The sequence below is a fragment of the Sceloporus occidentalis genome, unplaced genomic scaffold (genome assembly GCF_023333645.1).
Source record: "Sceloporus occidentalis isolate IW3139 unplaced genomic scaffold, rSceOcc1.0.p SCAF_1, whole genome shotgun sequence".
In the NCBI taxonomy this organism is placed as follows: Eukaryota; Metazoa; Chordata; class Lepidosauria; order Squamata; family Phrynosomatidae; genus Sceloporus; species Sceloporus occidentalis.
Window position 1 is genome coordinate 129,492,091 of NW_028316981.1, and position 72,089 is coordinate 129,564,179.

The 72,089-nt window shown below is 40.6% G+C and overlaps 1 protein-coding gene across 1 annotated transcript; it reads left to right on the forward strand.

Moving 5' to 3' along the window:
• Positions 1-6,556: 6,556 nt before the first annotated feature.
• Positions 6,557-47,634, forward strand: LOC149322134 (alpha-N-acetylgalactosaminide alpha-2,6-sialyltransferase 1-like). The gene is made up of 9 exons (XM_089523758.1): positions 6,557-6,672; positions 27,746-28,562; positions 29,794-29,962; positions 31,497-31,671; positions 32,570-32,708; positions 34,094-34,197; positions 34,830-34,919; positions 44,047-44,146; positions 47,406-47,634. Exons 1-9 carry the CDS (start codon positions 6,557-6,559, stop codon positions 47,574-47,576), a joined length of 1,881 nt encoding a protein of 626 aa, XP_089379884.1. The 3' UTR covers positions 47,577-47,634.
• Positions 47,635-72,089: the final 24,455 nt, after the last annotated feature.

The following is a 72,089-nucleotide window of genomic DNA, read 5'->3' on the forward strand; positions in this document are numbered from 1 at the left end:
TTTAGGTCTGATCCTAACCAACAAGGATGACTTGGTTAATGGGGGGCAAACGGTGGGATCATTAGGTGGTAGTGACCATCTTCTCCTGGAGTTTGTTATACAGTGGAAAGGAAAAACCAGGCATAGTCAGACACGCATTCTAGACTTCAGGAGAGCGGATTTCAGTAAACTTAGAAATACTGGGGGTGATCCCATGGTCAGAAATACTAAAAGAGAAGGGAGTTCAAGATGGATGGGAGTTTCTCAAAAGGGAGATACTGAAGGCACAATTTCAAACAGTCCCAGTGAGGAAGAAAAATGGGAGGTGTCTCAAAAAACCAGGATGGATAACTAAGGAACTTTCAACTGAGCTAAGTTTTAAATGGAACATGGGGAAATCACCAAAGGGGAATTCAAACAAATAGCTAGCCTGTGCAGAGGTAAAGTCAGAAAAGCTAACGCGCAGAATGAACTCAGGCTTGCTAGAGAGGTTAAAAACAATAAAAAGGGCTTTTATGGATAAGTCTGCAGCAAAAGGAAGAAGAAGGAAATGGTAGGGCCACTACGTGCAGAAGATGGCAAAATGCTAACAGAAGACAGAGAAAAGGCAGAATTACTCAACACTTTCTTTGCTTCAGTCTTCTCAGAAAAGGCAAAGGGTGCTCAACCTCAGGATAATGGAGCAGAGGACAGAATAGGGGAATTTCAGCACAAAATAAATAAAGAGATAGTACAGGAATACCTGTTTAACCTAAATGAATTTAAGTCTTCAGGACAAGATGAACTACATCCAAGGATATTAAAAGAACTGGCAAATGTAATATTGGAGCCATTGGCAATAATCTTTGAGAGCTCCTGGAGAACAGGAGAAATCCCAGCAGACTGGAGGAAGGCAAACGTTGTCCCCATCTTCAAAAAGGGGAAAAAAGAGGATCCAAACAATTATCGTCCAGTTAGTCTGACATCAATACCAGGAAAGATTCTAGAGCAGATCATTAAACAGAGAGTTTGTGAACATCTAGAAGGCAATGCCATAATCACAAAAAGTCAACCTGGGTTTTAGAGAAAGAAGTCATGCCACACAAATCTGATCTCTTTCTTTGATAAAATTACCAGCTTGGTAGATGAAGGAATGCTGTGGATATAGTATATCTTGATTTCAATAATGCCTTTGACAAGGTTTCCCATGACATTGTTGCAAACAAGCTTGTAAAATGTGGGCTAGATAAGGTAACAACAGATGGCATCTCTCTCCTCAACCACTGTCATCAGGCAGTAATGGATTGGATGAGGGAAAACAAGCTGAATCCAGACAAAACGGAGGTATTTATGATAGGAGTCCCCAAACCTGGTATTGGGCTGCAACCTCCAGTCCTAGAGGGGTTCACGCTCTCCTTGAAGAACTGAGTTTGTAGGCTGGGCGTGCTTCTTGACCCGTTGCTTCAGATGATGAATCAGGTGAATGCAACAGTCAAGAGCACCTGTTATCAGCTTCGGCTGATACACCAGCTGTGCCCTTTCCTGGAATGGGGTGACCTCATAACTGTAGTACATGCACTGGAAACCTCAAGACTTGATTTTTGCAATGCGCTCTACATGGGGCTACTCTTGTGCCTAGTCTGGAAACTCCAGTTGGTACAGAATATGGCAGCCAGACTGATCACTGGAACATCTAGGAGTGACCATATAACACCAATATTGAAGTCACTCCACTGGCTGCCTATTAGTTTCCGGGCACAGTACAAGGTGTTGGTTATCACCTTTAAAGCCCTACATGGTTTGGGCACAAAGTATCTAAGAGGGATCGCCTGCTTCCATATAATCTGCCCCATACACTCAGGTCCTCTGGGAGGAATTTACTATAGCCCTTAAAGACCAGGTTGACGGCGACCTCCCAGAGGACATTTTCTGCAACCGCTCCCGATTTATGGAATGGCCTGCCGGACGAGATCCATCAAATTACCAATCTAGAGAGCTTTTAAAAAGCCATTAAGATGGATCTTTTCCTGCAGGCCTTCCTGGACATATTCCAGCCTGTCAGTATCTTTCTTAAATTGTCTTTATCCTGGCACTCTGTTGATTTTGTGATGCGGCCCACAAGCCACTCATGCTTTTCCTCATGCTTTTCCTTTTAATTAGTTAAACCCAAATGCAGCATTGTGTGTATCCTGACACTGACTAGTGATTATCTTTGGATGCTCAACAAGGAGGTATCCAGTACCTCAATGAACAACACATTTCTTCTAGCAATGCAATGGCAGCCAGACAACACCTGGAAGCAGCTATGCTTCCCTTGGTCCATTGACCAATTATTGGCCATGCGGGTCTGCATAAGTGCTATCCAGCTGCCACTGTGAACAGCTGGAGGGTGGGAAGGAATAGCTTTAACTCTTCCAGACTCGTAGTATAAATGCTTGGATGGAACTTTATGCTCTGCCAGTGTCCAACACCTCTTCTCTGCCTCTCCCTCCTGGTCTTACACTGGAACTGCCTTTGTGGAATGTTATGGAGATTCCAGATGTTGTGCCTTCTGTTTTGTAAAACTCCCATGCTCCCCTCCATCATCTTTTTTTTCTCATCACACATACACAAAAATCCATCAAGAAAGGAAAGACAGAACAGTTTTTCCATGGCTTTTCCTTGACTTGTGACTGGTAACACAAGGAGCCACCTATCTGAAAGCAATCACCCCGACTAGAGAGTCCTGTCCTAAAATGTACCAGGACATCTTTGGGCTGCTGTGACAACTTGGCACCTGTAGGAATTAAGACTGTGTGGGGGGAAAAAGCTTGAGTTGAAAAAAGTGGAAGATTTGTTTAAACCGGTTTCCTGTACTACAATATCCTTTCTTTGGCCTTAACCATGCATGTCACTGACTTTATCTGAATCCAGGATGTCCTGTTTAGTTATCTGGATCCAGTGTGATCACAAACTGGCAAGTTCATTGGAGAAGCTAGAGAGAAATATGGAGTTTAATTAGCTGTAACACATGCCTTGGAGCAGAGTTGGATTCTAATTGTAATTGCAGTTGCTTGGCATTCATGCTTGGAAGCCTCTGGGAGCCTTACTGAAAGATTAGAACAATGCAATTGTTGCCACAAATGGCCATGTGCCCTGAACAGTTTGCCAAAAGAGAAAGTTGGGATGGAGGGAATAATGAACTCCATGTGCATGACACACATTCACATATAGTTCCATTATCATGGAAAGCATTATACAAAGTTTGTCTGTAACTGTATTTCCTACTAGTCTCCATAACTACCACTACCTTGTCACTATCATATCCTTCTAGCTTCACTACTAAAAGTGTTTTAAGAATAGCTGGGATAACTTGGTCACAGTCTAATACAGCCACGTGGGTCCTTCTCCCACTCTGCTTCACCTGGGCATTTTTCTGATTTTCCTGTCTCTCATAGAATCTTAGGCCTTATTCACGTGCCTTTTTTTGTACTGGAATGATGTGAATAACCTCACTCATGTATTCTAGGTTTGTTATTCACACCATGGAACCACATCTTTCTGGGAACCGCATCACTCAGCATCTCTGCGAGTTTGTTTGCTCACATGTGAGGACATCTTTCACTTGTTCCCACACCCACCAGCACCCCTCAGCTGGGCAGAGAGAGGGTATCCCCCTTTTCTCTCCCCCCTTTCCCTCTCTTTTCCTTTTCCCTCCCAGCAGTGGCTGTTCAACTGGGGATAGGATGGTGCTTTTTCAACCACATGGGCTGTCAATTATGTGAATGCATTCAAAACCCATTAAAGGCATGAAGAATTGTATCCCAATTCTATTTGGGTCTATTTGCATCATTGAGCCAACATTGTGAATCTTTTGTAAAAATGTGGGGGGAAAACTGATATTCAATATCTGGGCTAAGTGGGTTTTTTTGGCAGTCCCCCCCCCCCCTCCAGCAACTTAATCAAGTGCATTCAGGGTGCATGTGAACAACAAAAAATTAATCCTGGATTATTTTCATCATATGAATAACCCCCTACTTAGAGCTGGAAGGGGCTGCAAGAGTCATGCAGGCCAACTTCCTGGTGTGCAGGAACAAACCTTTACTTCAATGTAACTTCAAGCCATTTCCATGCCTCTTTAGTTGGTCCGACTTCTATAAAAGCAAACTTTAATCACCCTTCTAAAATTTAAATCATAGGTTGATCTGCAAACGAAGGTTGTGCATTCTCCTTCCTTTCTTTGCTCTTGGTGATCCAGGAAATACTCACAATAGAGATGTCAACATGTGGTCAAGAGTGCAGTGATGCCTATCCGAGTAAATGCAGACATGTAACTAGGCAACCTTGAATACAATGATGGGTGCTCAGATAATGTTAGCTCACGGCTGTTCCCATTGAACCAGGCACAGATTGAAACAAAATGAATTTTCAGTCTTTTAAAACTTCTGCCACAAAGTCAACACACTTTATTTACTTTAAGTACATAATAATAATAATAATAATAATAATAATAATAATAATAATTTGTATTTTTATACCGCCTTAAATTTCTTCTCCTCCAACTAAAGGCACTGGATTTCGAAAGTCTATTTGGGTCTGGAATATGGTTAGAGGCAGGTGTGGAAGACAGACTGCCTTGAAGAAGAGGCATATAGTATATGTTCACATGCATATGTCCCACTTTGTTCCAGTTTGCTCTGGGGACAAGCATACTGTAGCACCTTCTGCCTATCTATTGCATTCTCGTCTTTGAATATACTTGGAAGAAACCTCAGGAATTCCCATTGCACCCATTTTGCAGCCTTCCCTCTAGGGAAAAGCTTCTCTATTGGTTGAACATACTAATGCAGGACTTCTTAGAGACTTTTCCACAGCATGTCATGTGCTGTTCTTCTTCAGTACTTATAGCTTTATAAAATGCACAGGAGAGTCATTCTCAGGGAAAGACATGTAGTTAAAATTCCACAGGGGAAATAAAAGGGGGGGGGGTGTCTTCCTCTAGCATTCTTCCCTCTCTTCTCCAGAATGCTGCTAAACTGCTCCCACCAGAGATACAATTGATCCTTCCAGGCCATAAAAATACTTCTGAAAGGCAAAAATACATGAAGAGTAAGTCAGAGCTCACTGCCCAAGGCAAGACAGTTTCTTGCTGCAATGCACAACATCTTCTTCATTGAACTCTTGAAACTACAACATAGCAGTTCTTCCCTAGCGTAACCATTTGTTTGTTTATATTAATTAACTTCAAATGGCCTATGGTCTGGGAATGAATTTGGTGGATGTGCATGCTAGGTATCAACCATTGAGGAAATAGAATTGGGCTGCTCAAGACAGAAGTCTCTGGCACCTGTATCCAATAGGCTTTTCATCAGCCTGGAGTCTTGGGTCTACCTCATATTGTCTGTGGTACAAGACCTACATCTTGATCTTGCCAGGTTTTTTTGTTTTGTTTTGTTAGTATTTTGCTGTATAGGTCATGTAGAAGAACAGTTTGTAATATTCCTCTGCTTTGAGAACTGAGCATGTTCACAGATGTGTTGGTCATAAATCCTGGTGTACATTAATTTCCCTCAAAAAGACTTTTGCCTGACTTAGGTGATAGAATTTTCAACAGGTCCACCTTTTCCTCATACCTGCTTCCTGAGATGAATTTGCCAAAAGTCCCCTTTGTGTGTCACTTTTATAAGCTCTATTCTCGTTCAGATTTGGTCATGCTACCTGTAGTTTACTTTTAAAAGAAACACCCTAACTTCTTAATGTCTCTTCTTTAAAACAGAAGGGTTTAATAAAATGCAACACCCATCCACCATATTTTTGTAGATGTCCATCTAACAGAGGTGCTGTGCTTTGTGCAAAGGTGTTTACTCAGAAATAAATCCTACTAAATTCACTGTCTAGTAAATGTGCGTAGAATCACAGTGGTACTGTGCAGTCATATTCTTATCCACTCAGAAGCAGACTGTGCTTTATTCAATAATGCTTATTCCAAAAAAATCAGATATAGAATTCAGGCATTAAATTTTCATTTCTAGAAATATTTCTCTATTTTTCTCAAATGCAGACAAGCAACCCTCATTTTACTCAACCTTCCTTTCTCCCTCCCTTTCTCCCCCCCATGTGACTTCAGTCACTTTGTTTAAAAGAGGAAACTTTGGCAGGTGTGAGCTGTTACTCTCGAGTGAGGAAAGATGCACCTGCCTAAATACTGTTCTACATAACATTTGTCAAGGAGATCCGTGCCTTTCCCTGCCTGCTCACCTTTCACACAAAGACATGCCATCTGTCAGCACCAGATAATATTTGCTTCTAACAAACACAAAAGGTGTTTTTTTAACAAAAACTATTTATGTGGATAATGTGATTCGTAGCAACCCCTTGTTTGACTTCTGGGAGTCTCTCTATTGGCATGTTTTGTGTGCAAGAGTCATTAATCTGATATGAGGAGGAAGTAACCTTTTTCTGTCAAAGGAATGCTATATTAGTGGCAAGCTGAAAAGAGAGTGTACCCTGCCCTCCTTGTCCAAGTGATATCAGGGGAGCATACCTGTGGATTTGATTATTCTGCAGGGTGTCCGTGGCATGGAGGCTAAAGATCTCCTGGGATGTTTAGCATGAAATCATGAGATCACTCAGGTGGAGGTTTCGTAAGGTGTCCTGGCTGCTTTTCATGGTTATTTTGCTCCTTGTGCTCTCTTTTGCTGCCTACATTGGCTTTCCAGAAAAATATCCCTACAGGTAAGACAAGACATCTCCTTCTCAGATATGCTTTATTATGTGCTCTTTGCTGTAGCAAGCAAACCATTCTGATCTTTCTTTAGATACTGAAATACATAATGTTATCATAGTTATCTCTCTCTGTCTGCTCTCTCACATGGATATGTCCACAATATTTCCCAGGTAACTTAAATTAGTCAGTTGTTAAAATAATATTTTTCTGTAACTAGCTCACTTTGTAAGGCTTTGATGAAATTCAAAAGTGACAACATACTCATGACAATAAACTTTTCTACTCTCTCACAAAATACCATGTACAAGACTAGTTAGGCCTACAAACAGATACAGTGAATGGGAATGAACTCCATATTGTGGTAAAATGCAAAATATGCCTGAGGTTCATGATGTGGACACTGGAATTTGTTTCATGATCAACTTGGCTATCCCTGCGTTTGTAAGAATTTAATATATCCAGACATTTATAAACCAGAAAGCTACTTATAATGAACTTATTTCTTAGACTAAGTATAAAAACATTGACTTGCAAATGTGTTTCTGAAATCTATGTGTGTTGAGCATAACATCAGATGAGCTACAGATTCATTGGGGTAGATGGCTGTCGGGTTTAGGTGGGTTTCCCCCCCTTATTCATAAGAATTATGCCTAATCCAATTGCTAGCTCCAAATTACCAGACTAGACCCACTGAATCCATGTGGATTTAGTAATTTAATATTGATCTAAGTTCCTTTAATTCAAATAGTCTGCCTTAGTTTGGACTAAGAACAGAATTTACCATCATGTATATTCATAGTATCAATGAGCATGAAACACTAAAAAGGTTTTTAAAAATCACTTGTACTATAAATCAAAGTGGAAGGAGAGGATAGTTGTAGTTTATTTTTCTTAAATATTCAGTATTATTCTTATGCTATACAAAAGGAAAAATTAACAAAGAAACAGAACAAGAAAGGTGTGATCTAGCCACAGGAAAATACTTCCAGATTTCATTATTTCAATCAAAAAGTAGTACTGTTTTGAGAATTTCTAGTCTAAATTAGAGAATTTATCCATTAGGAATTAGCTAAGAAGATAAGGAGTATAGCCCTATCAGAGAAGTTAGTTTACAAATTAAGATTGGCTAAAGGAGATATAAAAGAAAGCTTTTTTGGTATCATGTGAAAACCATTAATTACTTTTATGTGTCAAAGTAATGGTGAATTTAAACCTCTGAATGACTAAGTTAAATTTTGGATTAATAATTAAACAAATAAGATTATAATAATATAATAATATGTAAAGGAATAGAATGAAAATTGCAGATATAAGAGGTTTGACAGAGGCTGCATCTGCACTGCAGAAATAATCCAGTTTGAGACTGCTTTAACTGCCATAGCTCAATGTAATGGAATTCTGGAATTTGTAGTTTTAGGAGGTATTTAGACCTTTCTGGGAGAGAGCTCTGGTGCCACCACAAATTACAAATCCCAGGATTCCATAGCATGGATCCGAAGTTAAAGCACTGTCAAACTGTGTTATTTCTGCAGTGTGGATGGAGCCAGAGTGATATTTCTATTATGTACTATAAATTAAAGGAAGGATGGGAAGGACGTTGGTTGTTTGTAAAAAGGGTGTGAATTCTAATACTGGGATTATACTATTGATAAATATCAATAAATTTTAAAAGATTTTTTAGTCAAAAAGTGGTGCTGAGCATGTGCTTAACTTTCTCACTGATATAAGCAGCCCTTATAAACTTCCATATCAGGCATCCTAGACTCTGTAATAAAATGTCTGATTAAAGTACAGTTATTTGTGTTTACATACAGTTAAAGTTAATCTTCAACATAAAGGAAAGGCAAAAGCGCAGGACCTGGGCCTCGTCTGGTTTTCAGGTTGGACAAATGCTGAAGCACTCTATGTGTTTGTGTATGTATGTTTTACATTTAAAACTAAATAAAATTAGCTATAGATCTGTAACAGATTTAAAAATATCTTAAATTAATTATTTGTTAAATATTAACTATATTACAGTTCTTCGCACATATCATTAACAAATAAAATTCCCATTTGTGTTTGATTTTTAGTAACTTTTATGACTATCTAAACAAGTGATCTTTACTATGGCATTTACTACTATTAATTGCTATCCAGAGTAGCGACATATGGTAACTGTATGAATGTAGGGTTGCCATAAGTCAGGACCTCCAAACCAGGACAAATGTAGGGCAACATTTTCAAATGTAGGACACATTTTTTAAAAAATGGAGGACATGCGAAAAAATTGAGTTTTTTTTTAAAAAATCTTAATATAAATGCATGTTTTTTAGGCATGATCAAAATGGAGGACATTTTGGCATTATTCTTAGACAGATGACAAAAATGGACTTGCCCTCGGGTTCAACTTTACTTCTCAGAAGTGTGTACTTGTGCAAGGGACTGTGGTTTTTCTTCACTGCGCATGAGTTTGTAAAAATCACAGCAAGTTACATTGGCCGTGCCTCAGAGGCTTGTTGATATCAGTATCACCACCATCATCATCATCATCACCACTATAATTGTCCAAGAAAGGCAGACTTGTTAGCATTCAAAGCGCCATAAATATACAGAAAATGCACTTGCATATAGTTAATAATAAAAAATAATAAAAAAAACAAGGCAGGGGTGGATATATTTAATAATAAAAATTAATGTAATAAAATAAAAAAACAAGCAATAATAAAAATTAATGAAATAAAATAAAACAAGCAATAATAAAAATTAATGAAATAAAATAAAAACAAGCAATAATAAAAATTAATGAAATAAAATAAAAACAAGCAATAATAAAAATTAATGAAATAAAATAAAAACAAGCAATAATAAAAATTAATGAAATAAAAAAATAAAAAGCAATAATAAAAATTAATAAAATAAAATAAAATAAGTATTTTATATTTTTAAAAATAATTTAAAAACCCCAAAAAACGAAGGCAGACCTAATAGCCACTGACTCAGCTTTCCTCCAACTCCTCCTCCTCCTCCTCCTCTGCCCCAATTCTGCCCTTCAAGGCACCCTTCCTCCTCCTCCTCCTCCTCAAGGCTATGGAATCCTGGGAACTGTAGCTCTGTGGACCATTCAGCCTCTTGTCAAGAGAGCTCTGGTGCCACAAGAAACTACAATTCCCAGAATCCTATAGCACTGAGCCATGGATGTTTAAGGGGGGGGGTCAAACTATTTCTGCAGCCTTTTGCTATCCCAAAGCCCTTCCTATTTACAAGCAAGGCAAAATCTCTTCCTTCCAAGCCATTGAAAACCAACCCAAGTAGAGGGCTGATTGCTTCTTTCCCATTGGTCAGCTTCGGGAGAAATTTGCATATTACAAGGAAAGGTGTTTAGGGCCTCAAAAAACGATCCTGTGATAAAGAATTACAAGAATACTGAAGCGGTATACATTTAAAAGATGAGGCATTTAGACTCCCAGGGAAACATGAACCATTTATGGCCTTTTTTTTCTTTGCTCACTGTAACCTGGAAAGTAAGGCCTCTTGCAGGGTATATATACCAAGTGGGCTGGCAATAGCTCTGAGTGGCAGATGTCTTGAAGACCTGCTCTCTAGGCTAAGCCAGGCAGGGAGGCAGGGAGGGTGGCACACAGCCATGGGGAGGGGTGGAGCTGCCGCCAGGGCCTCGCTGGGGGGGAGACCTGGGGTGGGGCCAAACTGGGGTGGGACCATGTGGCCCTGCCCCAAACTGGGAAAGTCCCGCCCCCAGGCAGGATATGGCAACACTATATGAATGAGAGGCCTCCAAGACACCCTGTTATGAGCAACTCTGCTCAGGTCCTGCAGACTTCCTTGTGGCTATCTTGTGGCTTCCTTAATGGAGTCTATCCACCTGTAATGTGGTCTTCCTCTTTTCCTACTGACTCCCACTTTACCAAGCATAAGTCATGTCATCTCATTTGGGTTCTAGGGAAAGTTAAGTCTTGATAGCTCTAGGGCCCATTGGTCATTTAGCAGTCCCTGCTAGCCATAAGCTCTCCTCTAGCATGGCATTTCAAACAAGCTGAACTACTGGAGAAGGAAGCACAGGTAAACCATTTTGGAATCTCTTTTACTGTGAAAACTCTATTGTGGAAAATCCAAAAGGAAGTAAGAGATAGTGCTGGAAGATGGGACTCCTAGGTCAGAAGGCACACAACCGGTTACTTGGGGAAAGCAGGGGACAAGTATGAATAGTGCTGTGTCGAATGATGCAACTAGACATTTACTATTGTGCTGAACCGAAAGGAACTGAATTTATAATGGCATTCAACACACTTATTTCTGTGTCTGCCCCACTTGTTACCTTGCACTTTTTCACCCTTCACCCAATAGTACTCTCTTTTGCCAATGCCCACCTCACCCAACCATTATGTCTGTTCCAGCTCCAAGGTTGTTGCACATCCATGTGTTATCTCTTCTTCACTTCCACCAACACACACTGCCAGTTTCTGACTCCCTCATCGTCTCTTTTTGTTCTTAATGGTAACAGCACAAAAGGCTTTTAGTCTGTTCAGTTCATGTACCTGAAAGAGCCTCAAACACAACTGGGCAATGTAGGCTGGCTACATGAAATAGGCTGCAAAAAGGACACCACCTCTGTCAAGGATGTGCTGATGCAGGAAGCCTGCATTTCCACTTCAGGTGGGTCTCTGGGGAGTGCAGAAATCCCACAAGAAGCTGGATATAATAGGATCTGAGTGTCCCCTCAGACTGCAATCAATGGAAAATATTTACCAGTGAATTGACCAACATGCCAATCCTATCCCTCTCCATTTGCAGTTCCAATTTACAGCTTCAACAACTACCAAATGTTCAGCATTGTTTGCATAATTCTTTGGGGCATGTCCATAAATTTTAGAATGCAAACAGTTCTGTTAATAATTGTATAGGTGCTAGTATTTACAAGTTTACCCTGCTGATAAAGCTGGAGGTGACGCCTGGCAGTATTTTTGTACCTAATATGTTCGCTTAGGAATTCTCTAAACTTTGAGATGAATGGAGGATGAGAATTATGCATGAGTTAAAAACTATATCAAAGATATGAAAAAAATAGTAGGTCACTGGGGGGTGGAAGCTTGTATTTCTATACAATGCACCTGAATGTAGATTGATGGTGTCCATCCCTACCTTGAGATTATATAGTGTGCTTCCAGTTCCATACATGTTGCCATGAGACAGAAAATGTAACAGCAAGACCTTTACTCCAAATAGTACTTCTGTGACAAGATTAAAACTACCATTTCTGTTTTGGCATCATAATAGCCTTTCATTATCTAGAGCTAATCCTGTGGCCCTTGTAGTTACACATTTGATTTATGCTTTCATTACTACCAACCCACCAAAACAACAAGTCATTGCAATTCTGATTTAGAGCACAAAGCTACCTTCCACAAATATTTGTGCAGATATTATAGCCCTTGTTATGAAGGCCCCTTTAGAGAATATCCTTCTGGTGGTTTTTCCATAAAGTACTCATAACAAGTAGTACAATTTGTGTTTATCACATTGTTTCAATGGTGGTGAGTTTTTTTCACCAACTCCAATTGTCAGGGATGGCTTTAATGCTCTTTTCATCTCAATAGGTTTTTTAACCCCATCTCCAAACCATACTTGGGTTACAACCTCCAGTCCTGGATGGGGTCACACTCTCCCCCAGTGACTGTGTTCGCAGTCTGGGGGTGCTCCTTGACTCATCGCTCCTGATGACAAATCAGGTAAATGCGACGGTCAGGAGTGCCTGTTATCAGCTTCGGCTGATACGCCAGCTGCGCCCTTTTCTGGAAGTAAGGGACCTTGAGACTGTTGTGCACGCGCTGGTAACCTCACGCCTCGACTTCTGTAATGCACTCTACATGGGGCTACCTTTGTCCTTGACCCGGAAACTTCAACTGGTCCAAAACATGGCAGCCAGGCTTGTTTCAGGAACATCTAGGAGGGACCACATCACTCCTGTCTTTTTTTTTTTTTAATTTGTTTATTGGTTAAAAACAAGCATAACAAACATAACAAAACATAAATAAACATAAACCGTATCATACTATCCATTACATATATATGACAACTATACATACAGTTACTACAACATACTACATTTAAAAACCCTTCCCCTCCCTCAAATCAAAGACAGCTGTCTATTATGTACTTTCCTTATTGACTTAACATTTACTTTATACTTGATCAGAAAAAAAAGAAAAGAAGGAGAAACATATATATATATATATCTTCTTTCGCACACTTCTCATCACCAGTATTATTTCCTTTGTGTAGAATCTGTCCCATCTTTGTGATTAAACGTTGACTTATAAGTTTATATCAGTGAGCACCTTGTATATATCCAGAACTCACGTTACATTTTACTTTCTACTCAAATCCCCTTATACAGATCTATTTTGGTGCTTTCTTTATTTGTTCTTCACAGTGATTTATAATAGGTGCCCAGATTCCCTCCCATCTCAATTCATCTCCACCTTGCAATGTATTTGTGAGTTTATCAGATTGAAACATATCAAATATTTTCATATACCAGTCCTTTAACAGTAAAGCGTCTTTGCTTTTCTGTTTTTTTGCAATTACCATTCTTGCGGCTGTAATCATGTAAAAAATAATTTTACCATAATCCTTTTCTAATTTTGAGTCATTTACCATCCCCAACAGGAAAAATTTAGGCTCGAATTTTATTTTTGTGTTCAGAAGCACCTCCAATTCCTTATGAATTTGGTGCCAGAAACTGTTTATTTTTTTACACTCCCACCACATATGAATATAATTTGCATTTTTATCTTTGCAATTCCAGCATTCTTTCCTATTATTTTTGTCTATCTTACTTAACTTTTCAGGCGTTATATACCATCTATATTGTAATTTTAAATAATTTTCTTTTACTTCTGTGCTCAATGTATATTTCAGCCTAACCTTCCAATTTCTCTCCCATTCTTCCATCATGATTGGTGTTTTGAGGTCCTGTGCCCATTTTACCATGAATTGTTTAACCGTTTCATCTTCCGTTTCCAATTTTAATAACAATTTATATAATTTGGAGATAATCTGTGTTGTATCGTCCGTCATTAATCTTCCAAATATTGTATCCTCTTTTTCTATTTGGTATTTTTTATTATCCAGGTTGAATCGCTCTACAATTTGTCTATACAAAAACCAATTTACGTTGAAACCTTCTTCTATCATTTCCTCCATTGTTTTTACTTTCAAAAGCCCATTTTCTAACTTCAATAAATCTTTATATCTTACCCAGTCTGTGTCCTTCATCCTTTCTCTTCTAAAAAAGGCTTTGTTTATCGAAGCCCAGATGGGAATTTTAGTTACAAAATAAGGTTTGTATTTTTGCCAGATTCTTAGTAATGATTTCCTGATAAAGTGATTGTTAAAGTTTTTGTTTATTTTGATTTGGTCGTATAGTAAATAACCGTGCCAACCTACCACATTGTCGAAACCTTCCAATTGTAGAATTTTTTCTTTTTTAAGCTGGACCCAATCTCTAATCCACTCAAGACAACACGCATGATAGTATAATCTATAATTTGGCAACCCTACTCCTCCTCTCTCTCTACTGTCCTGTAATATTTTGAGTTTGATTCTTGATCTCTTTTTGTCCCATATAAATTTGGTTATCTCTTTATCCCATTCTTTGAATGGACTATCATTTGTTATGATGGGCAAATTTTGGAATAGAAATAATAATTTAGGAGTGATACACATTTGTATTGCAGCTATTTTCCCTAACCAAGAAATTTGCAGTTTCCCCCAATTTTTTAAATCCTTTTTAATAATATTCCATAAGGGTATATAATTGTTTTTGAATAAATCTGAATTTTTTCTGGTAATGTTAATCCCCAAATATTTAACTTTATTTTTGATTTCAAAGTTGGAAATAGATTTAATTTTTTCACACTCTTTCTGATCTATGTTTAAGGGTAATATAATCGATTTTTCTCGGTTAATCTTTAAGCCCGCATATCTACCATATTCGTCTATTGTGTTTAGCAATTGTGAGATATCGTCCACAGGGTCTGATAAGATAATCGCCAAATCATCTGCATATGCTAAAACTTTGTATTCAAAACTCTTGATCTTTATTCCCTTAATTTTATTATCCTGTCTAATTTTGTTATTTAAGATTTCTAATGCCGTAATAAATAATAAGGGGGATAATGGACAGCCTTGCCTAGTCCCTTTCTCTATCTGGATACTTTTAGTTTTTTCACCGTTGATCAATATTTTGGCATTTTGGTCTTTATAGATTTCCTTTACCCATTTTACATAATTTTCTCCTAATTCCATTTTCTTTAATACTGTTAACATAAAGTCCCAATGCAAATTGTCGAAAGCTTTTTGAGCGTCTAATAGTATTACGGCCACATGTTTGTCAAGTCTTTTTTCACAATATTCAATTAGGTTTATAAGAGTTCTTATATTATCTTTGATTTGCCTTTTTGGTAAAAACCCACATTGATCTCTATCAATCCAATCTTTCAATATAGTTTTTAATCTTGAAGCTAAAATTGATGTAAAAATTTTGTAGTCCACATTTAATAGTGCTATTGGCCTATAATTTTTTGGGTCATCCAATTGTTTATCTTGTTTAGGGATCAGCGTAATGTATGATGATTTCCATGTATCTGGTATTTTTCCAATTAAAATTCCATTCATGACTCTTTGTAAAGGGACCACTAAATTAGATGACAATTTTTGATAATACAGGGCTGTAAAACCATCAGGACCTGGAGATTTATTTGCTTTGAGACTTTTAATCGCTTCCATTATTTCTGATATAGATATTTCTCTGTTAATTTTTTCTTGTTTTTCTTTATCAATTGGTTTAATCTCTTCTTTATCCAGAAATTTTCCTAAATCTTTACCATTTATTTCCCCCCCCCCCATAAATAGGTCTACAAAGTATTTCTGAAAAATCAATTTAATTTGACTTTGTTTGGTAACTTTCTTACCTTGAATATTGATTTCTGTTATCAATTTCTTTTCTTTTTCTTTTTTCAGTTTCCAGGATAACCACTTACCACATTTATTTGCCGATTCAAAATACTTTTGTCTAGTATATTTAATTTTTTTCTCCAATTCTTCAGTCAATGTCGAGTTTAGCTGTGCTTGTAGAATCTGAATTTCTCCTATTAATACTTGGTCTTTAGGGTTCTTTTTTACCAATTGTTCCTTCTGTTTTAATTCTTGTAGAATTTTATTAAGCTTAAATCCTCTCCTTTTTTTGATTTCTGCGGTTTTTTGTATAAAAAACCCGCGCATTACGGCTTTGGAAGTATCCCAGACAACTCGGTCTACTACTTCTTTATCTAGGTTTTCTTCAAAAAATAGTTCTAAGTTTTTTTGGGCTTGTTCTAATATTCGTTTGTCTTTTAGCAAATTTTCATCTAGTCTCCAATTATATTCTTTTCTGCCAATTTTCATTTCCATAGTAATTGGATTGTGATCTGATAATATTTTAGGAAGGGAGTCAACTTTAATTACTTTGGGAGCCAATATTGATGAGATAATGAACATGTCAATACGAGACCATGACTCGTGATAATTTGAATAAAAAGTATAGTCTTTTGAATTTCCCATTTTTAGACGCCAAATATCTGAAAGTGCCAAAGTATCCTTTAATTCAAAAAAGGCTTTCGTTAGCTTTCCCTGGTTTTTCCTGTTAGGTTTGGTACTTTTCCTGTCTATCTTTGGGTCAATGACCCCATTCCAATCACCTAGCATCACCGTATTGTCGTATTCATAATTCAACATAATTTTCATCAAATTTTGATAAAACTTTTCTTTATTTTCATTTGGAGAGTATACCCCGACCACCAAAATTTTCCCGTAGGAACAACTAATTTCTACACCAATATAGTGCCCTTTTGAATCCTTGAATATTTCCTTTGCCTCTATTCTCGCATTTATATAAATTACCACACCTTTCTTTCTTTTTTCTCCGGCTGCCACAAATTCTCTGCCTAGTTTACTACATTTTAAATATTTACTTTCTGTGTTTTTAATGTGGGTTTCCTGGAGACATATCACATCTAATTTTAATTTCCCTAGATAGTGATTTAATTTCTTTCTTTTACCAGGATTATTTAATCCTTTTACGTTCCAAGACAAATATTTTAATGTGCTATTCATTCACAGAAACACCGTCTCCTAAAATTTGTGAACCGCCCTCTGGGTCCAGATCTTCACTGTTTTCTTCTTCTGTGTCTTTGATAGCTATGATATTTTGTTGTTTTTCCTGATCACCACTTTTTTCATCCATTCTTACATTTGATTGTGGTTTGTTCTGTTCTCCACCTTCATCGTCTTGGTCCAGATCTTTTTGGAAGTCTTCCAGGAATTCCCGTGCTTCCTGAACACACATTAATCTAACTTTTCTTTGTTGATAACGAAGTGAGATGCCTTCAGGCACCTCCCATCGATATCTTACACCATGTTCTCTCAATACACGTGTTAGGAAGACGTATTCCTTTCTCCTTCTCAATATATTATTTGGAATGTCCTTCAAAAGTTGCAATTCCACCCCGTCTACAATTAATTTGGCCTCGAAATGTCGTTGAAGTACCTGATCTTTCATTTGGGTCCGGACAAAATACAAGATGATATCTCTCGGCAATTTCTTCTGTTTCGCCACCCACGAATTCACGCGGAAGGCCTTATCCAGTTCAATCTCCATTAACTCTTTTTCCTTACCCAAGAACTTTGCCAAGATGTCAACCATTGTTTCAAAGGTGTTTTCATTTTCTATTTCCGGAAGTCCTCTAATCTTTAGACACCGTTCACGCCATTTCTGTTCCCATATTGTTCTTTCATCCTGATTATCTATTCGTTTATCAATTTCTTCTTTCAGTTTTTCTTCCAGTTCTTGATTTTTCTTTTCTAGAACCTTAACTTTGGCCTTAACTTGTCGCACATCCGAGGTTAATGTTCTAATGGCATGGTTGATTTCCTTAAATTCTTCTCTCACACCTTCTCTTATCTCTACCTTCATTCTTTCCATATCATGTTTTAAATCCTCTTTGTCCCTCTTCATATCCATTCTCAGTTCTTCCTTATCTTTCTTCATATCCAGTCGCATCTGACGCATCTCATCTAAAAGCAGCGAACACATATCTTGTGTATTAGGTTTTGCTAAGTCAGCTGAAGATCTTCTTTGAAGTTGTTGCTGTTGTTGTTGCATTTTGCTCACTTGTGATCTGGTTGTTGTCATCTTAAAATCTTTGGACAATGGTGGATAAGTTAAGTAAGTAAGTTTGAGTAAGTTTCTAATGTCTTGATGATTTTCTTATTGTTTGGTAATGCCCACTATTATAAATAAGCTAATACAAAAGGTTCTAAGTTTTCAAAATTTGGGGGAGGGTTAATTTATGTATTAATTATTTATGTTTAGTTTTTACTATACAGTATATTGTTTGTTTAGTTCACAAAGAAAAATCAGAAAAAAGAGGGTTCAGTACAATTTATCCTGACCAATTCCCAAATGATCCACCAGACGGCGCTCTTACGCTGTAGTAACTTCTATATATCTTTTGTCAATTCGAATTTCCAATCTCCCCACGGATTGATTCTACAGAGTGTTATTCAGACCTTGAAACAGAGCTGAGAGCACCAACCAGCTGCGTTCAATATTGATAAGAGTAGAGTTTGTTTGCCTTATTTACTCCCCCCAGAAAACCCACAGAATTTTCTGTTGCTGTGATTGTTTCTATATTCTTTTTAAATTTACTTCCCTTCAAACAATGCTTCACCTCTCCCTTTCAGAGACAGTGTATAACCTGTGATATATAACATATAATCCACAACAATTACTATTATAACAAGAACTTACTTTTAACAATGTTTCCACCAGTATTATAACAAGACAAAATTAAATTCCAAATTGCTTTTAAGTCCCCCCCTTTTTTTCCCAGCTTCTAATCAGATCCCAGCTCGTTGTAGTATCAGTCCTCTATTTTTCTGTCTTTGTGTGCTTGTATTGCAGTCCTATTTTTCCAATTTCACTTCAATTTTTGCTGAACTCTTATTCCAGTCCTCTTTGCAAACCGTTTGCCTCTCACTGTCCTCCAAACTGCTCTCTCTCTCTCTCTCTCTCCGTCTTCAAAACCTCTCTCCTCGTTGCGTCCTCCAAAAACCGCTCTCCTCTGGCTATCCTCCAAGCCGCTCTCTTACTCTGTTTTTTGCTCTGTCCTCCAAAAATCGCCCTTCTTACTCTGTCCTCCAAATCACTCTCCTTTCTTGATCCTCCGAGGCCACTTTCCTCTTCTGATTACCTAGTCGTTCTCCTTGTGCAACTCTCTGGAACCGCTCACCTCACTCTGTCCTCCAAAGGGTTCCAGTCATCCGATCCTCCAATCCGTTCCCCTCGCACAAAGGACCACTAATCCTCTTCAGTAAAAGGTGTCGCTGCCAGCAAAACCAGCGTCAAAATCACGGTAGTAGATTCTGAGATTAATTTGTAATAGACATGCACTCAGAAGTTTTTATGTCCCAATCAAAGTCAACATGCAATAAGACACTGTATATTATGTTCAATTCAGAAAATAAGAATACCTTCCAGATGATTATTTGCTGAAGTATTTCAATCTGCAGAAAGTAGATGTATTGATTTGAGGGTTTTTAAGATTTCCGTGGATTGTTGTATATTTAATAGTCAGGGGCGTCTTGGGCCATCAGAAATGGCGACTCCAACGTGATCGCTCTGTCCTCCGATCCCCTCTGCTTCTTACCCCCTGAAGGGCAGTGATCTTTCTGTCAAAAGCGGGCATCGGACCCTAGTAGGACTCATCCGAGTTTCCCATAGCAGGGAGGCTTCTGAGCAGTCAACAGACAGCTCTGATCCGCGCTGGGCAAGCAACTCTCCAGAGCAGCACTGAGAGTTTGCTTATTTCGGCGCCATGCCCTGACCGGAAGTCCTCATCACTCCTGTCTTGAGGTCCCTCCACTGGCTGCCTATCAGCTTCTGGGCCCAGTACAAGGTGTTGGTTATCACCTTTAAAGCCCTAAATGGCTTGGGTCCAAGCTATCTTAGAGACCGCCTCCTCCCGTACAATCCTCCCCGCGCTCTCCACTCCTCTGGGAGGAATTTGCTGCAGCCTTCAAAATCTAGACTTGCGGCTACCTCTCAGAGGGCATTCTCTGTTGTCGCCCCTAAGCTCTGGAACGACCTGCCGGATGAGATCCGTCAGATAACATCTTTAGACAGCTTTAAAAAAGCTGTCAAGACGGATCTCTTCCGGCAGGCCTTTCCAGATTAAATTTTTTCCCGGCCCAGGCTCCCGGACTCCCCGATTTCCCTTATTCCTCTCGTGGCCCCATCCCCTGATGGTGAGGATTACTGAGGGTTTTTGGGGTTTAGTTTAGGATAGTATAATTATACATTGTTATAGTCCCATTTTAATACATAAAGTGTTTAATATTTTTTTAAGGGGGGGAAGGGAGTATAAACATTTATGTATATTTTATTCTGTAAATTTTTATGTTGTTCACCGCCCAGATTGGCTTTGCCACCGGGCGGTATAGAAATAAATATTATTATTATTATTATTATTATTATTATTATTATTATTATTTGCATAGCTTTGAGGTTCTAATCCCTCCTGTAAATCCAGAGCCACCTTGATCCCATCCTACTCTATGAAATGCTCCATTTCAGTTTATCTCCACAACAAACACACCTGGCAGTAGAATTCCACCTCTGGAGTTCTCTGCAGGTGTAACTGGGGCTTTCAAGGCACATGAGTCCTTCTCATCCACAGACCAAAGCGTTCATCCATTGATATAAGATCTTATCATCTGATAACCATAGAATTGTAAGTTATAACCAGGGCCATTTAGTCCAGCTCACTACCACACAGGAATAGACAGCTAAAACATTCCTGAGAGATGGCCATCCAACCTCTGTTTTAAAACTTCAAATGAAGGAGAGCCCATCACCTTCTAAGGGAGCCTGTTCCACTGTCAAATAGCTATTAACATCAGGGAGTTCTTCCTACTGTTTAGACAGAATCTGTTTAGTTGCAGTTGGAATGCATTGATTTCCAACCTAATCTCTGCAATAGCAGAAAAGCAACTTGCTTCATCTTCTCATAGGACTTAGTTTGCAGATCTTTGACCATATTGGTCACCCTCCTCTAAATATGTTCCAATTTATTAATATCATTCTTGAACTATGGTGCCTAGAATGGGACACAGTATTCTAGGTGTGGTCTGACCAAAGCAGAACAGAGAGATACTGTTCCCTGGACACTATGATCCTGTTGATGTAGCCTAGAATTGCATTGGGTTTTTTTGGCCAATACATTACACTGTTGTCTCATGTTTAACCTGCAATATACTAAGACCCCTAGATCTATTTCACATGTACTGTCATCCTATATTTGAGCATTTCAATTTTACTGGCTCAGAGTCCTGCCTAAATCTTACATTTAGAGTCCTGCCTAAATCTTACATTTCTCCCTGTTCAAAAAAGCGGCCACCCGGCTGGATGGGCAGGCCGCTTTGCCGCTAGAAGCGGCGAACAACTACAAGCCCCAGAGTCCTCTGGGGCTTGCCCTGGCCCCTTATTGGTGCGCGGGGCGGAAGTAGAGATGTTTCCACCCTGCGACGCTCTAGGGGCCGGGCTCTGTGGTCCGGGAGTTCCGGTCCTCCAGGGCAGCTCATTGGTTAGCTGCCCTGGAGGAGGAGTCTCTCGGATCGGGTGATCTGGGGGCGGAGCCAGGGCCTATTTAAGGCCGCGCAGCTGGCTCTGGCCCCCAGTTGGCGCTTGGCTTCATACAGGACAGAGCCAAGCAGGAAGGGAGGAGGCAACAGAGTGCTTCTCCCACCCACCCACCGCTTTGTTTGTGGGTTTTTGTCACAACTTGGTGTCGGCAGCATAGGCCAGGATCTGCACGGTGTGGTACCAGGGCTATGGAGCTCTGGTTTGGGAGTCAATCGGGACCCGGGGGTGAATAGGGCAGGCGTATGGCCATTGCGGGGGCCATAACACGAGGATGCCTCCCAGTGACTAGGGGCTTAGCGAATATGTGAACGCATGGCAGAGTTGCAGTCAATCGGTGTTCCTTAGCCCCTAGGTCATCCCAATGCCTGTTGGGTACCAGGTTTTGCTAATCAGACAAACATGGGGTTGTTTGATTTCGCAGATCCTGACCTCATGCTTGGTGCCAACCCTACCAATTGTTTGCTTTTAATAAAGTTGTGGCCTTTCCTCCAGCTTGGTCTTCTGTGGTTATTTGGCAGCAGCATCTGAGGCAATTCATTTTGTTAGTATTGGCCCAGCTTTCCAATCTGCTAAAGTAATTTTGAACCCTGAACCTCTCCTCTGGGGTGTTCAATACCCCTCCTAATTTGGTCCATCTGCAAAGCTGATAAGCTTGTCCTCTATTCCATCAATGCTGTTGAATGCCTCCAAGTTATTTTTTTACTTATGGTAACCCTAAGGCAAAACTATCATGGGTTTTCTTTGGCAAGTTTCTTCAGAGGGGATTTGCCATTGCCATCCTCTGAGGATGAGAGAGTATGACTTGCCCAAGCTCACCAGTGGGTTTTTATGCTCAAGCAGGGAATCAAACTTTGATCTCCAGAGTCTTACTCCAACACTCAAGCCACTACACATGATGGCTCTCATTCCATCAATCCAAATCATTTATAAAGATATTGAACACTACTAGGTTCAAGACAGAGTCCTTTAGTGCTAATCACTTCTCTCAAGGATGAAGAAGAACAAGTGGTAAGTACCTTTTGGGTACAATCTGTCAACCAGTTACAAAGCCACAATAGCACTGTCTAGTCCATATTTTACCAGCTTGTTTGCAAGAATATCATGGGGGATTTTGTCAAAAACCATATGAAATCACAGGATACTATATATCCACAACATTCCCTTTATCTACTAAGCTTGTAATTTCCTCTCAATTAAAAAAAAAAACAGATAAAATTAGTGTGACATGACTTGCTTTTGAGAAATGTAGGGCCCCAACGATTTGGAACAACCTTCCGGAAGAGCTTCGACTCATTCCCACCTTGGACGCCTTCAAAAAGGCGCTGAAAACATACCTCTTCCGGCAAGCATACCCTCTTGATCTTTTATAGATTCAACAAGTTCTACCTCCCAATTAGGAGTCTACCTCAGGCTGTGATAAATTTTTATATTGTACCAATTGTTTTTAGATGAGATATGTTTTATATTGTGATTTTAAATAACTGTTATTAGTATCATTGTGTTTGTATAATTCTGTTGTAATCCCACCTCGATCCATCAGGAGAGGCGGGACAATATAAATAAAACTTATTATTATTATTATTATGTTGGCTGTCTCTTAGCTATCACACTATTCCTTTCCAACTCCTCGCAGACTGGCTGTTTATTTATCTGTTCTAGAACTTTTCTTGATATTGACATCAAGCTGACTGGCTGGTAGTTGCTTGAATCATCCCCCCTTTCTCTCTCTCTTTTGGAGATGAAGACATTAGCTATGACCTCTCCTGTTCTCCAAGACTTCTCAGAGATTATTGGCAGTGGCTCTGAGCTTACATCTACAAATTCCTTTAACATCCTTAGAAGCAGTTCATCCAACCCTGGAGACTTGAATTCATTTAGAGAAGCTGCATTATCATGAACTACCTCTTTAACTATTCAAGTCTCAAACTCGGTTACTGCATCATCTGCACTAGGTAGATCACTGTTTTCCTTTTGGGAAAGGTCTGAGGTAAAGGAGGTGTTGAGCAATTCTGTCCCCTGTTAGTATTTCACTACTTTTCCCCATACAGTTGCTCTACCGCTTTATTGTTCTTTGTCTTGATCTGAACTTAGCCAAATAGCCCTTTTTAGTCTTTTTAACTTCTCTAGCAAGCCTGAGTTCATTCTGAGCTTTAGATTTTCTAATTTTCTCCCTGAAAGTACTAACTCTTTGTGTGTGTGTGTGTGTGTGTGTGTGTGTGTGTGTGTGTGTGTGTATTTGCTGCTTCCCACATCTTGGGTTCTATTTGTCTGTTTGTTAATTCACTACTCCCCCCCCCCCCCCCAGCAAATGCCAAAACTCTTGTAGGTGGCTTTCCCTGCCATGCAAAGTTGAATTCATATTCTGTCATCAAGACAGCATCCCTACAGGAAAGTAATTACTGTGATCAGCAGTGACAGACATCCAGATAGGATAATGGCTTGCAAGAGATCAGAGCATCTCAGAGACAGAAGCAATTTCCCAAAGGGTTGCCACCTCAGTCCATTTGCCCAAACACCTGCAATCTTTCCCTTATGCTTTGGTGAATGACAAAGGAAAACATCATGTCTTCTGGTTGTTTTTCAAAGCCCCAGTATCTGAAAATGGATTCATATACTATATATATATATATATATATATATATATAAGCATTGCTTATCAGGCCAGAGTTCTGTTCTTTTCTTTTCCTACCTCTCTGGCAATATGTAAGTCATTATGGACAATTTTCTGATAGATGCTGGTCTATATTTGTGCCAACACAACAAGCAGATCTACCCATGTGTGACATGTGTAACTGCCCTGGTTGATCTAGACACTAGTCAAAGTGAAGGAAACTGCTTAAATGGTTCTGTTGTATACACCTAGCCTTCCAAGAGAGCAGTACAGATTCAGTATCCCTTATCCAAAATGCTTGGGAGCAGAAGTGTTTTAGATTTTGCATTTGTTAGGATTTTCTAATACCTGTATTTGTATATATGTACATAATGAAATATCTTTGAGATAGGAACCAAATCTAAACACAAAATTCATTTATGTTTCATATACATCTTATACCCATAGCCCAGTGATGGTGAATCTTTTACAGACCATGGCTCTTTACAGACCGCTGAAATACGGCGGTCTGCCGGCGCTGCTCTTTGCTGCACGAGGGAGCCACTGCATGCAAACCGCGCGACTCCCTCACGCAGCAAAAAAGGAGTTCCAAAATGGAGCTCCTTCTCGCGGCGCGGCTATGACGCTGCGAAGAGCTGCTGGCGCACTCGTGGCGTCATAGCCGCCGTGACACGTGCGGAAGCACAGCGTCCGCTACGTAAAAATGGTGGCAGCCGTCTGGAACGGCCGCCGTCATTTTTTATGCGCAGAGCGCATATTAGGGTTAGGGAGGCGTGGAAGCACTGCACCTCCCTAACCCTAGTACGTGCTCTGCGCGTACTTTAATGGCGGTATGTAACCCGCCCAAGTGCCCAAACTGCAACCCAGAACCTACTTATTTATTGCAAAGTGCCACGTCCCTCTGGCTTTCTAGTAAGAAACTCTGGCAAACTCTGTGCTAGGCCAACAACATGTGTGCCCACAGAGAGGGCTCTGAGTGCCACTTCTGGCACATGTGCCATAGGTTCGCCATCACTGCCATAGCCTGAGGGTAATTTTATACAATTCTTTTAATAATTTTGTACACAAAACAAAATTTGTGTACACTGAACCATCAGAAAGCAAAGGGGTAACTATCTCAGCCACCCATGGAAAATGTTTTTTTTAAATATTTTGGATTTCAGAATGCCAGATAAGGGAGACTCAACATGTACTTGCGCAGTGTAGAAATTCTGTGCCTGCAACTTGTCTATCTATCAAAGCATGACAAATTGTTTTTGGAAGTCATTCATTCCTGTTGGTCATTATAGCATTTTAAAAAGTGGTTAATTTCCCATTGCTTGTATTGAATTCAGGTTTTATTTAGAAATATGCAAATGTGCATTCAAACACATGATAATAATTCAAACAGACACAGCGTTCAGAGTTGACACAGCAGGGGTGTAGGTAGGAAGTGCTGGTTTACTGCTTCGGTGCAATGAGATCTCCTTTGTCTCTTGGTGCAATACAAAAGGGCCTGGGGGAAGGAGCAGTTGGTACGTGCATCTTGCTTTGATTGTGGCATGACCTAGGTCTTACACATGTCCTCGGGTCTGCATTCCTTTCTCACAGGAATTCCACCTGGTGTTCCAAAGTCATCATGAACTCAACAGAACATGCTGGCTCCAGATATGAAATATGAAAATATGGAGACTCTAAATACAATGTGGAGTATGCTGGATATACTAACAGAGCCCCATTTAATGAACTGTTGAATTTTAGTCAAGACTTAAATAAGCCCCACTGATTCAATGACTCAATTCTGGTTTGAATTACCAATTGGATTCCAGCCCACAATTTACAGTGTGGTATTTCCAAGCTATTGGATCGACATCTCTGCTTATACCACCATGTGGATGGTCCTCTCTCACCTCCTATACCATCAGAGATACTTATACTATGGAAGCATCTACACTGTAGAAATAATGCTGTTTGATGCCACTTTAAGTGCTATAGCTCCATCTTATGGGATCTTGGGATTTGTAGCTTTACAAGGTTTTAGCATTCTCTACCAAAGAGTGCTGGTGGCTCACAAAATTACAGATTCCAGGATTCTGTAGGATAGAGCCATGGCAATTAGAGCCTTTATTTGTTTGTGGTGCTGTAGCACTTCCGTTCTCTTCCCAAGGGAGATGGTCATAAAAGAGTACCTTTTGTTGAACTGATTTTCCAGCATGACAAAAGACATGCTTTTACAACCATCTCCCTTGGGGGAGAGAATGAAAGTGCTACAATGCTATGTGGAGATGCATGGAGAAAGCCCTTCTCTTATCTTTTCTGGACCCCCCCCCCCCAACATAAGAGAAGTACTGCATATGGTGGAGCCCCATTGAAAAAAATGGGGTTTGTGCCCATGGTGCAGTGTGGCACATGTGCCATTGCCTCTTCTGGCTGTGGCTTTCAGTGTATGCTGAAAACCACGTATAGTGCGCCTGCGTTTGACAGCACTGTACTCTCATGCTCAGTTTTACCTTCCTTTTCTCATGCAATAAGGCAGAAAGTGAAGTCAAACTGCATTAATTCTCCAGGGTAAATGCACCTACTGCAGCCTGCAAAGGACTGGAAATATGACCACTGGGCTGAAGAGGAAAGGGGCAATCAGGCTGATGGATATGAATGTGGCACAAAGAGCTGGCAGTGCTGTTATTAGTACAAGTTGTAAGTCCCTTCTCCCTTAGACATTTAGTCCTTCAACCTCCTATCCCTTCCTCACACCTTTTACTAGACCTGCTATTTGGTTTTTGCTTTCATACACAGAACACATTTTTCAGTCTTGTAGCAACATTTTGTCCTGGTTGGATTATTGCAATGTGTGTTGTACACGAAGTTGCTTTGAAATCCATTCAGAAGCATCAATTAGTGTACAATGCAGCTGCCAGCAATTTTTTTTTAATTTGCACATTCTATTCAGATCACATCTGGCCAGTCTTAAAAGAACTGTTCTGGCTGCCTGTTTGTTGCCAAGGCCAGTTCAAACCACTGATATTTACCATCAAAGTTGAAATGGATTGAAAGCTGAAAGAGCACCTTCTCTCATATCTATTTGCCTGTGATTTAAATTTATTTGCTGGTGTCCTTTGCCAAGTGCTTCCTTCTTTAAATATGAGGCAGTTAACTGGAATAGACAAACTATGGAATCAAGGAGAATCAACCAGCATTAAAGTTATTATCTTTGGGGTATCAGACAAATTTTTTCCTATTCTCCCAGTCTAGTAAATATGATCTCTGAACATTTATCTCCCACTTTTATGTCTGTGTTAAGTTGGCATTAGAGCTGCTTCATTACTTGTGTTATGGTGCCCTATGCTAGAATCAAGAGGGCTGTTTGTTTGTATTTTTGTTGAACAGGAGTCAATAAATATTTCACATTTAATAAATATAAAGCCCATGATATTCCTTAGATAAAAGCAATCTTAAAATATTATGATATCAAGTAAACTTACCCCATTTTAATTCACCTGTTAGTATTTTTATGTGTGCATTATATGTAGCTTCAGTTCTTATGATTTTTTTAAAGCTATAAAAGCTCACATTCATCATACATGGTTTCTAACCAGGGCTTGACCTAAACCATAACTCAGAGAACCCGCCTTTTGTCAAGTGGCGGGGGGGGGGGGACCCTGAGCAGTAAACTACATATGTACACTAAACTGTATAAAATAGATTATATTAGATTATATGTAATTATGTGTTTTTCTTAATCACCTTTTAGTCAATTTTCTTATTTTCGCCGTGCCTCTGAAGTGCCACAAGTGGATATCCAACAAGCTACCCTGGAACCTGTAACTGCCAATGGAGAGACGTCAAAGCTGCCAGATGTGATACTGGGATCAAACAGCTCCCGACTGGAGCAAGATGTTGTTAAGAGATTAGGAGCGAACAATGAACTATATGCCCAAGATGCTGCACTCCAAGGCTCAATAAAACCAACAGAGACGGAAGCCAGGAATAAGAGTATTATATCAGTATCCACTAAAAAGGTATCTGAAGACAAGTTAAGGCCCATGCCAAATAAGAATCTAGTTACAGACAGGAGAGTATCACTCACAGCAGGTCAAAATCATGATGAGGCTGTGGATGCAAACCTAGCATGGAATAAAAAACAAAGTGAGAAGACTGTTGCACCAGTATCCCATTCAAAGGAAGAGAAAAACAAAGGCACAGTACCAAGGCACCAGAGAAAGAAACAATTTGAATCTATACATGTGACACACGTATCCAGTCCAAAGCAGAGCACAGCAACCAATCTGCTGCCTCTTCAAGGGAGAAATGTCACACTACCATCCAATGCAAATCAAACCAAGAAGAAACAACCTAGAGAAACCAGCAAAACTAAAGAACACTCCGCCAACATTGAGCCAGTTTCTGCCATTGTGGATCACAAATCATTTGCCTCTACAGTTCAACAGACCACACATTTAATTCCTCCAACACTCCCCAGAAAAAGATTTAAAGCATCTGATTTCAAATCTGAGCCCCACTGGGATTTTGAAGACCAATATCTCCTAGACAATTCAACCCCACCATCAGTAAGTAGCTATGGCATCATAAATCTCCTAAAGATGCTGCCACTTCTGTAGGACATGCAAAGATAATAGCTATCTATAGATCTAGTTTTGTCCACTTTAATTGTTTTATCATCTAGGAATCAGAGTAAAGTGTACAACTGACTATGGTGGGAGGTTTCTTATATTTCCTGCCATGGTAAATTATTTGGTTTAACTGGATTCCAACAGGGGTTTTTAAACATCTGCAGTCATTCCTCCATTTTTGTAGACCCCCTCCCCTTATGAAAATGGAAGTTCTCACATACTGGCTTGAATGGCCACATGTGCCATTTTAACCCTTCTCACTTGCCAGTCCGCGAAGGACTGTGGACTATTCTGAGTCCATTAAAATGGAGGGAGGACTGTACACTGATCTTACATTATTAGTCTAGTGAAACAAGAAACTACTAAGTTGCACCTGATAGCTTCTTATGGCTTCATTATGCTTTCGCATACACATGAGATCCTAATGATAGCATATGACTTGCCCACCTTGAACATCTAGTGGTGACTAATATTCATTCTCTGGGTTTTTTTTTAAAAAAACCCTGCCATTTCTAATATCAGATATCTGTCTGTTTGTTTTTCTGCACCAAGGCTGGCCTTACTTGTTTGATTCGAAATGCAGCAGAGCATTGCTGGAAAATGATGCCATCTCACACACTGGAAACTGAGCAAATAAATACCCCTCCCTAATGTTTTGGGTGAAATTACTGTATTTAATCCTCTGTTGCCAGAGGTAATATGGGGACATGGATTGAGATCCTCTTTGTGGGCATAACTACACCAGTGGTGGTGATGTAGTGACAGAGAAAGAGAGGTTGCAAATGCTGTGACCACAGCCAAAGCCATCCCCCCACCACTATGGAACCCTAATAAAAGAAAAAGGGGCTTATTGATATAAGGGACTCTTATGGTAGCAGATTCACCACCAAGATTCTAATGCTTATTGCCACTTAGAGCTACCACTATATCTGCTTCCTATATTTGTTATCTCTGTTGCAAGGTATGTTATTGCTTATTTAAGTTGGGTAAATGGCCATATGTGTAGAGCTTTAATTACATCCAGCTGTTCAAGAGCAACACTACAGCTGGCAACAAAGATATAGGCACAAAACCCAGATCCTGTGGCAGGAACATGCTCTTGGTTAGACAAATTTTGTTCCTTGAACAGACACTTCCTCACTTCAGTTCTCCCTTTTTGTATTTCAAGAGCTGCCCAGATTCTCTGCGGGTCAAGGCTGCCAAGTCTGACTGGCTAAAGGATGTTTTCCTGCCCAACATCACCCTGTTCATGGACAGGAGCCATTTCAGTGCCAGTGAATGGGAGCGAATGGAACATTTCCCCCCACCTTTTGGTTTCATGGAGCTAAACTATTCATGTGAGCAACTCTTCCAAGGGGATGCAGACAAGGGCTGAAAGCAAGGCCTCTACTCTCTTGAGCAAGGAGTCAAAGATCTCATATTCAGGGACCTGGGAACTGTTTTTAAGATGTGGGAAGCTTAGCACTGACAGACAGGTTGTTATTAATTTTGCCTACTTGCAGGGAGAGAGCAAATGACAACAACAACAACTACTACTACTACTATTACTACTACTTTTCCCTGACTGCCTCTGCCTCCCGATCCTGGCCCCAGCGACCTATCCCATCAACTCCTGACTGCCTCTGCCTCCCGATCCTGGCCCCAGCGACCTGTCCCATCACCCCCTGACTGCCTCTGCCTCCCAATCCTGGCCCCAGCGATCTATCCCATCACCCCCTGACCTGACTGAGGTGTATTTGTGTGTGTGTGTGTGCGTGTGTGTGTGTGAGAGAGAGAGAGAGAGAGAAAGAGAGAGAGGCAGGGAGGGAAGGAGAGAGAGCGCTCCAATGGAGCCCCGGTTGCCCTGAAAGCAAAAAGGGCCACTGGAAGCAAATGGGGCAAAATGCCAGCAGGGCATCATGGGAGATTTGCAACCCGGGGGTCTTGCAATGATGTTCAAGAGCATCAGCAGATTGGTATTCCACACCAGACCAATCTGCAGTGAGTTCGAACTGACCATCAATGCGAATCTCGTCAAATCCACTTATTTAGTGCACTTGCCAAAATGAGGAGCCAGCTGGATTCAGTTCGGAAGCCCCATGGAAAGGGCTCCCATTGAAAGCTACCAGGTGTGAAAATACATGAACGTTCTAACGTGAATTCGCATTACTCAATTCGAACTCACCCTAGTTCTGAGCTAAAAAAAACCCAGTGTGATAAGGTCCTAAGTATCATTATGTTTTCTAGTGAGACATTGCATCTCCTGATATGGTTGAAGTTTGGTCATTTTATCTTCTGTGAAGAGTTCAGGCTTTATTTGTCCTAGGATCCATTTCTTCATGCTTTTTGCCACCCCATAGATAAGTGAGCCTATGATGGTGGTGGGGCTGAGTGAAAGCCTTCCCCTGCAGATCCTAGGGCCCTTGCAGGTTCACATGGGGAGATATGGTCTTTCAAATAATCTGGACCTAAGCCGTATAGGACTTTATGGGTTATGCCCTAAGGCTAACCTATCACAAGGTGTTTTTTAATAAGCTTTGTTCTGAGGAGGGTTGCCTTTGCTTCACTCTGGGGCTGAGAGAGTGTGACTTGACCAGAGTCACCTATTGGGTTTCCATAGCACAGTGGGAATTCAAACCTTGGTCTCCAGAGTCTTAGCCCAACACCCAAACTTCATGCTGGCTTTCTTTGGGAAGCAGCAATTCTAGATCCAGGCAATATTATGGAAGACTGAAAACATTAAGCATTGGTGAACCTTCATGACCCATCTTCAAGACAAGTGTGTTTGGGCTGAATTTTGTTCCTGTATTTTAGTTCTATTCAGTTTCTCTCTGAATTCAACTTCTGTTTTACTTGCCAGACATTAATAACAAATAACATTTGTCTTCTCAGTGGTGAAAGAAGTCATAACCATGCTTCCTCCTAAGCCTTATCACCAAATTCTCTTGGCCCACAACAGCAGTAGCAAGACTTCCCGATGTACCACCTGTGCTGTCGTAGGGAATGGAGGAATCTTGAACAACTCTAGAATGGGCAAGGAGATTGACTCCCATGATTATGTGTTCCGGTAAGAGGAACTTCTCTTGTATATTGATCTCTCTCCTCTATTTATGCATTTAGCCAAATGCTGTAGAGCCTAAAAATAAAGGTTTATTTTAGCCTAGCTTTCTTAAAGACAGTACAAGGCAGCTTAGCAACTGCACTGTTAAAACATTAACAGATCTATTTTAAAAACCTCACAAAATCTGAGCAGCATAAAACTGTAAGAAAAAAACAGTTTCTAACCTACAAAAACATCACCAATAGAGGATAAAACAATAATTAGCACCCCATCTCAACAGCAGAAAACTGTCTTGGAGCACAATGCCTGATAGCAGGGGGAAGTTTAGTTTAATCGTTTAACCTGGAGGGAAATATCAAGCTTCAAATATAAGATTTAATTATTTTTTTTCAGATACTAGACAGAGGCTGAATTGATCAAACACTTTTTTCTCTCTCCCCTTCAGAGCTAAGGTTGTTAGCAACAATATTTTTACTGAACCTGTTGAGAGGATTTCCACAGTTTCCATACATTTTATTTCTACTTTTATTTTGAATATTCACCAAATGACAAATTCTAACGCATATTCATTACATTTCCTTTTTCAACATCTGTAGGAAGGCTGTGATTCTGGTTGAAATTTAATTGTTCTAGTTTCTAGAAAACAGAACCATTCATACCTTTAACTCCTGGAACCTTCCTCCTCTAGAAATGTACCAAAGTCCAACCTTGAATCAATAATTTTACAGCAGCCAGTGAAAATCATCCATCCCAGAAAAGTGTCATGAAATCAGATTCCATCACTTGGTTCCACTACATGCTAGCTGAATTTGTCATTCAGTTTCATGACACACTTCTGGGGTGGGTGCGGTTTCCTCCCCCCCCCCCCGCTAACTTTGCAATTCAATGTGATTTCTTGGGCCAGAGTGAGTGGGGCCGTGATCGAGGGCTATGAGAAAGATGTGGGAACAAGAACATCCTTCTATGGATTCACAGCCTACTCCATAATGGCTTCTCTTGCATCGCTGTGGAATCGTGGATTCAAGAAGATCCCTATGGGAAAGGTAAGGGACATACTGTGTTCAAGGTTCATATGTTTCTTCCCTATGGGCCAAATAACAGCTTTAGGGAGCAATTTGGGGCTAGTCAACACGTAAGTGTATTATGCAAATTGCTACAGATTTTCACATATTCACATTGATGCTTAACTGACTTCACTTTCCTATACAAATTTGCATCTGTCCACCCTCCTTCTGCCAAAAATATGAAGCCATGCAAATCCATGCAAAAAATAAGCAGCCATGCAAAAATACGCAACCATGCAAATAGAAAGTGGATGGATGGCCACACATTTGATAATGAATGTCCTCACGGATACTCCATTAAAACCTATAATTCCTTTTCTACAGAGTTTGAGGAGTTCACCCCTTCCCCTCAGAAAAGCCCCAATTCCTCCAAATGGCATTCTAATATAATGAGTATTTAAAACATGTAGACAGTCTCACCGACGAGGAGAGTGTTAGAAAATGTGCTACCACAAACTCCACAGCACTAATCTCCCTTGCAGCTTATAACCCCCCCTCCCTATGGGAGATCTGATTGCAGATCCACTTTTTTGTAGTACTTCATCCACTTTGACCCTTAGAGTACCAACATAGTACAAATCCCCAAGAATGATGGGTGTCATTAACTAAAAAGATAATACAGAGTCACTATAGAGTTGCCAGAGTGAAAACTGGAGGGGGTGCCTGTATCTTTTAATGGTTGTGTAGAGGAGGGAATTTCAGCAGGTGTTGCTTGCTACCCAGCTGCAAGACAAGTACCACCTACTGAAATTCCCTCTTCTACACAATCATTAAAGATACAAGTCCTGTCTCCAGTTTTCAATCTGGCAGCCCTAAGCAGTGAATTGATACAGAAATAGTATTGGCTGCTCTGAGTGATTATCTCGGCCATAGTTTCTAGGCATTAATGCTCACAGCTTGAGGAACTGTTGCTCAAAATCTAAGCAGTAGTTCCTCATGCTGTGAGGATTAATGATCTATGACATTGGGCTTGGCAACAGTAGCAGTTTTAGTGCCAGTAAAATTTTTATGGCACAGAACAGTCACTGTAGCCCTGGGTCAGCGCAGCCAGAAACAAAAGTACCTGGTTTTATATTGATTTAGTATAGCCTGGACTACCTCCATATCCTTAAATCACCAACCTAAATTTTATGGTGTATTCATCCCCTCCCCATCTTGTTTTGCCTCTGGTTGTACAGAAAAGCTTAGGTTGGCCTTCCATCATTTAAATAAATGATCCAGAATGAGGCCTACGGCAGAATACAGATTTGGGCTGGCCAACAGAAAAGTGTGCCCAATCCTACCCAGTCATTATATGTGATCTGGCAATGCTTATGTTCCATCTGTTATGCCCCCTACCAGCATATGTGTGGCATGTTTCCTAGGAGATCAAGTACCTTCATTTCCTGGAAGGGGCAAGAGATTACGAATGGCTGAAAGCTCTTCTACTGAATGTGAAAGTCAGGAAGGGATTTTTGGACTACTACGGGTGAGAAATGATCTACTTTTTGAGCCCTTTTCAGAACCACATTTCTTAAGCTTCCGCTCTTTAGTCTTCTTTTCACAGAAGGTTTTGTGACAATCCACCTATGCTATGGACACCTCTAGCTAATGAGACCCTAAGTACAAGTCAGTGTTGCTTAGAATTATCTTCCCACCCCTTCCATTGGTGGAAGATGTGCAACATTGTCCCCTAGCATCCTGGGAACTTTTTTAAAAAATCATGCTTATGGTGGTACAGTGCTTGGGCATTCTGTTCTTCAGTGCAAGTATGTGTGCCTTCAAATCACCTATCAACTTATGGCAACACCATGGATTTCATAGGGTTTTCTTAGACAAGGAATATTCTGAGGTGGTTTTGCCAGTTCCTTCCTCTGAAGTATAGCCTACAGCACCTAGTATTTGGTGGTGATCTCCCATCCAAGTTCTATCCAGGGATTACCCTGCTTAGCTTTCAAAATAAAATCTGGTGCCTTTAGAGTGTTTAGGTCTCCTGTTCGTTCAGTAATATGTGTTAAATAATAGCACCTGCCTTCACCCACAGCATAACTTGCTTGGCAAGTCAGTTTGGATGTAAATTTCATAAGTTTTACCTAAAGGTGCTTTTGTTTCCTTTCCTAGGCCAAGGCCTCGGGATGTATTCAGTAACAATTTCAACCTGGATAAATACTTTGTGATTCATCCAGATTTTACCAGATACATGAAAAACAGGTAATTGCCAATAGTATGAATATTATCTTCAAACATTAGAAACATTCTAGAATTTGTTGTTGTGTTTCTGACATACAGCAGATCCTAAGGCAAACCTATCATGGGGTATTCTTGGCAAGATTTGTTTGAAGTAATGTTTGACTTTGCCTTCCTCTGAGGCTGAGAGAGTGTGACATGCCCAAGCTCACCCAGTGGGTTTCCATAGCAGAGCAGGGATTCAAACCCTATTCTCCAGAGTCCTAGTCAAATCACTACACCATGCTGGCTTCAAATGTGCAGGATTCTCATTGACCACGCTAATATCTGTGTGAGAGGGACCGAGAGAGAATGTGGGTGGGTGGGGGGGGGGAGGTAGGGCAGTTATTGATTTTATTGATATCTGTTTCCCCAACATGGAACCCAAGGCACCTGTTCAACATAGAATAAAACAAAATACAGCTAAGAACAATTGTTATAACAACAGTGTTTTAAAAACAATTAGCTATCCTATTAAAAGCAACACTAATTTAAAACAAATCAAAAGTATTTAATACATAACAATACGAATAAAACTGCAGTATCCCCATTAAAAGACTCTTCGGCAACAACTGGTTAATAGGGAGAAAGGTGGGATTTAAGAAAACAACAACAACAACAACAATAATAAACACCTACCTAAAAAAATAACATAAAAGTATTTTAATGGCACAAGGAGAGTGGTGCCTGGTCTCATGATGTGGGTCTTAGGTGGGAGAGACTTCAGAGTTTATCACATGAAGGAGATCAGGAGTTTATCCCATGAATATCCCAGGAAAATTGCGTAATTACGCAAAACAATTTCACACAATGTCACACAAAATCTGCCATTAAAGTGGTCGCAAAGAAGCATTAACAAAGGCTTTCATGGCCGACATCCATAGTTTTTTGTGGGGTTTTTGGGCTATGTGGCCATGTTCTAGAAGGGTTTCTTCCTGACATTTCGCCAGCATCTGTGGCTGGCATCTTCAGAGAATGCTGGCCTGCAAAAGAGGCAAGCATTCCAGGCAAGCATTCTCTGAAGATGCCAGCCACAGATGCTGGCGAAACCCACAAAAGAACCCACAAAAAACTATTAACGTGCATCTTTTTACTTTCAGGATTTCATTGACGATGCATTTCCGATATCACTTTATTTGTGCAATTGCGTGTAATAATCATTTGCACAATTACTAGCCATTTTTGCTTTATTTGTGGGATTCTTTAAATGTGCTTTAATCTCTCTTTCATGCCAAAATTAGCCCCAGGGTGATAAATTCCTTCCACAGTTTGAAAGGAGCCACAAAGGAAGCCCTTTTATATTGTATTCCAACACCTCTGGAAAGCGCCAGGGTGGGAAAGGCAGTGTGACATGACAGGACTCCAAGGCCTTAGTAATTATCAGGATGACCAGATATCATAACCACAGAGGAAGACAAGGCACTGCAAAATGTAGGACAGTCAAGAAAAATGTAGAACATTACAAAATAAAAGCTAAAAACACTAATATAAATTCATCTCATATGGTGTATTTACAGCTATATTACATATACTGTATTTTACTATGTACTCAACTGTATTTTTCTGATAAACTTATCTTCATCAAAATGCCTTGTTGGCTTGCAATATACTCAAAGACGTCTGAACAAAACAAATGCATAAACTGAACTTTACTAACAACAAACCCTAGACTGAATCTTCTCTTGGTGCCACCGCTCTGCTTCAACAACCCAGATCCTCCCTTCCTTTCTACATCTCCATCAGAAAACACTTACAATTGTATGTTACCAACAACAAAGCCTTGACTAAATCTATATTTAAATTATCAATTTCATTTGTCCATTTTGCTGAATTTAAGAATAGAAGCCTGTCAACATTTGCATTGCATTAGTCCATTGCCTAACACGTTTTCCCCTCCGAGAAACAAATGTGCCCTGAGCTCTAGATATGAGTCTTGTCTGCTGTTGCTCCTAGGAGAAAAGTACTTTAATTAAAAGGAACCATCCTATCCCCCCATGTACAGCAAGGATAGGCTGCCAAGTAGACAAACAGCAAACTTGGTGCTACTGAGGGGGCTTCTTAGTTATGCTCAAAGTGGAGGACATTCTGGAATTTTTCCTGGACAAAATGTAGGGCATGTTGTAGAAAAGGAGAATGTCTCCTCACCCTGGTATTTGTGCCAGTGTTTGGGGGACACAGCTTCTCTGTCCAGATCACTGCAACAAAGGGAGAAGTTGTGCCTTCCATAACTACTACTTCTGCACAGTTTCTGAAACACAAGGACCCGTTTACAGAGACTGAATGTAGCAATTTAAAGCTAAGAAATACTTATTGTTATGTTTAATATATTGCCAGATTGAGAAGTCCTTCTTCTTCTTAATCTCTTGGGGTTTATACAGCAGGGTTCTGATTGTTTAGCAACATTTTTCAGGAGGACAGATACTTAATGTTTGCAGCCTGTAAATGTGCAGCCTCTTTCTCCTTGTGGGGCTGCCTAAGTGGCTGCTAGGACTCACAAGGAGTGCTAGCATACTGATCAGTACTCTACTGTTTGAAATATTAGCTCATATAATTAGCCAACAAACAAAATATTATTTTTCCTGGTTCAAATGACATTCTTAGCATGGACAAAAGGATTTTTAGCAAACTGTCATTTTTGTTGTATTAATTAGTTCACGAAACATTTCCAGTCAGTTTATTTATGAGCATTCCCTGGATGACAATGGGGTCCAGAGCTGAGCAGTAGTTGCTATCAAATTATAGTAGTGAACTGTAGTCACTACTGGGCCATTTTTTTAAAATAAAAAAAAACTATGCAAATATTTATATCCTGCCTTTCAGGCCTTCAAAAAGGAAATCCTCCCCCAGTCTAAATTAAATAGTATGTGCTCCACACACAAATAAAACGGAGGAAAAAGAGCTGAATTTATATCACTTTAATTGGCTTCCACTTTACTTCTAGATCAATTTATACACCACTGGGAATATATAATATCCCAGTGCACCTTTTAGGACTGAAGGGTGGTATAGAGAAGTTAAATAATTATATGGCAGAAGAGGCAAAAACTAATCTAAATGAATTGTGGGTCACAGAAGGTCTGACATTATTCCAAAGCAATGATAAAGAAAGGGTCAATGAGGATGAATATTCTATGAGTATAATCCATACTGGCTATGCTACCCAACCCCACCTGCTCCTTTATTTTCTAGTACAAATATCTCACAGATTTCAGAAAAACTAAAAAATAAAATGAAGTTGGGGATTTGATGGTAGAGAGTGAAAGAGAGAGCAATCCTGCTTCAGGTCTTTCAGTGTCCAGTTCAACATAGTTCTACAGCAGAAAATCCCCTTTTCTTCCTTCCTTCCTTGTCCCTCGGTCATGGACGGCTACTCAGTAAACTGGTGAAGAAGAAATGCTTCCCACCCCCCTCAAATGTTCAGGAAAGGAAAATAAAAGCAACACACACCTGGACATCATCTTATCTCCCATTCTGCCAAGCTCCCTTGGGAAGTTCTGTTATGGTTGACAGGTGGAACGAAGGATAAGACTATTTTGGTAGAAATGCATTTCCCAGGGGCAAAGAACTGCTTGCTCTCCTGACCATGAATCTTCAAAGGCCATCCAATGACCCATGTAATCAGCAGGAAAAAGTAAATTTTAGGGACTGTAGACATACAACTTCAAAAAGGAATTTTCTTCTATAGCTCATATTAGGTGATAGGATAATATTTCTTCAATATTGCTATTGCAGTTTTAACTGCAGCAGAGTTTTCATACACATTTTTTGCCACTCAGAATCTTTCCACACAAATAGAAATGCATCTAGTCCATGTGTGTCTACACTATTTGTTGTTTATTGCCCTCGAGTTGATCTCAAGCCATGGCATCTCTGTGGATGAGACATCTCCAAGACTCCCTGTCCTCCACTGCTCTACTTAATTCCTGCAAATTCATACCCATGACCTCCTTAATAGAGTCCATCCATCTAGCATGCAGCCTTCCTCTATTTCTACTCCCCCCATCTTTCCCAGCATTGCCCCTAATTTATGAGAGTAGGTATGTACGTACACTTCATGTGCCAGAAAGCTTGGGTAAATCTCATTGTCTCACAGTGTAGTGTAGTATGTCCACACAGTGGTGTGGTGGTAAATGTTGAGGTGCAGGCAAATTCTATGCTCCCTAGCTATTCTTTCTGTGAGACCTGGCTTCACGGCCCACAATTTGAGGTCAGAAGAGAGATGCTTCTGTTATCACCATACTAAGACTGCTTGCAGTAGGCAATGTGCATAAAATGGTGTAATGAAGAAGATTTAGACCTTTGGCAGTCCAGCTGATTCACACAATAATTTGAATAATGGCCCTTATCACACAGAGGGTTTTGCAGCTCTGAACTTAAGTCACTGCGGGTCCAACCATGCAAATTCACGTTAAAATGTGATGTATTATCTCACGTGATTGCTTTCTATGGGGGGTCGTTCCGAGGCAGATCCACAGTCAATCCAAAGTGCCTCCTGATTTTTGTGAATTTGGTAACAAGTGAATTCACAAAAATTGTTTCCAAGCTGACTTCGATTTCAATATGAATTGGTCTGGTGTGGAATGCAACTTTGCTTCCATCCTGGTACACCTCCCCAAGGTCCCACATTTCCCATGATGCTGTGCTGCAATTTTGCCCCATTTGCTTCTGGTGCTCCTTCAAGAACGGAGGCTGCATAATATTTCAATAATAATAATAATAATAATAATAATAACTTACTACTACTACTACTATTACTACTAATAATAATTTATTATTTTTAAAATAATAATTTATTTTTTAAATAATAATAATTTATTTTTTAAATAACAACAACAACAACAATAAGTTATTGGTTTGCTGAGGCACCAGAGCTCTCTGGCAGAGAAGGCTCAATATCTCACAACACTACAGTTCTCAGACTTCCATAGCACTGAGCCAGGACAGTTAAAGTGGAGTCAAACCGGATTATTTCCCCAGTGTGGATGCAACCTAAGAGAAGGCAACTTTTACAAAGGGAAGGAGAGTGGATTGGATTCAAGGAGGTGGTATTTTAGGGAGCATGGAGAATAAGGGAAAACAGATTATTTCTGCACTCCTCCAAAATGGGTCTCCGTCAGATCCAAAGGATTTACTTACAAGTAAAACAGGTTCTATACTGATTATTTTGCAGTGAAAGTTTTTATTAATATTATTATTGTTATTAAGGAATTATTATTATTAATAATAATAATAATAATAATAATTTTTCCAGTGATACATTCGGATGAAGCAGAGGGCATTTAGAGATAGGTGACACATTTGTATGAAGCAGAGGGCATGTAGGCATAGGTGACATTCCCTAGCATTCACGTGAAGCTAGCATTCATGTGAAACTGGAACCAGGAAGTGGCTCCCTTCTTCAGCCCGGAAATGCAAAGGTTCACAATGCATTCAGAGCCCCACTGAGCATGTGCAAGGGTACCAATTTGAACTGTTGAATCTGCATGGTATGTACTGCTGTGATAATTTAATGTGCACTTGCTCCGCTTTGATTCAGGAATCACCACAATTTCATTCTTCACATGTGATAATTCATCAGGTGAATTGCCTTGGATTCAGATTGACTCTGCTTCCCCTTCACTTCGAATTGGCTCTGAGTTGGAGTTCCAGTCTCACATGTAATAAGGGCCAGTCTTTTACCAAGTACCATGCTGGGTGGGGATTTGGGTGTAGTAGTCCCAAACATCTGGAGAACCAAAAGCTTCTCACTACTAGTTTAGAGAGAATGAAGATGGCGGGACATGTCACTGCCAGCAATCTGTCATGTTGGAAAGTAAACATAAACTTGTTTTACCCCAGGCCTACATGCAAAACCCACTTCTGGCAGCCTTGCAGTAGCACAATAAATGAGGGTGAGTTGTGAGGTGGAAGTTTGGCAAAACAGCTGTGTAACCATTTCATCTTATGTCAAATGCTATAGAGAACACATCTTCTCAGTCTCTCAAAATCTTAATTCTTGTTTTTGTCAGTTGTGCTACAGGCAGCAGTAGGCAAATGTTGTATCATCTTAGAAACCAATTGATTCATTGCTGTCTCTTTTACCACAGTGTAAAAGAATATCATTTGCAGAGGAACGTAATGGGAAGAAACAATTCACTAAATAGCTACTGCTCTCAGCTTACCTTCAGATCTAGGATGTAAATAAAAACCTTAAATGGGTTCGAAGACCCAAATTCCTGATACCTGATGTGGCAGGGCCACAGCAAACAATGCTGATTAAATCTGTTTGATAGGTTTCTCAAACATCTTTTCTTAATATCCACCATCATCCACTTCAAATGTTTCTGAAGTATACAGTCAGCCCTCCACATCTGCAGGTTTGACTTTTGCGGAGTTGATTATTTGCATATTTGATTAATATGTTCTCTCTAGGAATCTCTCCATTGCAACTCTGTGGCAAACTTTCACCAGAGGTTGCACTGGTGGATCTCGAGGTTCCTAGAGAGAACATTTCTCTAAGCATTTGTATGTCCTCCAGCACAGGGTGACCAGATGTCATAACCACAAAGGCCAAGGCACTGCAAAATGTGGGATATTTAAGAAAAATGTAGGGCATTACCAAAGAAAAGCTAGAAATGCTAATATAAATATAAATTCGTTTCACATGATCTGTTTATGGCTATATTACATATACTGTATTTCATTATATACTCAACCATATTTTTCTGATGAACCTATCTATGTTAAAATGCCTTGTTGGCTTGCAATATACAACTCTGAGCAAAACAAATGCTTAAATTGAACTTTACTAACATCAAACCCTAGACTGAATCTGCTTCAGCAACCCACATCCTCCTTTCCTTTCCATGCCTCTATTAGAAAACACATCCACAAATATAAATAAAACCACGACATGGTCAGTGACAGTCTTCTCATGCCTTCTCCTCTCCCTATACCCTGGGATCATGAGACTCAACAGTTTTCCTGTAGTCATTAGGATGTATTGCAGGCTAAACATTTTAGTGATGTTTATCGCTTGGCAAAAACTAACAAGCCCACTGCAGCAGCGGTGGCAGTAATAATTCTGTTGAGCTACTTTTTGCTTGCCTACTGAGACACCAGATGACACATGGACAGATTTTATGGCTCAGAAAAGAATACATTTTGAAATCCTGCCCAGACTCCCAGGCATAAGGTTGAAATGTAGGACATGTCTAGGAAAAGGAAGACCTCTGGTCACCCTGTTCCAGCATAACACTATGGTCAACTCCCAATGGATTTCCAATATGATCCACTTCCAGTTGCACTTTTTCTACTTTCATGGGGGTTCTGCATCCCTAATCCCAGTGAATGTGGAGATCCCATTGTATATCTTCTAATTCTTTGAGTATATTTCCCAGCAAAGAAACAACATGACAACTAGGGACCTTTTACAGTCACACCGTTATATAACTATGATTCCCCTGTAACTGCAGTGACAATATCCTGTAGTTTCTTGGTGTCTGACCTTTGGTCAGAAGCACCAGAGAAGCTCCCTCCTTGAGAATTCTAAGTACTCCTCCCTCAAATTAAAATCCCAGGATTCCATATGATGCTTCCATGGTAGTTCAAGTGGAATCATAACTCTGTAGAGTGAAAGGGCCCCAAGAGAAGAGGTGGTGTTAAAGGAGGATCTCCTCTCAGTGGCCATGCTGCAAAGCCTGCCTCATGTCTGCCTCACCTTGAGAGACATGGGCAAGCATGTCTCTCAAAGCAAGAACATCTGAAATGATAGGCTGAGTCCACTGGAACAATGGATGGGATTGTAATTACGCCAGTCTTCCATTCATGGTTTCTGGCTTCCGAAAATGGCTGAATTATATGCTGTGATGATGGGAAGCTATGAGGACCAAGGACCCCAAAGAACCTAGTAAGCCTACAGACAAGGAGCCAGAGGTTTGCCGTTCTTGTTGTAAAGAATTGTGGCCACATGAGGGCGAAAGTAAACATTACATAGAAAAACAGGATGTTTCATTTTGAAGTCAATTATGTTCCAGGGGATACTTGCAGAGGAGAACAGAGGAGCAAAGGGGGTTCACTTAGTACTTTTCCTTGGCATGTTTCACCTGAACATTTTATACCTGAACATAATTTTTCTTAAGAAACACTGAAAGCAGAGGGAAGCTTACTTGGGCAGAGGTGGGGCAGAGGGGAGGAATGTTCACAAGGTGGAAATTTATAGGCACAGATTGAGTTAATCATACTTTTACCAGTTTTCAACTGCAAAGTCCTGCCCCTCCCCAATTCTCACTATTGTAGGAAGTTAAAGTTTTGCAATGTGCATGTAGAACCCATTTCATAGAACACTATTTTTCAAGGGATTAGCAACATGAACCTGTTGCAACAAAAACAAGAAAACTGTCTTGGTACCATAAAGGGTCATAAATTTCATTTGGCATAAACTGAACTGAGCTATTGTCCATGGAGGCTTATGCTATGTGAAACTTCCAACACTCATTGTTTTTTGCATTTACCAAAGAACCTGGATATTTTGGCTTGAGCCTCATAATGCAGCTACTGTTTCTCTGATATCGACTGTATCCTAGTACTAGATGTGGTGGAAGAGTTCTATAAAGATGTCTAAACAACACATTTAAGAGAGTCCAATGGGACTCAGTGGATTTGTATTAATATTTTAAACTAAAAAGAAGAATTTAAAATTTTCCCCTCATACAGGAAAATTGTTATGGTTGTGTTAGGCAGCATGAGGATCAGACAAAGTTGAATAGAACTGATATTTGGGTATCCATATTTTAACAGTGTCATTCATCTTGAGATCTGGGTTTCTTCTGTGTAAATAAATGCCACACAGCTTGTCTACTCCTAAGCCTCCCTGACCATAGAGAGATTTTTTTTGGAAGAAAACATTTTAAGCTAAATAAATGTATATGTTGTATATCTTGTGTGGTTGCTCTTGTTTCCATTGGTCATACTTACTGTATGTTTTTGCCTTAAAGCTGGATGTGATTTCTGAATTTTGGGGTTGTTGTGGTTTTCTTTTCTTTTTTATGTGTCTGAGACTGTTGTATTCTATTGATAAATTTGTGAAGTGTGTTGTTTTAAAAAATGCAACCTTTTAAATATCTTATTGTAGGTTTTTAAGGTCCAAAACACTAGACAAACCCTACTGGCGGATCTATAGGCCCACAACAGGTGCCCTCCTTTTGCTAACTGCACTTCATCTGTGTGACCAGGTAAGGGCTCTGTGACACTAAACAGGACATAAAGCTGGTAGTCTCAGCCACAAGAATGCCGCAAGAGGGGCAAGGAGGTTCTGGCCCTCCAGATGTATTGACCTGCAACTCCTACCAGTCTCATACAGCATGGCCAATGGTGAGAGATTGTGGAATTGTTGTTCAAAATAGAGAGCCAGTGTAGTGTTTGAATGTCCGACTATCTCTGGAGACTAAGGGGCCATTCAGACTACAGAAAAAAACGGGTTTGAAATCGATTCTTCCACGTGAAGTTCATATTGTGACGATTCCGTCACAATCCATGTTGGGGCTTGCACAAGGAAATGCCTCTTACCCTGGGGTATCCAGATTCGGGCTAAAATCCGTCTTTTCTCAAAAGACTCCAGTTGCGCCAAATTTGAACTTGCCCTCGATCATGATCGGGGCAAATTAGGGAGGGATTAGGGTCAGGGGGCGGGCAGAGGTCGGAGCATTCCCTCTCATCATCAGAAGGGAGGGGGAGGAGGAGGAGGAAGGAGCCGAAAAAAGGGGAATCTGGTTGTAAAGGGTGACAGGAGAAAGGGGGAAATCAGGGGTGACTTTTGGGCTGCAGAGGGCTGTAGGGAGAGGTGGGGGGTGGAGAAAGTGATGAAGGAGGAGGAGGAGGAGGAGGAAGAGGAGAAAGGGGCCGTGGGAGGAAGGGAGCCATGGAGGGGATCCTAAAACGGAGCAGGAGGAGGAGGAGGATGAAGGAGCTGGGGGAAAGGGTCAATGGGCATCCCCAAGGAAGGAGAGGGTCTGAAGGGAGGAGGAGGAGGAGGAGGAGGATTTCCAGGGGGAATTGGGTTGCGGGGCTATGCTGGGGCATGTAGGGAAATCAGGCTGCTTGTTCTACTTTCATTCCCTCTTGCGCCTGGATTATTGTCAGAGGGAGGTGGGGGTGGTGGAGAAAGCTGAAAGGGAGGTGAGGGTCGGAAGGAAGGAGGATTGCCCAGGGAAGTAGGGCTGTGGGTCCAAGCTGGGGGATGTAGGGAAATCAGCCTCTTTTGACAACTTATGCACATTATTTTTTGGGTGCTTGCTTGTTCTACTTTCCTCTTGCTCCTGGATTATTATTATTATTATTGTTATTATTATTATTATTATTATTATTATTATTATTATTATTTGTGTTATATGAGGATGCTACAGGAATGCCTGCACTGCATTTCCATTTTATTCCCAATTGATTCCATGGGTCTACTTTAGTTGGAACTGACAGGTCACACTCTCTCAGCCTCAGTGGAAGGCAATGGCAAAGCTCCTCTAGCAGGAGGAAAAGGGTCAGGTCAGGTCAGGTCAAAGGCAGGGCACGAACGGAGCTCACATCAGGCACCCCTCCCTTTTCATATTTTTTAAAAATTATTTTTGACCAAATATGCGCATGATTTTTTTCCTTGAGGCAGACAGAGCATGGCTAGCAGCTTGTGCACTTTCCCTTTTCTCTGCTAGCTTCAAGCAAAGGGGAACTGTTGTGAATGCAAATGTTACAATCAAAGGGCAGACCTACAATGCGAATGTTACATTTTTTGCTCTTGTCAATTAGACAATGATACATGCTTTTGCTACTGAATTCAGAGGCAGCCCTGAATTGCTTTTAAAAGCAAAAAAAAAAAAAAAAAAGGAATGCATGGCAATTGTATCCTTTACTGGCATTTCTGAGGTGAGGAATTTATTTTTATTATTATTAATATCATTATTATTATTTCATGTGTAAGAGGCATTCTGGGGGGCAAGGAGTGGGGGATGCATTAGCTTGCATGGGATTGAAAATGGGGACAGGGGCAGATCTGACCCAAATGCCCACACATACACACAAAAAAGAGGTTTTAAAAAAATTGACACTTTGGGGCATTTTGTGCATGGCTCTTTAAAAAAAAGGAGGGGGGAGGACACTTCCGATGCCCCTGCAAAACGTCACCATGACGATCGCTTGATTGACAGCAGGCACCTTCACAGCAGGCACAGAATGCATTCGATTTAAAATGCTCCTCTTTTGTAGTGGGCACTTGCTAATGGAGAGATTCAGGGGAGGGGCATCCGAATCAGCCCAGTTCCTTCCAGGTTTTTGATGCCAGTCTGAATGGGGCCTAAGGTTTGAATCCCTGCTCAGCCATAGATACCTACTGGGCAATCTTGGGCAAGCTGTACTCTCTTAGCCTCAAAGAAAGGCAAAGTCAAATCCCTTCTGAACAAATCTTGCCAAGAAACCCTTATTCTAGGTTTGCCTTAGGGCTGCCATAAGCCAGAAATGGCTTGAAGACACACAACAGAAAAGTTCAAAACATCTAGAAGGCTAAAGATTCCCCACCCCTGAACTATGTGGATAAAGAGAAACATTTGCCCAACAGGAAACTGCTGGGTCAGCTACCACTTCCTCCTAAGGGTACTTTCATTCTTTGGTATCACTATTCTGCCTGAAGCAAAATGGATGGTAGAAATAAGCATCCTCACTGGATGTTTCTTTCCCATTTTATAACCTCCAGCACCTTTCTCCCTAACTGTTGTACATGCTTATTTCTTACTTCTTACAAACTGTTATTTTATTCTTTCCCTCACTGATTCAAAACTCAACAACTACTCTTTGCAAAATAAAAATATTCAGTCAAGTTGAACTATGCAGACTAAAGAAATATTGTATATCTTCTGATATGCTCTGTATCTTAGTCTAGGTATGACATTTTTTCCCTAATGGCAAATATATGTCCCACAAGTTCCTAACCCCATGATTTAAGTCCAGTTAAGTGTGCCAATAGCACGTGTCATAATTTAATAAGCTACTGCAATTTGTTAAGTTACAGTTGGCCCTCCTTATCCATGGAATTTTATCCATGGATTTAAGCATCCATGGCTTGAAAATACTAAAATAAAAAAGTATAAATTCCAAAAAGCAAACCTTGATTTTGCTATTTTATATAAAGGACCCCGTTTTACTATGCCATTGTATCTAATAGGGCTTGAGCATCCATGGATTTTGGTAACTATGGGGGTCCTGGAAGCAAACCTTAGCAGATAACAAGGGCTCACTGTACTTTTAAAGTTAAAAGCCCCAAAGTACACCCAATCATGCTGGAGCTAGCTGCTGTGAAAACTGAGAAGGGAGTGCTCTGGGAAGGGTGAGACTTTGTTTCCACTCCCCATCTAAATCCCCTCTCCAGTTTACCCAATTTACTTCTTTTCAGCATTCCTTTTCTGAAGCCAATGCAAACTTTTCCTAATTATGTCTCTTTGCCTTCCTCAGGTAAGTGCATATGGGTACATCACAGAAGGCTACCAAAAGTATTCTGATCACTATTACGATAAGCAGTGGAAGCGCTTGATCTTCTACACCAATCATGACTTTAATCTGGAACAAAGGGTATGGAAAAAGCTTCACGATGAAAAGATCATGAAACTCTACCAGAGATCCTGACAAGAGACCGAGCACTGACTGCCCCCAGAACAGAAACCTTGGAAACAGGCAATTTGGATCCAAGCCATATTTTTATTTATGCAGAAAGACTCCTTGGTCCTAAAGACTTCACATTTGTAGAATTAATTCCTGCAAGAACATCAACCCATTGTATGCACTGTTGGCATACAGGATAAAATACAGAAGGATTCTGCAAGCTTAACTTGATTGCTGGGATTACTGTATTCGGGGCCAAAATTATGGATTTTGCTATGACCTGTGGATAAGTCGAGGATAAAACATAGGGGCATATAGCAAAGGATCTAAAGGATGAAGCAAAGCAAAACAATTTCAAAGAACATACAAAATTCCAGCAGACATAACTCTTTGTGCTTACTCTTAAGAAGGGATGGATGAGAGAGTAAAAGGGCTTGGTGCTTTCAGGACCGATTATATTATTGCTTGTCACCAGGGGATGGTTCCTTTTTTAAAATAAGAGTTAGGATAGAGTACTTACATTGACTCATGGAAAAGTTGACTCAGGTTTCTTTGGTCAATGTTTTGACCTAAATTCCTAGACTTATGCATGAGTATATATAGTAATTATTTTCTGAAACCCACTTGATTTAAATGAGCTGAGTCATACTGTTAGATCAATTATTAAAGTCCTAACTCTTTGGCTGGCCTTTCCAAAGCCTTGGACAAAGATCCTTCCCTCTGCAGCAACCTGAGTTCCTATAGTTTGAACTGTGTATATAGAAAACATGCGTTCTGCATAATAGGCCTCTGAGCCATTGTCCTTACAAACACAAATACACCCACACACCTTCTCTTTCTGTAGCCGTAATAGCAGAAGCAGCAGCAATGATAGAATTTCATTTGGCAGGGAAGATATATCAGTGCTATGTCTGTTTGATTTTATTTTGTCCATTTGTCCCTAATTTGTCCACTCATTCGGCTGAAGTAAGATTATTGCTGGTGTGAAAACTTGAGCAACTGGGCTATTGTAGACCATTAAATCTCACAAAGCACCACACAAAGAGAACAGGGGATGCCTATTTGGTATCCACTTACCAGCTTCATGGCTAAGGAATTACTACATGTATGCTCTTGACATCCAACCTGTTGAAAATTTCAAGCTCTTACCCAGAGTTCTGTTTTCCTAGAAAGAAATCACTGGAGATTGACAGCATTTCTGTGATCTAGCATATGTTTACACATATACACAGAGTTTGAAAGTACTGAGTTATGAATGGATGGTTACTCCCAGTTAGTTCTTTTGTCCGCTCGGCCATGAAAACCCACTGAGGGACTTTTGGCAAGTCACACACTCTCAACCTAGAAAACTCCATGATGGGATTGCTTTAGGGTCACCATAAACTAAAAACAACTTGAAGGCACACAACAACAATCACTGTCAATGTGCACCCGCGCCATACGCGGGTGTGCCATACGCGGCCTTGAGCATATGCGCTCAAGCCGCGGCGCGCACACGGGGCGGAAGGGGCGGCGCATCCCATTCAATTGAATGGGCGCTCGCGCATGTTGCACCCCGCGCGCGCCCGTGCTGCCGCACACGAGCCCCATTGTTTCCAATGGGGCTCGAGCATAGGCGGAATTCGCCTTACGCGGAGGGATCCGGAACGGATCCCCCACGTAAGGCGAGGATGCACTGTATTACATTACCATTATAATATAAGAAGATATGATTTATATCTTCTCCAGGTGTAACTGTAATTTTTATAGTTTTGGAAATGTGGCTTCACTAAATGATAAGGGAAGTATATTACATGGTAGCTCATGCTGCTGCTCCATGTTCTCTTGTGGGGAGAATGAGTTGAACAAGAGGTAAGTGTGTTCAACACCACAAGGCAGCAGCCTGTGGGATTCAAACTGTTTAAAATTAAGTAATAGTATTTCTGAGGAACAGGGAAGCAACTTAATTGCTCTTTTACAATATAATCCTAACATTCATTTGAACCTCACATATTATAAATGTAACTAACTGCCTTTAAAAGTAACCTTCCAAGTTCTGTCCCAAGTACTAGATGAGGTTCACAATCAGTGGTGTCACTAAGGGGGGTGCAGCCCACACTGGATGACAACCCAGAAGAGGAGTGACACCTGGTCGGACCCTCCTCTCACTGCAAACTTTGTCACTGGCAGAGGCTTTGAGAAGATTTCACCATGCTTGTGGAGCCTTCATGAGGAGGCCTCCCTCACTACAGCATAGGACAGGGACAAGTTCTCCCCTCCTGGCTTTGCTGCAGCAGTGGAAGCCTCCTCATAAGGAGGCCTCTGCCACCATGATGAAGAGGGCTGAGTGTGCCCTTCTGCACCTGGTGACACCAGGGATGCGAACGCCACTGTTCACAATGTAAATACACCAATAGATTCTTGTTTCTCATCTTAGCTTCCACAGAGTTTCCTGTAGAATCCCAAGTTAGTTCTCAGCCACTTGGAGTTCAGATCAGCTCCCCACTATAGAGATACAAGCCTCATTTCTTCCTCCTCATTAAAAACATTTGCCATCTTGACCACACTCCACTGTAGCTTGGCCACACATGTCCCAGTTTTCATCTGTGAAATGTTGGAGGGTATGGCAGTGTTATATGCTGGATCCCACAGTTGCACAACTGGGTGCACAATGGGTGCCCATAGTTTTATTGTCTATGTCATTGTACAATGCTGCTGAATCAGCTTTCTAGCCCCTAAACAGAAGGGCGTCTTGGGGTGTGCATGGTTGCAGAATAACTGGCTGCACTAGAACTGACTGCCCAGTCTTGGAGAGAGTGCAAGCAGTTGTATATCTTTATACTTGTAGGACACACAACAACAACAGATTGTGACCTTAGGCAAGTCACACTGTCTCACTCTCAAATGAAAGCACTGGCACCACCACCACCCGGCAACAAATCTTGCCAAGAAACTTCCATGATATTCGCTTTAGGGTTGCCGTAAATCAGAAATGACTTGAAGACACACAACATGGTGCTCCAATGGAATTCCAGCACTTATGTGTCTGATGGCTTTTTTTTAAAAAAAGGTAATGGGGGAAGAACAATGCCATTGTAACTTAAACAAACTTCAGGACCTACCTGTGGGAAGCAATTGCACACTATGATCAGTTGGACTGAATGTTGCCTCTAATCAGGTTAATGCCTTTGTCATTTAATAGTAAAAGCTAATGGGATCCTACTGTCATTATTACCCTGAGAATCAGAGTGAAAATATTTCATTAGGTGTTTGCCCTAGAAGAGAAGAATTTATTCCTGCAAAAGATGTGCATCTTATCTACATTTTGTATCAACCAAGATTTCCAAAAGTTCTGCATAATCTAGGAAATGCATTACACTTTTTAAAAGCCATGCTAATGATAATAAATAAAATGAAAAGTAATGCCTTTAGTATGTGCACTTTTAGTCACTACAGCTTCATCTGGACCTCTAAAGAACTGGACTCCAGTAGCCTCTAGAAATTTGCGTTCATCTAGAGAAAAGATAGAAACAAGAGGAGGCCTTGTGGACCGAGTGAAAAATGCGGCAGATCTTAATCTTCACAGGATATCATGGTTCTGGAAGATGCAAGCCTGGAAGGCCTGGGGTACCTTGACCCAGTTTGCATAACATGATAAACCATAATTCATTTGGGCTGTTGCACCCAGCTTGTTTGTTCTCCCTGTAAGAGAGATCTTCAGTACTTGGTTTCAAAATGATGCCTGAACCTTGGAGGAACTGGTGCTGTGGCTTCTCTCTCCCCTCTCTCTCTTGCTTCTCTAGATAGTTGCAGAGGAAAAAAGGCAGAGTATCTGTTTAAATACCACCAAAGAAGAAGACTCCACTACACATACATACAAGGGAATATGTTCCACTGTCAAACAGCCCTTTGATGCTCAAGAAACAGCAGCCTAAGGAACGTTTGGGGAAGTAAACATATAGTGATGCAAATTTATTTCATTCCTCTTTTCCTCCAGCTCTGCAGCAGTGTTGCTCTGCTGGAGTCAACTGAGCATTTGATTCTCCTAGGAGAAGAACAATAACTAACTGTAAACCCTTGCCTTTCTCTTTCATACTCTGGAGTGGGGGGTTTGGCACCATGTTGCATTTGCCATCAATTCAATAAAGATGATTCTCTCATAAAAGTTTTTCCCATCTTTGTGTTCTCTCTCTCTCCTCTCAGGAGAAGATCTTCAGGCTTTCAATTCACAGTAGGGTAGCAAGGAATTATTGTTTCTCCCACTCTGGAATCCAAGCTGTGCCACATTGCTCCAGGTTGCTAGGTGACCATCTCCATGCTGGTATTCTTCAAAGTTGAATAGAGCCGTTTCAATGCCCAGTAAGTGGTTTTGTAAAAGTTTCTCCCTGCAGGGGCCCCTTCTCCCTTACACGTCTCTGTTGTAGAGAAGAGCTTATCCTCAAACCCCTTCCCAACAGCATGAGAAGATGGAAAGTCCCCCTGCAAAACAAAGTCATCTACAAATCCGAGAAAAATTGAGGGCACAGAAACACAGGCAAAGTTTAATTGTCTGCATGACCAGAGCAGCACCCTTGCATTGTGTTCTAGTATTGGCTTGAGATTAATTCTTGTAGCTTCACTGGTGTAAAACCCCAGTCTCAGGATCCAGAAAACAGAAAGTTAAGATGCGATGCATGCTTTAAGCTCAAGACAGACTTTGGAGATATCCTGCCAATTCAAGCTTCTTTAGATAGTAAGCTAGCAATACATGTGGCAGAGGGAGTTTACTTTTTCAGCAGAGGGTACCACATAAAATCACTTGTTTTTCATTTGCAGTTCTAAAGCAGGCATAAGAGTACCAGTAAGAGTAGACCCATGGGCATAACTAGAGGGTGCAGGAGGTGTGCACTATACCAGGTGACAACCTAAGGGGGTGACACCACTGTTCCCCAAAAGCTGCTTTTGAGCAGAAAGCAGCTTTTGGTGCTTCATCTTAGTCCCTTTAAAATGCTGGAGCTCAGCAGAGGAGATGGTGTGAGTGGGGCAAGGCTCAGTGGGAGGAGAAAAGAAAGGTGTCGGGGTTTTTTTAATTTTAAATTTTAAAATTTCTTGTTAAAACATTCTTTTAATAAAAAGCATAGAAACTCTGACAGATAGCCTGAGACATGTCAACCACAATTGGATGCAGATATCACAGATGTTATCCTTTGCAAAGAATGTGATGTTGCAAGGGAACTACCCTCGTCCTATGACCTTTTATGAAATATTATGCATGCACAAGGGGCAGAACTGCATGGGAGAGGCAGCCATTATATACAAAAATTTAGTGCAATCTGTTTATGGCAAAAAAATCAATCAGCCAAGTTAATGTAGCAATTGGACCTAAATTTAAATAGCTCCAAAGCCATATGGCAAAGCATATGGAACTCCCACCCATATAAATCAAGATCCACATTGACAAAAGAGGAGTCCCTCCAGTTAATATACAAATGGTATCTAACACATGTGAGGGATCAAGTTTGTTTTCTGCTGTTCCAGAGAACAGGACCCATAACAATGGATGCAAGCTACAGGAAAAGAGATTCCACCTCAACATTAGGAGAAACTTCCTGACAGTGTTTGACAGTGGAACACACTCCCTAGGAGTATGGTGGAGTCTCCCTCCTTGGAAGTCTTTAAGCAAGGCTGGATGGCCATCTGTCGGGGATGCTTTGATTTAGATTTCCTGCATGGCAGGGGGTTGGACTGGATTGCCCTTATGTTCTCTTCCAACTCTATGATTCTATGATTCTATGAAACTGTCCTGGATTATGAAAAACATCTCTCTAAAATGTTGGAGAGGTTATGACACTTTAGGCTCCTTTGAACACATGTAGTTGGACTGTGCCAAGGTTAAAGATTTTTGGAATGCAATACTGATGTAGATCTCTCTTATTGTGAAACAAACTGTAACCTTCTGTCTGGGCCTTCTCCTCTTGTCAATTTACTGTAAAAAGAACACTTGTCTAAAACATCGTTATCACATTACTCATCTCAGGAATATAACTGAGAGAAGCTGGAAAACAGGGAATATACTAATAAGCGACTGGTGGGAAAGAGTTTGGGACACTTGGTTATTGGAAAAGCTTTCTTATACTTTTTGACTCAGGGACGGACAAAAGAAACCAGACACCTTTTTTGATGATTGGTCAGTGTTTATTGATTACATCAGCACCAACTCATTTGCTATTGGACCTCCTACTCATCAAGCTATTCTTTCAAAAGATACTTTGATCCCAACTTGATCAACTAGTGAATCTGAGTGATGTCTTTAGGACTTTGTTACTGCTGTTACCCCACAAAAGAAAGCTATTATGCAAGTTTACATATAGACTTCCAAGGCTATTTGTTATTTGTGTATTAATTGTTTGTTTTGTATTGTTATAAAACAAATAAAAACACAAAAATATATTAGAAATATTCTTTTAAAATTATGTTTTCTTTGAAAACAACATTTTACCAAATTTTCACTTAATTTTGTTAGTTATTTATGTTACAACTATTGCAATCAGATCAGAGATCTATGGGAATTATGATTTATGAGTAACATTAGTATAAAAACATTACTAAGGATACTGTATGGTGTGGGATGAGGGGAAGTCAATGTCAGGGTTGACACCATGAGTTACCACACTGGGTGACACCAACCGTAATTGAGCCACTGGGTAGACATGTGCCCTTTTTATATATGACAGTCCTGTAATTGATGGGTAGCCACATGTCAGTCTTCTGTTTGATACCATCCTAATATATATATATATATATATATATATATATATATATATATGAAGGGAGAACAGGGTCCTTGACACTGTCCATCAACAAATATATGGGTACAATTCAACATATTATAGACACCATCATTTCATAGATGAAAACTGGGACAGGTATTGCCAAGTAACATCATATTGTGGTGAAGATAGAAAAAGTTTTTAGTGAGGAAGAACAGACAAACTAAGAGAGACTGCAGCAGTTTGCCTTTGCCTGAGCCTACTGGGAAGGGCATGATTCAGCCTCTTCCTCTCCACTCCTGCTCTGTTGAGTTAATTGAGTGCAAACTACTTTCACATTTTGAATTGAGGTTTACAGTAACTGAAGTAAGCAGAGGACAAAAAGGGAAAGTGGGAGGAGGAGACCTTTTAAAAGCAGCTGAAAAGTGGGCTGACAGATTATGTGGGTTGACAGAGATTGTAGTCCCTTAGAGTGGATCAAATTTGTATAGGGCTTTATAGATTATCACCAACACTTCACACCGTTCAACTGTCCCTTTCCAAATTGAGGCAGTTGAAGGGTATGAAGTGTTGGTGATAGCCTATAAAGCCCTATACAAATTTGATCCACACTGAGGTACTACATTCTCCCGTACAAGCCTGCCCAGGTTCTGAGATCTTCATGGGAAGCCCATATCTTGTTCCTACTACTCAGCTGCTTGGGACAGTTGGGAGGACCTTCTCCATGGATGCTCCAAGGCTCGGGAACTCTCTTCCAAGTGAGGCTAGATTCTCCTCCTCCTTGTTGGCAGGTGAAGACTTTTTATTCTGACAGGCTTGTGAAAATTGACTGCTTATAAGACAAAAATTGGGAGTTGGCAGAAGGGTTTGACACTGCTTTAACAGCCATGGTTCAAAGACAGGGAATTCAGGGATTTGTAGTTGTATTAGATAGTTAACCTTCTCTGTCAGAGAGCTCTGGTGCCACAGCAAATCCCATGATTCCACACCATTGGGCCCTGACAGTTAATCTGGTGTCAAACTGCACTGACTCTTCAGCGTGGCAACAGCTGAAGTGTCTGTTTTCTGGATCAAGCCTCATTTGGTAGATGGGGTGAGGTAGTTAACAATAAATCAGAGGTGATCCCACAAGCTTGAACTTCCCTACTCCTACACCGGGAGACATTTTTAAGGTGGGGAAGAAAACCTGGCCCTGATTACTTCAATGTCTTGGGTGAATTCATAGGCACTAATATAAGTTCAGCAGACTGGCAGTTCGAGACCTAAGCGCTGTGGGACAAAGTGAGCTCCTATCACTAGTCCCAGCTTCTGCCAATCTAGCATGTAAAAGTGCAAGTAGATAAATAGGTACCACTTTGTTGGGAAGGGAACAGCGTTCCATGCGCCTCGGCATTTAGTCATGCTGGCCACATGGCCACAGAGTCATCTTTGACAATGCTGGCTCCCTTGGCTTAGTAAAGGAGATGAGTACTGCCCCCTACAGTCAGACATGACTTGACAATCATGTCAAAGGGGAATAATTTTACCTTTAATGATATATCACCACAGTTGTGAAGTCAGGACTATCCCAGGCACTGAAATTTCAAGGCCAAAAACAGAAACCCAAAGAGCAATCCCTTGTGATGTCACTGGGTGAGGCTCATGAGGTCACAAGGATGATGTTACAAAGGGCAGCCCCTGGCAATATCATCAGGCACGATACCTTCAGCATCAGCCACAGATGCATAGAGGATGGTATTCAAATAAAAAACACATCAAAAAAATTAGGGACACACATGCACACACTTTTTGTGGCTCTCCCTGTGATTCATCCCCCTTCCCTTGAGGACTGGAGAAGAAGGGCTAAGCCCTGAGACCTGGAAGCCCTACAGACACACAAAGGTCAAGGAAGTTCTTCAGCAGGCTTCCATAATCTCCTGGCAGGAGTGCAGTGCTCTTCTCTGGCCCATGAGGTGGCAGCATATCTTTGGTTCAGAATAAGATTTGTGACAACAAAGCCCCAGTAAAATATGCATGAATTTGGAGGATGTTGATTTTTTGTTATCACAACTAGAAATGTGAAAGCTTGGATGGGGAAAGAGAGAAACACTCAGGAGAAAAAGTTTTTTCCTTCTGTTTTTCAGAACTTTTTTTCCCCTGGAAAAACATATTATGGAATATTTTTATTTAGAATGATATTTTCATTTTGAATGATAAAAGGTATCAGAAAAGACGTGCATCCATTTTGTGGTTGTTAACTGCCATCGAGTTGACTTCAGCTTATGGACTTATGGATAAAACACCTCCCAGTCACCCTAACTTCAAGCATCATGTTCAGGTCTTGTAGACTCAGGGTAGTGGTTTTCCTTGATTGAGTCTATCCATCTGTAATGCAGTCTTACTCTTTTCCTACTACTTTCTACCTGGCCAAGTATCATTGTCTTTTCTAGGGAGTCATGTCATCTCATGATATGTCCAAAGTATGATAGTCTCCATTTAGTCATCTTGATTTCCAGGGAGAGTTCAGACTTGATTTGCTCCTGGACCCATATATTCATCATTTTAGCAGTCCACGGTATTTACAGAACTCTTCTCCAGGACCTTACTTCAAATCGTTTGATTTTCTTCCTATCAACTTACTCCACTGTCCAGCTTTCACAGCCATACATAGAATTTGGAAATATGATGACATGGACAATCCTAATATTAGTATTCAATGATACAGCCTTTACAGTTCAAGATCTTGTCTAGTTATTTTATAGTTGTATAGGTTTTGCATGAGAACAATCAAATACTGTGCACACCAATTTCTTTAAGAGCAATCTACAATTTTTCATGGTCTACAAAATCTAGAAATCACAGGCTGATTTTCTTTTGAAATACTTTGGTGCACTCCATTATCCAACATATGTTTGCAGCATGACGTTAGTGCCTCTTCTTTTCCTGAGCCTAGCTTGGACGTCTGGCATTTCTCACAGCATATATAGTAAAAGTCTTTGTTGTAGACTTTTGAGAATCACTTTGCTTGCATGGGAAATAAATGCAATAATCCTATTCTCACTGCATTCTCTGGTGTCCCCTTTCATGGAGGCTGGAATGCATATTGAGCATTTCCAGTCTGTAGGATAGTCTTTTGTTTTCCATATTCGTTGGCAGATTTTAGTCAGAACTAGAGTAGATTCTGTCTCTTTAGACTGAACCATCTCTATTGCTATACCATCTGTACCTGGTGATTTATTTCTCCCAAATATTCTGAGTCCAGCTCCCACTTTACTTTCTAAAGTTATGCGTTTGTTTTTAAATGGTTCTTCCTTGAATGGATCTGTCATCCTTTCATCCCTTTTATATAGTTCTTCCATGTATTGTTTCTATCATCTTTTTATTTCTACTAGGTTATATAATCTGTCCCCCAATGGTCATAGAGCATCCACTCTCTTGGTTTAAATTTCCCTTTCATTTCTTGTGAAAGAGGTCTCTTGTTCTTCCTTTTTGTTGCCATATTTTATTTCTCTGCACTGAATATTATAGTAGTTTTCTTTATCCCTGCACACAAGTTGATGAACAGGTGCATTTGGGGTTCTGACCCTATTTCAGTCCCCTTTTACTTTTGCTTCTCATCTGTCCTTAATTGTTTGAAAAATTTGATCTGTCGTCCACTGAAGCTTCTCTTTCCTATTGGCTGCAGATAGTGTCTTTTTGAATTCCTTCCTGACAATGTCCCTAGTTTCTGTCCAGAGTTCTAGCTCCAGGACAACTAAGTGCAAATCAATATTTACATTATCTTTACATTCTATGGGAACGTTCTTCATTTTGTATTTTGGCACATTGCTTTAGTGTTCTTCTTTAGCTTTACTCTAATTTTTGATATTAGCAGTTCATGGTCTGTGCCACAATCTACTCCTGGTCTTGTTTTTACAGAGAATGGAGATTCTCCATCTTCTGCTTTCGGTTATGTAGTGACTACACCTTGAGACAGATTAGTATAGCCAGATGGAATGTCATCGTCATCATCGTCATCATGTTATTTGCATAGGAAATTAATGTTACGGTCCTATATTTGCTGGAGTCTTCTCTCTCTCTCTCTCTCTCTCTCTCTCTCTCTCTTTTGTGGATAAGGATGAATATTGAACTTTTCCAATCTGTTGGCCACTGTTTTGTTTTCCATCTTTGTTGTCAAATTTTAGTTAACACTGGAGTTGATAGTCTGTGTGGATTATATTAGTTGTGGGTCTTTGATCTTCTTCTTCTTCTTCTTCTTCTTCTTCTTCTTCTTCTTCTTCTTCTTCTTATCTTTTTCCACCTTTTGTTTCCTTATCTTTGTTTGTATATTATTGTAAATTAGGCTGTATAAAACTAATATAAATTAATCTCAGAAAAGAAAAAAAGAAAAAGACATGGTGCAGTTGAATACTGAGCAGAGGTTTTCTTCTCCTTTCTAGCTCCCATGGCTTCTCTTGACAGCAGTGCATCAAAATAAACATCTATACCTGCCCATACATGGGGATCACTTTTTCTGGATCTCTAAGAATCACCTTCATTTAGCAACATCAGTTTGTTCCCTCTGCAGTCTGTCACCCACATAGAACTGACTGTTCTTTTAAAAAAATGGATTGCTTTGGCTCTCCTTCAAGAAAGAGATGAAGGGAATCTAAAGGTATGGAAGAAAAAAGGATCCTCCCTGCTGGTCTTCATAAGCTTTGCTTCATCAGGAAGACTTTAATATGGAACTTCAAGACTTTAAGCCTAGTATTCTGCATATTACTTTTCCAAGTGCCTTTTCGACATGCATCCTTGTTAACAAGAATTAATGTAGATGGCAGAGAAGCATTTGATTACCATGGGCCACATCATAAGCAGGGATGAAGGTCTATATCTGAAATAATAGAAATTGTTGTACAAACCTAACACAACAACCAACCCACTCCCACCCCTTCAGGGATCAACTGAATTTTATACTTTTTAAAAAAGCTCAGAGTATTTCCTTATCATCATACTATAGCAGGATAATTAATCTCACCATCATTTTAGTTTTGTTTTTTAATATTAGTCCCTCATGATCCACTGGGCAGATAAAATAAAATTGAAAAAAGTAAATTTGAGTAATTCATGTAAAAATTACATGTATTCCTGCTATATTTTTTTCCTCAAAATGATTAAAGTTTTTTAAAGACCAAAAAAAAGGAGGGGGAGATGAGTGGGCATAAGGCAGGAAAAATAAAGGAAAAATTAAAATAAACATAGAGAACAAAAGAGGATGGGGAGAAAAGGGAAAGTTTATATTGTTTATTGTGGGTTTTTTGGGCTATGTGGCCGTTGTTTGGAAGAATTTATTCCTGGTGTTTCACCTGCAACTGTGGCTGGCATCTTCAGAGGGTGATGGCATAGAAGTGTGTGGAGTATATACACCTGTGGGACCCTTGTTTGGGAGGAAGTGTGTTTTTTACATGTTAACAGTGGAGTTTGTTTGTGTGTTATACTGTCTTGAATGTCACAGCCTAAAGAGGTATTGTGTGGAGGATATGCAAGGGGGATTTGTGTCTATTTAACTGGTAATCCATTGTCTGTGGAGAAACCCCTTGAGCCTGGGTGGTGTTCATTTGCTTGTTTTGAGTCTTGCTTTTGGTGTTATTCAGGATTGGTAGCCAAACCATGTTTATTTTCAGTATTTCTTCTTTTCTGTTGAAGTTGTCCAGATGCCTGTGGATTTCAATGGCTTCCCTCTGCATTCTGACCCAGTAGTTGTTGGCATGGTCCAGAATTTCAGTGTTTTCAAATAGCATTTTATGCCCAGATGGTTTATAATGTCTTTTGCTACTGCTGATTTTTCTGGCTGATCCAGTCTGCAGTGTCTCTTGTGTTTCTTGATTTGTGCTGTGTTTGATGGTCCCTATGAAGTCTTGTCCACAGCTGCATGGTATGCAATAAGCTCCTGCGTCCGTGAGAGGGTCTCTCCTGTTCTTCCCTGAATGTAGCATTTGCTGGATTTTCCTGGTCAGTCTGTAGATCATTTGGAGGTTGTGTTTGGAAGAAAGTATTAAATAAACTTTAGTGATTAAATTACTTGAGTTTTACTTTATTAAAAAGATTTCAGTTTATATAACTTCACATAGCCCCCTTTCTTGCCATTATTCTGCTATGTGTCTGCTTTGAAAGAAGCAAGATAGAAGGAAATGTGCATGTTCTCTGACATGAATAGTTCTTTATTTGAAAATATGTTTTTTCTTTAATCTAAGTATTTGCCTGTGGCACCTTTTCCCAGAATGAGTTGGTAACAGTTCTACACAATTCTTCATTTGCAGAGTTGTTAGTAGTAATAGATGTCAGTAGAGAAAAACCTGAGGCTAAAATCGCAGCAAATATCTTCCAGCCTTTGAAGACAGATTTTGTAAAAGATAATATCTTTGGACTGAGAATATATATTTTGAGTTTGTACCAAATTAATTCCCATAAATGATTCCCATTGGTATGTTGTTCCATTATTGCTAATTTGAATTGCACCATTTTTGATATGACTATTTTTATTGCTTGATAATAACAATGTATGTTTGGATCTCCACATCTACCTTTTGTTGATTTCTGAAAAAAGATTTTAATCAGGTGTTCTATGAAATTTGTTATTCAATATAAACTAATTCTGTGATAAGATTCCACTTTAACTCCCAAAGTTACATCCTATGGGATCCTGTGATTGGCATTTTAGGGAGGGCTCTTTAGAATCCTCAGCCATGGAGCTCCTCTGGTGCTTCTGACCAGATTATCAATCCAGGTTTTCCATAGTATACAGCAACAGAAATTAAAGTGAAATCAAAATACCATAATTGTGTACTGTGGAAGCCTCCTTAATTTCACATATATGCTGATGAGGTTGGAAGTGACCATGATTTCTCAAAAATAAATAAATAAATCTTGGTTTATGGTGGATAATTTGATTAAAATTTCAATCCACACCGTTGTACAAATGACCCCCCAAAAATCCATTTTTGTCTTAGAGATCATTAGGAAAGCAGCTGGGGAAAAACTTGCAAAAACAAGCATACCTTTATACAACCAGCCTTAGGATACAATACAACCAGTTTTGGATTACAGTGCAGACGTCTGGTCAAAATATAAGTAGAGCTGGGGAAAGTGTAGAAAAAGATGATCAAAAGGCTCAAGAATCTGAAACATTTTGCAAAATTACAAAATTTGAATCTTTTTAGAAAAAAGGGTGAGTTAGTGAGTATTTAGTATTCCCTGCCAGAGAGCTCTATAGTGGTCCTGATCTAAACCACAAACTCCAGGATTCCATAGTATGTTACTGTGGCAGTTAAAGTGCAATCATAGTGGTACAGTGTAAATAAGCTGTACGAGTGTTTTGCCTCAATGTTTATTACTGTATACATATTTACAATGAACTTTATTGTTGTTGGGTGCCTTTAAATCATTTCCAAATTATGGCGCCCCTAAGGCATCACGTATCATGGGGTTGCAACAAACTACATTTGTCATTTTAACACTCCTCTCAGTTTAAAGAGTGAAAATCTGTTTCACTATTCGCTTTTCCGTTATCCTAAATAATTTGCTGTTGACAGCAAACTGGGCCATCATACTTCTCACCACATTTAGGAGCGAGTTAAAAAACACTAGTCCTTACAAAATTCCACTGTTACATCCTTCCACGTTAAGAGCTGTCCGTGTATTTTCATTTTTTGCTTCCTGTTTTATCATCATCATCTGGATCAAAATAGGGTTTCTTGTCTTATCCCATGACTTAAGTTTACTCAGAAGTGACGGATTTTGTCAAGATAATTCTGAAAGTCCAAGTAAACAATTTACCCAATTATTCCCATTCACATGCTGATTGGCACTCTCTAAGAACTCTACAGGGCTAGAGATAAAGTCAAATCTTTAAATACATCATCTTGATTCTTCTACAGCAAGATGTTAGTATGCCTTATAATGTTATGTTTAATAATGCTTTCCATTACTTTATCAAGATCAGCCATTGAGCTAACCAGTGTGTAATTCCATATATCTCTCCTGGATCCCTTTTAAAAAGTTGGTGCTACACTTCCTAATCTTCTGCTCCAGAAAATGTTTTAGGGACTGATCACATGATTTTGTTACAAGAAAGGAACATCACCTTTGAGTTGTTTAAGAATCTCAGGTGTGGTTTGCTTGTTTTCAATCTGTCAATAAGGCCAAAATGCCATCTCTTATCACTAGTATTTTCTTTAGCTCACTCCCTTTCTGACAACGTTAGTTTAGGCATAGGTATCTGCCCTATATCCTGTCCAGTGAAGACAGACACAAAAGAGTCAGCCAGTTTCTCTGCGGTCCTCTTATTCTCTTTCATTGCTCTTTAAACTCTGTTGCCATCCAAGGGTCCAACTACTAATTTGTGGCATTAGCTGCTCCAAGTGTATTTAAAAGTAATGTTTATTGTTAGCCTTAATGCTGTCAGCAACATGCTCCTCAAAATCCTTTTTTTTTTTTTTGCAACCCTGCTTGTATTTCTTCTGTACATTTTTTTGTCCTTGTTCCATCAAGCTTTTGATTTTCTTAAGGAAGCAGTTTTTCTGACTCTGACACCTTCCTTGACATTACAGTACAATGGCCTATTCCCATTCGAAGGGAGCTTTTTAGATATTCACTATATATTCTAGCGGATCTCCTATTATTGTGATTTCGAGTAACACACCTAAGTGTTCTGGAGATCTGAGCATCTTGACTTTCACTTCCAAGTCCACTTTTACCAATTTCCATTTATAACAGATATTGAAATCCAATCTAATTGGTTTGGTTAGGTCTGCATTTTTTCACTTACATACTGTATGTATTCAATTTGAAAGCATTCTGGCTGTTGCTTTCAATTGGCTTCATAACACTTACATCTTACTCTGGGTCACAGGTGCAACTTAAAATTAAATCCAAGGCCCCATTCAGACTGGCTTCAAAAACCTGGAAGGAACTGGGCTGATTCAGATGCCCCTCCCCTGAATCTCTCCGTTAGCAAGTGCCCACTACAAAAAGAGGGGCATTTTAAATCGAATGCATTCGGTACCTGCTGTGAAGGTGCCTGCTGTCAATCAAGCGATTGTCATGGTGATGTTTTTGCAGGGGCATCGGAGGTGTTCTCTCCCCTCCTTTTTTTTAAAAGAGCCATGCACAAAATGCGCCAAAGTGTCAATTTTTTTAAAACCTCTTTTTTGTGTGTATGTGTGGGCATTTGGGTCAGATCTGCCCCTGTCCCCATTTTCAATCCCATGCAAGCTAATGCATCCCCCACTCCTTGCCCCCCAGAATGCCTCTTACACATGAAATAATAATAATGATATTAATAATAATAAAAATAAATTCCTCACCTCAGAAATGCCAGTAAAGGATACAATTGCCATGCATTCCTTTTTTTTTTTTTTTTTTTTTTGCTTTTAAAAGCAATTCAGGGCTGCCTCTGAATTCAGTAGCAAAAGCATGTATCATTGTCTAATTGACAAGAGCAAAAAATGTAACATTCGCATTGTAGGTCTGCCCTTTGATTGTAACATTTGCATTCACAACAGTTCCCCTTTGCTTGAAGCTAGCAGAGAAAAGGGAAAGTGCACAAGCTGCTAGCCATGCTCTGTCTGCCTCAAGGAAAAAAATCATGCGCATATTTGGTCAAAAATAATTTTTAAAAAATATGAAAAGGGAGGGGTGCCTGATGTGAGCTCCGTTCGTGCCCTGCCTTTGACCTGACCTGACCTGACCCTTTTCCTCCTGCTAGAGGAGCTTTGCCATTGCCTTCCACTGAGGCTGAGAGAGTGTGACCTGTTCAGTTCCAACTAAAGTAGACCCATGGAATCAATTGGGAATAAAATGGAAATGCAGTGCAGGCATTCCTGTAGCATCCTCATATAACACAAATAATAATAATAATAATAATAATAATAATAATAATAATAATAATCCAGGAGCAAGAGGAAAGTAGAAAAAGCAAGCACCCAAAAAATAATGCACATCAATTGTCAAAAGAGGCTGATTTCCCTACATCCCCCAGCTTGGACCCACAGCCCTACTTCCCTGGGCAATCCTCCTTCCTTCCGACCCTCTCCTCCCTTTCAGCTTTCTCCACCACCCCCCCCCTCCCTCTGACAATAATCCAGGCGCAAGAGGGAATGAAAGTAGAACAAGCAGCCTGATTTCCCTACATGCCCCAGCGCAGCCCCACAACCCAATTCCCCCTGGAAATCCTCCTCCTCCTCCTCCTCCTCCCTTCAGACCCTCTCCTTCCTTGGGCATGCCTATTGACCCTTTCCCCCAGCTCCTTCATCCTTCTCCTCCTCCTGCTCCGTTTTAGGATCCCCTCCATGGCTCCCTTCCTCCCACGGCCCCTTTCTCCTCCTCCTCCTCTTCCTCCTCCTCCTTCATCACTTTCTCCACCCCCCACCTCTCTCCAGCCTTCTGCAGCCCAAAAGTCACCCCTGATTTCCCCCTTTCTCCTGTCACCCTTTGCATCCAGCGATTCCCCTTTTTTCGGCTCTTTCCACCTCCTCCTCCTCCTCCCCCCTCCCTTCTGATGATGGGAGGGAATGCTCTGACCTCTGCCCGCCCCCTGACCCTAATCCCTCCCTAATTTGCCCCGATCATGATCGAGGGCAAGCTCAAATTTCGGGCAACCCAAGTCTTTTGGCAAAAGACGGATTTTAGCCCTAATCTGGATACCCCGGGGTAAGGGGCATTTCCTTGTGCAAGCCCCGACATGGACTGTGACGGATTCAGATCCAATATGAACTGCACATGCAAGAATCGGTTTGAAACCCGGGTTTTTTTGTAGTCTGAATGGCCCCCTAGGTTCTCTCCCTTCTGTTTGGTTCCATAATGTAGAGCACACCTGTCTGGAGTATCTAGAAATTTTATCTTTTTCATGTCCATTTGTTTATCCAATCCATAGAAGTAAATGAAAGCACATTTTTGACGATTCCAATAACCCTACAACATCTTTCTTTAACTCTCTGCTAGCTTCTTTTGGCCTCCAACCACACTCCAACTCTTCAACTCATTCTCTTGGTCACTGTCTTGACCTAGTTCTTGCTGCAAACTGCGCCATTTCTGACTACCTGGCACTTGACTTTCCACTGTCTGATCATCTTTTAATCTCCTTTGCTCTCACTTATACTCCTCCTCCTCGCCATACTATTCAATGCCATTTTCGTGATCTTCAATCTGTTGACTCTAACCATCTTGGTCTGACCCTGGATTCATCTCTCTCTTCCCTAAATCTTGGGGATTCTGCTGATTCAGCAATGTCTTTATTTAACTCCACTCTTTCCTCAACTCTCGACTATTTTGCCCCTGTCTCTGTACGCACTTCTTCCTCTAAGACTAGACCTCAGCCCTGGCTTACCCCCAACATTAAGTTTCCCCGGTCCTGCTCTAGAGCGGCCTAATGTCTTTGGAGAAAGTCCAAAGAGTGGGCTGATTTTATCCATTTCAAATTTGTTCTTTCTTCCTTCTCACACGCCCTGTCTATAGCAAAACAGAATTATTACAAATCATTGATCTCCGCCAATGAGAGACACCCGCAGCGTTTGTTCTCCATCTTCAACTCGTTGCTTAAACCTCCCTCTCCTCCTGTCTCTTCATCATTCTCTCCTAATGACTTTGCTAACTATTTCATCTCTAAGATTACCACTATTCGCCTTGAGATAGTCCCTCCTGATTCTTCTTCTGCTCTTAATCTTCTATCGCCTTCGCCTAACAAATTTTCTGTTTTTCCTCCTGCTTCTTTGGATGAACTCTCTACACTTCTGAACTCTTCCAAACCTGCAACCTGTCCTCTTGATCCAATTCCTATTCGTCTTCTAATCTCTATAGCTCCCTCCTTTCTGCCCTCGCTTCTCCATATCTTCAATCTCTCTCTCTCTACAGACTCCTTCCCGTCGGACTTCAAACATGCTCTCATTTCACCAATTCTGAAAAAAACCTTCTCTTGACCCCTCCTCTTTGTCTAGCTATCGTCCGATTTCTCTTCTCCTCTTTCTTTCTAAGGTTTTGGAGCGGGTTGTTTATTCGCACTGTCTTAAGTTTCTTGAAACCAACTCCATCCTTGATCCCTTTCAGTCTGGTTTCCGCCCAAGGCATTCCACAGAGACAGCTCTCACTAAGATCTCGAATGACCTTTTACAGGCCAAGGCTAATGGCCTTTACTCTGTTCTCATCCTTCTTGATTTGTCTGCTGCCTTTGACACTGTTGATCACTGTCTTCTAGTTGATATCCTCTCTGACCTTGGGTTCTCAGACTCTGTTCTCGACTGGTTTATATCTTACTTGTCTGGCAGATCTTTTGCAGTAGTTGCAGGGGGCCAGACTTCTTCTCCTGTTCCCTTATCTGTTGGAGTTCCCCAGGGCTCTGTTCTGGGTCCCCTTCTGTTTTCTCTCTACACACTGTCCTTAGGAAAACTCATCAGCTCTTTTGGCTTTTCCTACCATCTGTATGCCGATGACACCCAGCTGTATCTTTCCGCCCCTGACCTTTCTCCAAGGCTTGAACAGCAAGTCTCGTCTTGCCTTACAGCTGTCTCGCAGTGGATGCGCCATCGGCGTTTGAAGCTCAACATGTCCAAGACGGAGCTTCTTGTCTTTCCTCCTAAGCCCACCCTTCAACACTCCTTTTCTGTCTCTGTGGACAACATTTCCATTCAACCAGTCCAGCAAGCCCACAGTCTTGGTTTTATCTTTGACTCTTCTCTGACGTGTATCCCTCAGATCCAGACCACAGCCAAGGCTTGTAGATTCTTTTTGTACAATATTGCCAAAATCCGACCATTTCTCTCTGCCTCTACTGCCAAGATCCTGGTCCATGCCCTAGTGGTCTCACGATTACTGTAACGTCCTCCTGGCTGGGCTTCCTCTTTCTCACCTCCGTCCTTTAATCTCTGTCCAGCATTCAGCTGCACGCATTATCACATCCACACACCGCTCTGACCACATCTCTCCTGTGTTGGCATCCCTTCACTGGCTCCCTCTCCCTTTCCGCATTCAGTATAAGCTCCTGCTGTCAACATTCAAAGCCCTCCATGGACTGGCCCCTCCTTACTTATCAGACCTTCTTTCTCCTCACCTTCCCACCAGGGCCCTCCGTTCTGGTAGTCAAGGGTTCCTGTCTCAGCCCAGGATTTCCTCTGCCCCATCCCAGATTTGCCCCTTTTCACTTGCTGCCCCTCACTCCTGGAACCTTCTTCCCCCACAAGCACTTCCCCCACTTCTTTAACCAGCTTCAAAACGGAGTTGAAAACCATCCTGTTCAGAGAAGCCTTCCCAGGCATTGCATAATTGTCGCTTACTATCTGATGTTCTTTTGTTTATCGATCCATTTCCTGTATTGCTATGTATTGTATATGTATTATCCTACTTGAGAGTATGTCTTTTCCCTGGAAAATGATTAACCTTCCATTTTGAAGCCAAGCCCTCCCTCCAGTCCATCTGCCTTGGTCCAGGCCTTGGAGGTAGAGAGGAACTGCTGGACCTCTTACCCTTTCCCGCCACCATTCCCTTCTCCTTCTGTGTCATGTCTTTTTAGATTGTAAGCCCGAGGGCAGGGAACCGTCTAACTAAAAAGATTGCATGTACAGCGCTGTGTAAATTTACAGCGCTTCATAAATAAAGGTTAATAATAATAATAACAATAATAATAATAATAATAATTCTTACAACATTCTTCTCCTATCCCCTGGAAGCATATCTTTGACTTGAGAAGGCATCTGCTCTTCCATCAATGCATTATACCCTTCTAAGTGATCATTTCCCTTTTCCTCTGAGATATGTCTTCATTTTCCTTACTGAAGAATGGCTGTCAGTCATTCTGAGAGTGAGACGCTGCTATCACATCCCTGAAGGTATTATTTGTTAACCTCTCTGCTTCTTTCAGCTACCTTGGTCTCAAGGGAACAAACTTGTTTCCTCGGAGACAGAGCTGAGGGCTCCAAGCACACACCCATTACTTTAATCCACACAGCAAAAACAGTTGCAGTCTAACTGAATATTCCCTGCAGCCTTGCTGGCTTTCTTACTTTATTGCATCTGTTTACCTGAAAACCTACCTTATTAACTATCTGAAACAAAAGGAACAACCTTGACCCTTGCTATATGCTAAGCTTACACAGTTGCTTAATTTCCCTATCAGCTTCAGTTTTTATTACCTTGTAGCTTTGTCTCTGGTGCTGCTGAGACACTAAGGCCTGTGGATTGATGTGACTAGGGCTGTATCTGCACTGCAGAAATAATCCAGTTTGATACCACTTTAACTGCATGGGTCAATGTTATGGAATTCTTGGAATTGTAGTTTTGTGAGACATTTAGCCATCTTTGTCATCGTGCTCTGATGCCACAACAGACTACAATTCCCAGAATTCCATAGCATTGAGCCAGGGACAGGCATTGGTCAGGGACAGCAGCAAAATCCATCTCCATCAAAAGATGAAGGTTCCCTGACAACTTCCAAAAGCTCCAGAGCCTACAGGCCAGATTCCTGTCCTGATGGCGATGGCATTTTCTGTCAGCCTACCTCCCTGCTGCCTCTATGCACTATCTGAGAAAGTGCTTATGTTAGCACAACTGATAGTTTCACCAGCATAAATCACCCATAGGATTCTAGCTTTTTGTCAGCTGCGGTTCTTCCTAATGCTCTGAGATTGGGACTGTTTCACCAGCTTCATTTTATAGCCCTGGGTTACTTCCCCCATTGCGGCTGCATCCAGTGAGACTAAGAGTGCCTCCATTTTTTCTTTCATGATAGGGAGCTCCATGGATATGCTGCACCAGATCCCAAAGAATGGAAACCCTGACAGATTTTAGTTTTTTGAATAAGAAGACAAGGCAATGGATGAGGAACAGAGAGTGGATATAATCAGAGCCCCTCTAGAAAGGCAAGCTTTTCTTGTTTCCTGAGGCTCCACTAGCTCCTAGGATCCTCTACTAATTTTATTGTTGTTTCTTCTGCAGGTGGGTAGTTACCAGAACCGTCACTATTGGCATAACAAAGAGTTGGTTATTTATTCACCACACAAGGCACTTTCTCCTTGTATTGCTCTTACACTTCAGATTGTCTCACCCCAGGCAACAGAGTGTAGCTACACAAGGGCATTGCCTCCCCCCCAGTAAGAATTCTGCCCACCCCTTCATGAAATTCTCCTTCACTCCCCAAATATCTAGCATTGGAGTAACTTAAAACATCAGCAGTGCATTTAGAAGTGCAGTTAAGCATTAGAAGAAAAGTGGCAGGCAAAGTGACCAAGGAAATGTGAACACAGCATATGTAAGAACTCTAGATGTGACTGATTTTGTTTTTTTTTTTTTAATTATTATTAAAATAATCTTTACATACTATATATACATAAACACTAATTGTAGATCATCCATAGTCTTACTTAATCTTATACCCACCCTCAGACAAACAAACAAAAACATAAAAGACAAAACACCCTCAGATGTGACTGATTTTGAATGTCTCCCTCATTGCAACGCTAGGGATTTGAGAACTGGGGGAACATTTAATTTGGGGAGGAGGATTCGCATTTGTAGGGGCAGTGCCCTCATTTTGCCATCTCCAACTTAGCACAGCCTAGTAGTGGATATCCTAACAAAACTGGGCTTTTGATCAGTTTTCCAGGCACTGTTGATTATGTTACTTAGAAGGTCAGTGCCAGGGGGAAAGGAGTCTCAAGCCTGAAGAGGCACCAGGCTCCCTAACCTTGAAAAGAAGGGAATGTCTCCTGCTCATCAGCTGATCATCAACACCCTCCATAAAACTACCTGAAGTCTATTCAGACCCTTCAGACCAATATGAAAGGGTAGCTTTGCAGATCTTTGTGGTAGCCACCCTTGCAAAGGGTTGGGCTGGCTTTGGAAAATGTCAACAGAAGCTGTATGGCATGTTGAACAATAGATCCCCTATTCTCAGCCCTCCCCCTCCATCCCCCGTACATGTACATATATACAAGTCTGACCATTTCCATCATCCTTTTACACTGGTATGTACTGAAATTCCGGGTGTTTCAGCAGAACTGCTCCAGGTGCTTATCAGACAGTGAAGCAATAGGAAGGTCTAAAGGAGAATTATCTCTTCCAAAGCTGCATGCACCCTTACCTTGTTAACTAGCATAGTGACCAAACCCACACAGCTATGTTTTTTCCATTTTACAGTTCTGACATTTACTTCGAGGGCTGACGATTCCTACAAGCCAGTACACAGCCTCTGTGTGTTGGGATGGGATGGAGCGGGGGGGGGGGGGGGAGGTGCAATGCACAGAGGGGCACATTGAACCACCCTGAACTACCCCAGCCCAGCACACTAGGAACTGTGTATTCGCTTGTAGTGAAACTGATCTAATCTCTTTTCCCTTCTAAAGAGTTTCAGGCTGGGTTTTGTTCAAACTCACAATCTGATCAATCAACATCTTTGGGCTGTTGGAGATATTCTTCCATCTTCTTGTGTAGTGTAGAAAGCAGCCTTTCCCAATCTGACTCCCTCCAGACATACTGGTCTATAACACCCAGCATCCTTCCCACATCAAAAAAAAAAATCCACATTAATATTATAGTGAATTCTGAGGCATGTCTAAAGTTAATCTGAGGTAGATTTTCCCTGCCTGGTCTCCTCTAGATGGTTTTGGCTTCAGCTCCTATGATACTTCACCACTGGTCATGTTAGGTGGGGTTGATGGCAGTTGCAATCCAAAATCATCTGGAGAGCACCAGGTCGAAGAAGGTTTTATAGTGTATATAGAAGCAGAGTACTGGCAAACCACTTTGGCTTCCCTGTCTCCTATATAATATGGTTACTATTATTACGGTTGCTTTTTTAAAATTAACAACTGTCGCTATTATTTGTCAAACCTGACCAACCTCCCCCCCACACACACACACACTAAGTATTAGATAAAACTAACTATTAGGTAAAACTTATTTTCTGCTGCTCCAGAGACTAGGACACAGAGCAGTGGGTTCAAGCCATAGGAAAAGAGATTCCAGCTCAACATTAGAAGGAACTTTCTGGCAGTAAGAGCTGTTTGATGGTGGAACACACTCCCTCGGAGAGCAGTGGAGTCTCCTTCTTATGAGGTTTTGAAACAGAGGTTGGATAGTCATCTGTTGTAGTGCTTTAGTTGTGTCTTCCTGCATGGCATGTAGAGGGGCATTAAAAAATTATCTGCACCAGGTTTCAAATATACCAGGTATGCCACTGCCACAGAGGGTCAGAATCCAGCCTGTTGCGCTTTCCAGACTATGTCTCCCCCTGAACCTCATGGTATCCTATAAAGTGTGCATAACAGAGGAGTGGAATGTCTGTTTTATAGTGTGACCTCCGTATCCATGGATTCAAGCATCCACAGTTTGAAAATATTTTTTAAAATGTATGAATTCCAGAGAGAAAACCTTCATTTTGCCATTTTATTTAAAGGACACTGCTTTGAATCCCATTGTGGGGGAAAGGTGGGACATAAATCTTTGAAATAAATGAGTTTCACTATGCCACTGTATTTAATGGGACTTGAACATCCACAGATTTTGTTGCACATGGAGGGTCCTGGAACCAAACCCCAGCAGATACCAAGGGCCCACTGTATTTCCACCAGGGAAGGAGAGATGCACATGAAAATGGTCGCTCTTGGCCACGCCTTCAGATGCATTGGGACTCATCTGGTACCTACAAAGGTGGGCTGAAAGCAGTCCCTCCACTCTTCTTCTTCTTTTGGCCTCCATATCTCCTTTCCAACGGAATAATACTGATTTATTAATTCTGGAATAGAATTGGTGCTCTGGACTCTGTTCATGTTCTGCTCACTGAACATGCCATCTCTACTGTCACCCA

Coding starts and splice junctions, on each gene's coding strand:
- LOC149322134 (XM_089523758.1), top strand. CDS start 6,557: ATGAGATCACTCAGGTGGAGGTTTCGTAAGGTGTCCTGGCTGCTTTTC. Junction 6,673..27,745: donor CCAGAAAAATATCCCTACAG/GTAAGACAAGAC, acceptor ATCACCTTTTAG/TCAATTTTCTTATTTTCGCC. Junction 28,563..29,793: donor ACAATTCAACCCCACCATCA/GTAAGTAGCTAT, acceptor TTGTATTTCAAG/AGCTGCCCAGATTCTCTGCG.